At 42.3% G+C, this 72089-nt stretch overlaps 1 long non-coding RNA gene across 1 annotated transcript; it reads left to right on the top strand.

Moving 5' to 3' along the window:
• The first annotated feature begins 25106 nt into the window (after positions 1-25106).
• LOC309380427 lies at positions 25107-51399 on the top strand. Its single transcript, XR_014172921.1, has 3 exons — positions 25107-25306; positions 44606-44813; positions 51220-51399. It is a non-coding gene; the product is annotated as an uncharacterized lncRNA (long non-coding RNA).
• The last annotated feature ends 20690 nt before the right edge of the window (positions 51400-72089 follow it).

The raw sequence follows: 72089 nt of genomic DNA, 5'->3' as shown, positions 1-72089 counted from the left end.
GTGCATTTAGGATGGGCGCTTTAATGTGAAATATGCAATTATTTATGTTTCATAAATTTAATATGTGAGGCAAAGCTTAGCAGTGCACTTTGCTCTCTCTCTCAGCCATCAGGAACAGATTTCCGCTACAAAATGCACATGCACAGTATTGCATGTATTTAGGCAGCAAAATCCTCAGTTTGTCCATTCATAAATTATCTCACGCTTGTATATTTTGTGCTCTGAAACCTGTCTCTTGGGGCCTTACTACATGTAATGTTCATGATGTTGTGATGAGCCATCATGTTGTGTGTTCAAATATCAACAGTGGAGGTGTGTCATTGGTTATCAATATTGCAGAATGCCGGGAGTTGATGTTTAAGCCTACGCACATCTACAATTGCCATGAAACGCCCCACCTTCAGCAACCCAGCAGCTATCATTAAGCAGGGAAAACTCCCATTGTTACCAGTGGAAGGCAACCCCCCCTCCCCAATGCTATTAGCTTCATGCACCCTGGGAGAGGATTTCACAGAGCTTGTAGGTGAGGAAAGAAGGCTTAAACGTCAACTCCCTGCATGCTGCAATCTTAATAACAACCTTCATAGCCTACTATTTAATTTTTAATTATTATTTTTAAAATAAATAAATATGACAAGATTGCTAATCACACCATTCATGTCACATGTGGTTAGGGATGTATTACAAATAGAGTACAAAGTTGTCTTCAGCACCTTTGGTGCATCTCAGGAATATACATGGATAAGATGGTGCATAATTTAAGAATACAAATTAACAATTTAAGGGAACTACTAATACAATGCCGCTACTGTGAGATGAGAAGGAAGTTGAAAGTTATGACACAAGGCTGAACTTCTTGATTTTCCGTAGGTTATCAATGCACAGTAGGATCTCAGACACCAACCTTGCCATTAGTGAGAAACCCAGAATAATGGAGTGGTAGCAAGTTTGCTTGAATTATTCATGCTTCCAGTGCTGAAACGTCAACCGCTCATTCGCTCTAAATATTAACAATATTCTAAATAAATGTTTTGTTTTTTGCTTTGAACTAAAACCCGCTAAAACCTATCTGTGGAAACTGGCATTGTTCTAAATACGCTCCCCTTACATTGCACGGTCTTATCTGTGAGGCCTTTATGTCTGGAATCCTGATTGTGGAAAAAAGGAGTAAATATTTTCCCTGATGAGAATATCAAAGCCATGTGCCATTTCAGTGAAGTCTGGATGACACCTGCAGAGAAGCAAGTCATGACATTTTAGCTGACTGGTTGTTTTTCTCTCTCCTCGTCGTGGTTTGTTACTTCATTTTTATTTATGCTGACAGAGAAAAAGGACCGTACATGAATCCATTCAGATGAGGCCTTGGCATACTTTTCCAATAATTCACATGATTCCTCCCCCCTACCTAACCATTCCCTTGTTAAGTAAGTCAACTGTACATGCTAGCCTTATCTATGTGTGACAGTTCTACTGAGGAGGAAAGGCGGTGAGGAGGAGAGAGACTTAAGGACATTTGTTTTAGCAGTCATGGAGCTTCGTATCCATCTGGATTTCTCAAGCACAGCCACCTTTTATCAAGATAATAAGGTTTGGGTTTCATAATACGGAGAGACCTATTTACATGTCAGCTTGGCAAAGTCATGACTGACTAAGGCTCTGTGATTCTTGAGAAGATGAAGTCAGGATCGATAATATTTATTACAGACCCATTTATAACGCAGGAGTCATGAAGAGCCTTGCAAGAAAGCTAGGTCTATTAATGGAACAGACTCTAGGGGTTTTTCATATTTACCAAGGTCTAATCCTACTTCTCATTGGTCTAGTCAGCCCAAACCCATCATAGGTGCATTCATAATGGAGAAACATGGGCATGACATGTTATTTTATGTGATTTACACTGCAATCCTTATATACAAATCCCTATTGGCAGGGTTTATTTCTGAGTAGGCATACTTCTGATTGCATGTAGTTTCTGTTCTCATAGCCTTCCAGAAGGGTAGCCATTTTAGTCTGTCGTAATAAAACCCAAGAGTCTTGTGACACCCTAAGGCTAACAAATTTATTGTGCCAGAAGCATTGGTGAACCACAGTCCACTTCATCAAACACATGAAGTATAATCAAACATACACAAGGTGGGGGGGGGGACAGCATTGGCACATGAGAGGAAAGCAGCACCGGCGATGCCTTATTGGCAGTGGTGGCGCTGCACTTGCTTGGATGAGGATGGGCTGAGGTGAAGAGGCACCAAGGCAAGGGAGCTCCGGGTGGGTTGGTGGCGTCATCATTCCCACAGAGCAGCAGCACTGCTACTACCAGGAGGCTGCTCCTGCTACACCCCTCCCCTCACACACCACTGTTGATAGCAAGTGGGGAAATAATAGTCAACTGAGTTCAGGGGAAATTTATATGCAAAAAGCAGTGATAGTACCTGAAAGCAAATAGGTACAGTGGTTAATTAACCGGGTGCTACAGGAGCCAAAGGGAGAGCATTTCCACCTACTGGGACAGTCTGCAAGTGAGCTTAAGGGGGGCCAACTTGAACAAAGGCATGTCAGATGGAAACTGTGGCAGAAAATCATTGAATTACATTTTATCAGGCAATTCCATTCTGTCACTGGTGTCTTGAATTGAGTTTAAGGTGGATTTATTTTTACACTATATGTGCTAATTAACCTACTCATGCCAAGATATTTGTTACCACCACCAATGCCTTGTTAACTGGTAGCTATAAGTATTTTTATTTCAGATGACCACCTTTTTGTATTTCATGTGTGTACACACTTGCCAGTTCAAGGTTATTCTTCATGCATCTTCATGTGGACTATGGTCTACAAAAGATTAGGTCATAATAAATTTGTTAGCCTTTAAGACGATGCAGGACTTGTTCTTCCTACCCACCAACCATTTCTCCCCAGGATGTTTTTTGTTTTGCTATGGGCTCCATTCAAGAATACAATAAATATATTGTAATAAAACTGAAATAAAATTTATTGCCATAATCTAAGTTTCATTTGCTGTGCAATATGGCAGTGTATGATAAATTTATGCCGCCATCATAACTATACTACCAATTTAGCAATAGCCCTACTGTGCTCGTGCTATGTTCTTCTGAGATACAGTGCAACCTTATTTGACAGTTGTAGGTGAGATGCACACCATTAGGTGTATACATATGTATACATAGGTGTACATATAAGGCTGTTCTATTTGGTGAGAACCAACAAACCAACCAAGCAGAAGCAGAAATATGGGGATGAGAAATGCATCTATGGAGATTCCTGGTGGCTCCTGCTGAGCTCTCTGGAATCATTAAATGACCAACAACATGAAGCTCACTTGAGATGGAGCAAACCATGTTCCAGATATTGTGGTCACAGGGGCAGGGATAAGGTTTAGCCTCCACCCTCCAATGACATTGCTGAGTGTACTCTTGTACTTTCTCCCACTAATGTATTCTCTTGAGATTTGCAGACAATATTGTTGGAAGAGCAAAGACTCGGCCACCCTGAAATTACATGGGCTGGCCTTGGCTGTAGCCTATGAGGGATCAGAGAGCAATAGAGTTGCAAAAATGGGGACTGAAACCAACGTACAGCATCAGGGGAATGAGCCAGCACCCTTGACACCAGAAAAGGCATCTGGCTGGACCAGGGATGGGGAAGAAATGTTCAGTGCATATTTTAATGTGAGTCTCCCAAATGCACACTTCCCCAAAGCAATGGGTGAAGGTGTATCTGAAATTTGCCCTTCTCTGAATTTTCTGATGCAGCTTTCCAACAAAATGTATATACACAGAAATGTATATACTAGTGATGTATAAAATGTATAAAAATGCATTATAAAGGTTTTTTAATTTGATAAAAAATGCATATGCTGGGCAAAACTACACACACGTGTGTGTGTGTGTGTGTGTTAGGAGAAATGTGCCTGAAAATGCATACAAATTTTAATGCAGGATCTTTTTAAAAAATAAATAAATATGAAAATATATGCAGAAATGGGGCATACCAAAGTTAATACTGGGGGGGAAATGAGAAATGGAAATAGACAAATTCACTCATCCCTAGTTAGAACAAGGCACTTATTTTAAACATGTTACAGCTACCCTTCCCATAAATATAATTTTGGGTGGAAGGGATGTGTTTACTGAAAGATGTGAAGTAGACAATGAGTCTCTATTTGTTCGGTGACATGTACATTTATGCACAACACACACACACAAACACCAGTATTTTAATAAACACTTTAAACCACCTTAATGACCAGTTTCTTATACCAGGGAGCTCATCAATATCTAGACAGGCATGGAAGCAGCTAGGAGGCTAGTCTGTTAATGAAATGTTAATGACTGAATTAGACCTGTAATAACCGAGGTAGGGTATACTGCTGTGAGTCCATTAGCATCAGCAGACCCTGCTGGGGAAAAAGAAAACATACAATGCACAATGGAAAAAACTTTTTACTTCTTCTAAAAACATTTCATGCAACTATATAAAGGTGTCCATGACCTAGAGTTGAGTTTTTATAATACAATATGGAAACTCAGCTGACATACATTTAACAACCTGATAAAACACATCAGTTGGCATTCAAGTATAATGCCTCCAGCCCTGGAAAAACAGAGCTTGTGTGAGTCTCATTATTTTCACTGCGAGTTGCATGCATATAGCTGCTATAGGAATTCATGTGCAACACTTATAAACTGATGGGCGAGAGCTCCCTAGTCAGATACATAAATTGGCTCAAGTGGGGGCTGATTTTCCCAAACTCGGAAAATAGTGTGGTTCTTTTGAATCCCATTTTGAGACTATTTTGCATCTTTTCCTGTCACCCCCCAAAAATAAGCCATTGGGAGAGTAATAGGATTTGCTACCTCTCCCTTGGGTGTTCAACATGTCCTCATCCACCTGTTCATATCTATCATGGTTGCATGTGCAAGTGAGATGTTCCATACCAGATAAACTTCACTTTGGGAATCCACTTTGCCTTTCTAGACCCACCCCTTAAAAAAAAAAAAAGAAAACTGTTTCATGGTTTTGTCTCACCTTCCATTCCTGGTGTCACAGAGCTGGTGCTACATTTTGAAAATCACGTTTTGAAATGGATTGTCCCATCAGTGGAAAACCAGCTCAAGGACTTGAACTTGTCTGATGGGCTTTCCCCCCCTCTCCTGCCCCCAAGCCCCCTTGTGCATGCCCCAAAACTGGCTTGGGTGGGGGTGGGAGAAGCTCCAGAACAGTGCACAGGGGGAATAGAGAATCATTCCATCTAGCAAGCTGCAACGCTTGCACAGACAGAACAGTTGGAAGAGCACAGTGCTGGAATCCCACTCTTTCTTTTTAACTGTATGCAAGCCAGAAATGAAATGAAGACTTTATTATATTTATTTATAACCTGCCTTCCCACCTGACAGGACTCAAGGTGGCATACAGATAAAAGCAAGAATCACTGAAAACATTTTTTTTTAAAAAATAGACTTTATCATGATTATGTTATTAACTGAACATTCCAAACCAGGGTTTATCCTTTCAAGTTTTGCTGCACTAGTGCCAGGCTGGTACAGCTAAGGTAGGGTTGCCAGATGTCCCTGGTTCCTGGGGACAGTCCCCGAATTTGCAGATCTGTCCCCAGACAAATTCCATCCTCGGAATGTCCCCACATTTGCAAATCTGTCCCCGGGAAACGTGGCAGCGACAGCCTCAGCAGCCCAGAGCCAGCCTGGTAGCGAGGTTGGCTTTGGCTGGCTTCAGGAGCTGCTCGCTGCCGTGGCGCCCGCCATTTTTCCTCACCGGAAGTCCCCAAATGATGTGTCTTGTGCGCTGTACCGGGGATGTCCGGCGGTACAGATCTCCTGCCCCCTTTCCCTTTTGTTTTGACTGATCAGGGGAGGCTCGGGAGTTGCAGGAGGGCAACCGTTTGCGTGGACAGGCAGAGTCCCCAGATCCTGCGCGGTCCCCCCGTCATGTGGAATAACAACTCAAGACAACGTGCTATAGGATTAAATTGGCCACAACTTTATTAAATTTCAAATGTGGGTAGACCTTGGCTCAGGCATTGGGCGTTCTCCCTCCCCAGTCCCCAGCCGGGGAGCTAGGGAGCATCAGGGTTATCCAGTGTGTGTGTGTGTGGGGGGATGGGCCGGCTCTGGAGAACATATGTTCAAGCAGAGATAGCCGCCCCCGTAACGCCGCCGCCGCAGGGGAGAGCAATGACGACCTTCCGGCGTATGGTCAAAGCCTCCCTTCAGAAACCTCTTTAACGGGGAACCCTGGTATCGCCGCCGCAAAGAGGAAGATGGACAAAAGGATTCCGCCCAAGGCCTGATACTGCCAAAGTTGTGACGTTTTGCTACGGGAAAGGCGAAACCTGCCAATGCAGGGAAATTCCTTTCCGGCCCTTAACATAGCAGTGCCCGCATACCTGTGAAGAAAATTAACCTGCAAAACATGTGAGGAAAATTAACCTGCAACATAAGACATTGACTGAGGGTGGGTAGGGTGGGAGAAGCTCTGGAGCCAAGTGAGAATTCCCAGGTAAGCTCCTCCCTCCTTTGTGTGGGCAGGTAATCCCTCCCCTACCTGGCCTGGTCTCCTTGGCAACTCTTTCCCCCAGGTGGGATTGGACAACTGACTGAGGTAGGCGGAGACCTCCAGGTATCCCACCTGAGGGAAGGCAAAGCCTAGCCTATGCTGTTGGAGCCGCTCCAGGTCTAGGGGCTGCATGCGTCCACGCAAAGGGCGCCCCCTGTTTTAAGCGGGGAGCGGTCATTCCCAGTTTTAAAAAACACTGCGCATTTATGTTTCACAGGGTGCGAAAGAAGAGCGTTGCTCCTTTATACAATATGCATGTGTGGTTGGGCCCAGGGTCTTTTGCCTCACCATCCTCACTACTGACTCCCTGTTGCTACTCAGATTCCAAAAAATAAAAAAATTAAAAAAAAATCATTGAAAAAAATCTGGTAACCATAAGCTAAGGGGACCAAATCAGGTCACTTTTTTGAAAATGGACTTGTTCAGGTTCCAGCTGATCCATGGCCTGTCCTGCTCTGTCCTTGTAATACCCCAAGTATTTTTTTCCCTTCATACTTTTTGCAGCCACCTTCAGTAGTAGTGCCCTCCTCTTCTGCTTGCTGTTAGAGGCATGGAATTTATCCAAAATCCTAACCCCTTCCAGTGACATCGAGGGCGAGGATTGCAGCCTTAGATCAATAATAATTCAAACAAGTATCATTGTTTGTGCTGTGAGTACAATAATGAAATAATCCACACAGGATCATGGTTGCTAGAAACTAGTGATTTTATAGACTCCAACATACCTATAAACAATTCCATTGGATTCTGTAGTGTTAACCTGATGGGCCTTAATTGTGTGAGCAACCTAGTGAATAATATTCACTTTTTTTCCCCTTTCAGGAAGGAGAGTTGCCAGAGATGTGTACAAAACGTGTCATGCTCTCTACAAATTGCTTGTCAGCTACACTGTTTTTCTTGCTTTTGATGTTTTGTGTTTTTTTTGAAAAAAGAAAAATAACTTGTTTCCTGAAGCCTTTGTCAGCTCTCTTATTGAAATTGCACTTGGTTATCAAAATTGGAAGGAACTCTTTCTTGTATAGTACTCTTGACTGAAAACTGAAATCAGGACTGTGAGATGAAATAGCCTATGAAGATAAGGTTGAAGGTAAATTGCAACACATGACAAAGGAAAAGGTCTTATTTGAGCCATGCTAATAGAATATGCTCCTTTATAGCATATCTGACACCTGTGAGAACAGTGGTGCAATTTGTCAAAAGCCACAAATATTCTAAAGTCCAGAGCATGCCATTGCATCATTACATGGGCCATCACAAGGCCATGTAAAATAAATTTCTTCAGTTGCCTGGTTTTGCTAAGTGATTTCTGAAGCATTATAGGCTTGTACAAATGTAGTTATTGTTTCATTCTAAGGCTTAGCCCTAGCCCTATTTCTGGCTTTGAAAGTCCTTCAGCATGCCATGTCTGTTCATGTACTCAGCATCGCCTCACAAAACAGAGCCTTTTGTCCTGGGCCTAATTTCCCCTTGAAGTTGATTCTTAGTGAACGTAATTTGAAGTTAGTCAGAAAATATCAGATGGAATGTTTCCTCAGAGGAAAAATCGAAATTACAAATTTTCTGCAGGAAATGTTTGCTTTCGTTCACCCTGTGGAGCATCTCTTGTAGAATCGTCCATATTGAGCGGAGATGAAGATGTGCATAATTGCGGCCCAGTGAAGCTTGCTTCAGTGCAAGCTGCACCTCCCACAAAAGATGGACTGCGTCTGACAAGCATGAATAGAATGGAAACGGATATACCCAAAGCAAACTTTGAAGGCAAGCAACAGTAACAACAAAATGTTTTCATTCCAAAGAAGGATCACCAGCCTCAGGATGAGTTGAAGGCATAGACTGACTGTGACAGTAGTTCAGTTCCACCTAGAAATGCCTGCCTCCCACTTCATGTGAATAATATTTATGGACTACATCCAAGAATAACCTGGGGGAGAGGAAGGGCTGTAGGATAGTGGGAGTCATGTGGTCACGCTTCCAACAAGGAGACATGACATGGACAGATCCATCGAAAGATGGCAAGCAAATGAAATCGTATAACCCCAGGAAAACAATTTTACAACAGTTAAATTTGGAGGAAATGACAGGCCACAGGCCACAGCTTCTGATGCTGATGTTGAAGTTGAATAGGTACATACAGGATGAAGATGATCCTTAAGATATCCTGGTGTCATGTGACGCTTAAAAAGTTATTCCCAGTACAGTACTTCAAATTAAGCCCAGAAACTGTTAAGCACTTCATTTATATAATATAATATAAAACAATTGTGCATTCATACTGTTTGAACTGCTTCACAGGCTGCTGAACAAATGGTCTACCCCAAAGAAAAGGTGACATGACTCTTCTGAGCACACCAATGTAAATATTATAACTTGTAATACAAGGAATATTGAGCAGCATTAATCTTTGCCCAGCCATTAAACAATGAGAAATATTGGGCTGTTTTTTTTTTGCTAAGGACTGAGGAAATGCTTTTGGAAAGAGACCATCATTTGTCCCTGCTGGAAATTCCCTCAGATGCAATGCATCATTATGCCTGACAAACCCTAGAAACCTTAGAAAGACAAAATATGTACAAGGCGGTTGTTAAGCATATGTGATATGTTTTGCCTTGTCACTGGGCAACAGAAAGTGTTATGGAACACATTTTATATGTTGCCAGAGCCGTAACTTTCTGAAAGACATAAGGTGTGTTGTTTTTGTTGTTATTTGTATAATTACTCCCAGCCAATGACAGTGGTGCTTTAGACAATGGGCGGGTCCTGCGTTTTTCTGTCCAAAAGCCCATTAAGTACTTACTATTAACTCTGAAATGCAGGGTGATCATTATCAGGTGCTGTCTAAACTGTCAAACACAACAACAAAATGAATTATATGGCCCATCTGTGCAATTTCAAAAATGACAATTCATTGATTTGTTTTCTGTGGTGAGTTTAGACATACATAGGCCGTTGACAAATTTATTACAGTGGTACCTCAGTTTACAAACTTAATCTGTTCTGGAAGTCCATTTTTAAACAGAAACTGTTCTTAAACCGAGGCACACTTTCCTTAAGGAGGCATCCTGCCGCTGGTGCCCTTCCACCATTCGGATTCCGTTCTTAGACCGAGGTAAAGTCTGCAAACCAGGACACTACTTCTGGTTTTGCGGAGTTTGTAAACCGAATCGTTTGTAAACAGGGCCGTTCTTAAACCGAGATACCACTGTATCAGATATATAGTGCCTGGTCCCAGCAGTTTGTTGGAGTTGTGATCAGCATTCCCTATTCATTTTGATGGAGAACGAAACTCCACATTTGTAGCAGTGCATAACAACCCAGGGAGCTGGCCCCCAAATTACAATGCACAAGAAAGCCTGTTTGTCTTGTGCTTGGAATGTCAGTTTAAACTGGTCCTAGGGTGGGCAGTGATTGCACCCTATCACACCTACCTCTCTTGCCCCTTGGGGGTGATATGCCTCCTCATTGCAGCCAAGCATTGGGCCGTCCTCTGAGCAGGCACTATTGATGGTGGGATAGCCCACCACCCACAAATCTGAATTGCCCTATCAGGGGCGAGGGAGCGGCGGAGCCTGGGTTGTGGACCGGAGTGGGGAAGTTTCACTCCTGTCCACCACCTGGAAATAAAAGCCACCTGTGCCCAAGCACAGTACCAAAGTTGGCTGAAGTCAGTTGGTTTGGAATTTTTCCGCTTGCATATTTCCCACTGACAGCTGTGGGACCATATGCAGATTGTCTCGAATTTAGTATTTTTTGCCTTTATTTCTATTTTCTTTATTAAATTTATGTACTGCCCTACATCAGAAGACCCTAAGGCAGCTTACAACGAAAAGCACAAATGTCACTACATCACATAATAGCTATACAACATAAAAAGAAAAACAAATATATTATAATACTAATAATTATTTAATAATAATAATGCTTTTTTTACATCTTTGATAAGAGACAGAGAAACATTGGTTCTTGTTTTACAATGTTCTGTTCAAAATATTTGTTGAAATCAACAAACATAAATTATCTGAAATGATAACAATCAATTTATTTCTTTTTTAGATTGCTATTCCTTCTCTGCAGTGAGCTCAAGGTGGCCTATAAAGTTCGTCCTCCATCTTTTATGCATTCAGTAACCCTATAACACAGTTTGGGCAGAGAGATGGTGACAGCCTAAAGTCAGCTTCATGGCTGAGGGGGAATTGGAACTTCTCGGTTACAGTCCAACAACTTCTCCATGCTAGGCAGAATCACAGGGTGGACATGTTTCTCCACGTTGCTAAATGCTTTCAGGGCAGTGAAATAATGCATTTCAGGCTTTCACTGGCTTAGAATCTTGAGAGCCAGTGTGGTGTAGTGGTTAAGAGCGGTGGACTCGTAATCTGGGGAACCGGGTTCGTGTCTCCGCTCCTCCACATGTAGCTGCTGGGTGACCTTGGGCCAGTCACACTTCTCTGAAGTCTCTCAGCCCCACTCACCTCACAGAGTGTTTGTTGTGGGGGAGGAAGGGAAAGGAGAATGTTAGCCGCTTTGAGACTCCTTTGGGTAGTGATAAAGCGGGATATCAAGTCCAAACTCTTCTTCTTAGAAACGGCCTAAACTGGTGAGGATTGACTAACCTGAGTAGGATTGGTGAGAGCTCATTTCAAATCCAAATTCAAAATTCTGCTCTTCCATAAAGGTCATTGGGTATCTGTGGGTGAACTATAGTTTCACAGCCTTACAGCTCTATCATCTATCTATCTATCATGTATCTATCTATCTATCATCTATCTATCTATCTATCTATCTATCTATCTATCTATCTATCTATCTATCATCTATCATCTATCTATCTATCTAATCTATCTATCATCTATCATCTATCTATCTATCATCTATCATCTATCTCTATCTATCATCTATCTATCTATCATCTATCTATCTATCTATCATCTATCTATCTATCTATATCTCTCTCTATATAAAAGCTTTGTTGTGAAGCTAATACGGGGTAATATCATGAATGTTTTTTTGGGAAAGAGGATGGGATGTAAATGTATAAGCAGGCAGTCTTCTAACCTGGCAAACTCTAGGAGAATAGCCACACATCTCTCCTAGAATAGCCTCAGAAATCAAATGTTCCACGTTTGCATTCCAGCCTTCATAATCCATATAGGTTTGTCCTCCATTCCCCTTTTTTCTATCCGCCCCCAGTAGTGTCAACGAGGACACGAGCCAGTGCTTATGCGATCACAGTTCATTACCATGATGAAGGTGATTGGGATTTGCACAAACAATGGACTGTGACATCATTGAATGAATCAGGCAGGCAAGGGGAGGCAACCGATTATAAATGACAACGCTTCTATAATGACATAGGGAGACTGGGAGCCAGCGGTGATGAGCAGTCCCCTTAACATCATCTTTGGTAGCAGAAAAAATTACACCCAGAAAATAAAGATGGATGGTTTCAGTATGATTCATGCACAATTTCAGCAATGCCGTATTAGTAACAGTGACATTGGAAGGAACACAAATGCTAAAAATGAATGGTTGTCACTGGATGTGCAGCCCATGAAATGGACATGTGCTCAACAGTGACAAGTAATGGAAGCCTGCACAGGAAGAAGAAGTATTCCAATTCCTTTTATTGCGTTAATAATAAAATAAATGTTTTTTTTAAAAAAATATTGCCCCAGATCTTTATGCCATAAAGGAGAAGAATAGATTTTTAAATGGTAAGACAATGGCGAGCCTCTTTGCTGAAAGATGTGGCACTTAGCAATAATGCAGTACATTTTGGAAAGATCTGTATTTTTTCAAAGACAAACATCAAATAGAAGAGAAAAGGTTATGTCACCTTCACCCTCTCAGTACTGTCATTTATATGCTATCAGCTCATTAAATTCACATTAGGATACTCTATGGGACTTTAGGAGCTATTAGTGCATCTAAAATGGCATAACAAAATCTCAGTTCACTTTAAGGGAGATGGCATTGCGACATTTTGTATTTCATCACTGAGTTATTATAGTCTCAGATGCATTCTGCTGTGATGGTAATGGAAGGAGGAATTCTAGAGAGGAAAGCTGTCCATTTGTTTATCCCTGGGGAGAGAGGGAGAGAGAGAGGGAGAGAGGAATCCAAAGTTTGATTAAAAAAAGAAAGAAAACTCAAGTGAAAGTAAAGCATTAACAATTTAACCCCTGTAGCAGTGCAATGTGTGTGTGTGTGCATGAGTGTGCGCTCTCTCTCTCTCTCTCTCTCTCTCTCTCTCTCACACACACACACACACACACTCCCTCCTATTCTTTTTTTTTCTTTTTAAGAAAAATAATAAATATTTAAGTAGAAGAAGACAGACTATGTAGATGGCACATTTGTTGGATATAATGAATGAACATAGCTATCCTAGCCGTATGCAGGTACAGACATTACTGTGCAGTCCTGGAAACAAATCCCATTGAATTTCATATGCTCTATTTGCCCCTATCTGGCAGGGACAACTCCTGTTTTCCTGTACCTATACAGGAGAAATCACTCTCCTTGTTTTGCCTTTGGGTGAAATTTGGGGAATAACAATTTCAAAGTGTTGTTATTCTGTGAAAGTCTCAGCTTCCTACTCCCTAAGTAACTAGGACAGCAAATTTCTGCATGCTTACTTGGGAGTAAGCACCACTGAATACAGTGGGACTTACTTCTACATAGAGCTTGCTTGGCTTGCATTGCACACTTGAGATAAAAAAGGACCAAAAAAAAAAAAAAGGGGGAGACTAGGGGGATGGCTTGATGGTTTGAAGTTTCCCATCACTAGCTAGTGCTTAGACAGCAGGCTGAGCAACACACAGGTCAGCTGGTCTCATCCCTCCCCACTATGGTGAGATGTATCTAAATAATAGGAACTGTTTCTGAATTCACACCCATACATAAAACAAATAAAACCCACAAAATTCGCACCCTCTTTTAGTTTGGTTCAATGTCTTCTCCTTTTTGGCTTCCCATCCCCTGCTCTGCATCTACTTTATGTAATTAAATCATAAAAGTTGGTGGAATAGGTTTGAGCCGTGACCGCTCTAGCCCCCAGATGCAATATTCCTATTTTGTTTCTCTCAAGATACCTATTTTGATCAGTTTGCTAATACAGTGTGTTGGAAGCCAGGGTGGGACAAGATGTTGCAGAGAAAACGACCACAGTGTGTAGCAGGCATGGAGATGCTTTCTCGACACTGTTGACTCACCTTGTTAGCAAATGTGTCCGCTCTACATTTGGGGAGATTGGCTTTAAGCCAATCAAGAATGTTACAGATCAAACAAGGCATTAGCAAAGCTGTGGCTCACAATCCAAACTATCCCCTATATATAATCTGTCTTCAGGACAGGCATGTGGGTGCAAAGGATGAGCTGTCCCTCTGTTCCACGCAAAGGCTGCCGGGAAGCAGCCACACTCCTGTTTGAGAATGCAAGTGAGTAAAGAACAAACAGTTAAAATCCTGTTGTTCATTTCATTTCTTCCCTGTCATCTCTCAAGGAATTAAGTCCTATAACTAGTTTATAATCTGTGCATTATCTTACACATCTGCCAGGTGGAAATAAAGCAAGTGCTGACATCCGTACTGTTCACTGGAGACAGAGATTTTTACAATGAAAACATGAGGTAACCTTTTTCTTCGCCTGCCAAGAGATTCAGCAAACCTTGTATTTAATAAAAACTCATGGATATCTAATTTATAATCTCCCCCTTCTTTTTTTTCTTTTTCACTCCCTCTGAAGAATTTGTATTATCAGTTTATTGTAATTATGTTATGGGACAGACTTTCTTTTCGTAGTGTTTTGACTGACAAAACTCTGTTCATGTTGATCCTAAGTCTTTGTTTCACATAGGCCCTGATTGTCCTATTGCCCTGTGTATTGCCTTCTCTTGGGGTAAAGATCTTAATTCTATACCTTAATTTTCATGATATGCTATGACTCATAGCAGGTACTTATCATAGCTACTAATCGCTTACCTCTGTTGCTAATCCTGTGCCATTATTAAGTACAATGATCCAAAGTCAATGCTGCATTGCTTACAAACTTCTCCACAGTGGGAAGCTTATTCCAGAAATTGCAGCTTCTGTCATGGTGCCTTGTTCCACGAAGGTCTCAGTATCACCTAGGTTGTTCCTGAAAGCAGTTTGTGAGCCTATATCTGTCTCTATATTTTGAGCATTCTGATCCAGCAAATGGATACTTAGCTCAGTACCTGAGGCTTCCAGCTTAGTTGACTAAGGGCCACTCCATACATTCAAACCACACCCAACACTTTTTTTAAAGCATGTGACTTCCCCCAAAGAAACCTGGGAACCACAGGAGCTAACTCCTTGGGGTTGTGGGGGCTTCAGCTCCCACAATAAAATATTTGAGGGGGCTGGGCCCCCACAAAGTTGATGGGCTTTCTCATTCAAATGGTGTGTGTGCACTGTGTCATGTGATCAATTATGCAGGGCAGGGCTTACCTTGGCACCCCTGCTGGAAACTGTAGTTTGCTGAGGTTGCTGGGAATGTAATTGATGGGAAACTACAGTTCTTAGGATTCTAAGCGGTGAGTCGTATTCTTCAAATGTGTGTTGGATGTGTGTTAAATGCATGGTGTGCATCTGCATTGAGGATGTAATAGTATTGTACGAGCTAAGTAGTCTAAGGTGCTGGCTATAGGTTTCTTGGAGAAACCTCTGCCTTTTGTCCCATTGCTTTGCACGACTATAAGCCAAACTGAGTTCCTGATATAGCACATGGGAATTAATAAAAGAAAGCATTTGCCATAATTTTATCTGCATGCAAGGAAACGCTTCACTAACTTAATTTCTACTGAGTTGGGCAGGGGAGTGAAAAATAAAAAAATAAAAAAATGATAAGCCTGTTGCACAACAGAAGCCTCGTCATTGGGTTGTATAAGACCCCAATTTTGAGGGCGGGGGAGAAATATTCCAAGAACTTATACATTTTGCACAGTCTGAAAGGCACAACATTCAGGGCACCCTTCCTAAAATAAAGTTTAAAAACTTGGTTTCCAAACAACTATTGATTGATTTCTATTTTATCATCTGAAACCTCAACTGCAATCAAACCAAATTGAACAAGACATTAGACATTGAGCTAGAAATATTATGTTGTCTTCATTAACATGGTCTCTGATGAGCCAGTTAGAGAATGGACAATTGCTTGTATTCAGATTCCAACATGGAAGACCCAACAGGCTACCTGCTGGTACTCTTGTGGCTTACAATAGTTCTAAATATTTCCATATCAGACTGGGGTATCACTCATATTCACTCTATCCGATATTATCAGACCTACGAGAGCTGACATAGGAAGTAGCTGTGCACAGTTTGTCATGTACATTGCTTAATAGTGTCTTAACAGCAACAAAGGTTAAGGCAGTTTTATAAATCTACAGTAGACTTTAACAGTGCAGTCCTATTCATGGCTACTCAAAAGTAATCCAGTGGAACTTACTTCCCAGGTGAATGTGGATAGGACTGTAGCCTAAAGTAGTTAAATGTCCAATATTTTTTAAAAGTCAAAACCTGCGAAATAGAAGATTCAGAAGTTTAGAAGAAAAAGGCTTGCTGGTTGCTAACTTGCCTCTGGATGAGTTTTAAAAATACAAAAGTAACTCTTCTTTCATTAGCTTAATCGAGAGACTCAGATCAGGAACAAAAGACGTGGTTTTATAACAAGATAGACTCAACAGGAAATGGTGAGGATGGCAGTATGGATAAATTGATTGAAGGAATTACGTATATTGAAGGGGGAGAATTGATATATGCAACTTACATTCCATAGACAGAGATAGTTTGGGCTGAATGGGAAATAGAAATGATAACAAAAACCTGATCTTAGAAGACTGTGATATGCCTTCAGGGCAGGATCAGGAAATGTTTATAGAGATAAGTAAAGCCTAGAACACTGGCCGCAGGGAATTTCAATTATCTGAATAGAAAAACTGAGGAAGAACTACTCTTTTCTTGAGAACAACTCCACAGCAGAAATATCATTCTACACAGGATGTTGACATACTAGCAAGATTAGAGACTTTGTCTCAGAGACCATAATATAATTAGACAACCAAAAGAGAAAAAAAGAGTTCATTAAAAACAATGAAGGGGGGAAATACCATAGAAGTTTCTCCTTTAATATCTAATATACAAAACTGGGATCTGTTTGAAATAAGTGACTGAGATTTCACAGCCTCACAATACATGTCATTCTCTTTTTGTGTGTCTTCTAGCATGCTGGCTACCTTCACCCACTCAGGCAAGAATGCTTCATCACCCTTGTCACAATAAATAAAGCCCCACACCTGCCTCGCTGGCTCTAAATCTACCCTGAAGAAATGCAGTGATGGATGCACACCTTGGAATGACTGCACAGTAGAGGCCCTCCAACATGTTGCATCACTATTTCCAAGTACCCTCTGTGTGTAATTCAACACAGCAAACAGCAACCATACCCTGAATGGCATCTTATCATGAATACAGTATACCTCTTAACCCCTGTCCCTCTCGTCGACCTTCAGAATTAGAAGGTTCTGCTGGGGAAAATATTTTTTCTAGGTGATTCGTTTCATTCAGCTGAGAACATAAACTTTGTGGCTGAAAGGGTTTATTGACACTAAGTAGGAAGGAGTCATAACCGCAGGGAATCTGTATAAATGAAGGAATATATGCTTTGGTACTACATTCTGTCCAAGCCTACTTACAAACCTTCACCCAGTTGTTGTGCCATTACACAAAGGGCTTTCTAGCTCCACTTGTACTATTTCAGTTGCATTTTTCAGGCGCCTTCTCAGTGCAAAATTAACACACACACGAGGAAAGCCATCTTAATTTACACAAAACGCTTTGCCCCACCCTATCACTCTATAAAATCTATAAAACTGAGCTTGAAGAACTATGAAAAGATATGCACACTAGAACATTGCATTTTGGGTAAATTAAGACACTGGGTGGCACTGGTCACCCCAGAAACAGGTCAGGTTTGGGGTGCATTCAGAAGTGTTACTGCCAAAATGCTGTTAGAGGGCAGTGTGTGGTGTTGATGGCAATGAAGAAAAAGAATCCTATGGGACAATGGAAGTGTGGGGATAATGGGGGGCAATGGTGGCACCATGCTAAGGGCACCATGAAGTCTTTTGCTGGACCTGTGTGGTTCAAATAGTTTATTTCTTTGTCGTTACTCCAGCCACTTCCACTTTTCCAACTTCCTATGCTGCTCTCTATTTACATAAATGATCATAGGACCATATGTATACATTGAAAGATGCCAAACAAGTTAGTTCTTCTAGGCTGGAGAAATAGATGTGTTTGTTTTCACTTACCACCTAGCCATATGTTTGCCGTACAATCACTGAATTTTGTTCTCATGACATCAGCTTCAAGAGGCTAAGGAAGAAGCAATGTGCCTTCATAAATCCTTTTCCAAGACCTGCTACAGCTAGCTTAATATTCAACTGTAAATCTATGGAGCCTGGGGGAATGGAAAGAGGGAAGGAAATAAGTGAAAACCAGGAGAGAAGGAGAAGGAGAAGGAGAAGGAGAAGGAGAAGGAGAAGGAGAAGGAAGGAAGGAAGGAAAGTTGGCAACCCTAATAAGAAAGGTAGTGTGGATTCGTCAAAAGAATCAAATTACCAATATCTAATCATTTGTAGATGGTTAATAAATTCCTCACTTCTGCTTCTACATCCCACAGCTAACAGATGTATCGAGCACCTGATTACTAAAACAATGACCCCTGTTATGGCACTCAGGTCTTCTCCCAGAACAAAAACAATATATTTTCATAATTGCCTTCATATTCATGGGTATCACAAGCCTTGGGATTCTGATGTACATTTTCCATAGAGGGGGATACAGAAAAATGAAAATTGAAAAATGCTCTTTAGTGTCTGGGCCATAATTAGCCGGCATGGTGATCTGGATATGTGGTTGGGTTATGATTCTCATCAGCTCCTGCTACCAAGACCAGTGGTCAATGATGATGGGAGTTGTAGTCTAATAACATCTGGATGGCACTATGTTGGCTCAACCTGGCTTGGGACATGGTTTCATGATCAAAGCATCATCTTTTTAGGTGGGATGAAAGCAGCTAGCATGGAAAAGTCTTAGTTTTGGTTCAAGCCAACAACCTCTATAGTTACATCTCTCTGGCTACTTGGCTATTGGGAGCTTGAAAATGGCGGAAACAATAGCACAACTGGGCAGGAACATACCAAGATGGCCTCCCAGCGAAATATGAGTTCCAGCATGATGCTTCATTCACATTAATCACTGGGCTTACAATAACCACAATAAGTAAAATTAGGAACTGAAAAAAAAAATGCAATCCATGTCAATCACTGGATGGAAACAGGTGGCCATTTATGCATGACCCCCCCCCCCCAAAAAAGGATGAAATGAATCAACAAATAAGAGGGCAGAAGAAAACATTGAAATGTGCCTGTGTGGATTTATTTCTAAATTCTGATTTATACATATATCATATATCTATATATCATATATCTCTATCTCTATCTCTGTCTCTGTCTCTGTCTCTGTCTCTGTCTCTATCTATCTATCTATCAATCATCTATATCTATCTATCATCTATCATCTATCTATCTATCTATCTATCATCTATCTATCTATCTATCTATCATCTATCTATATTATATAAATTTATAATTTAAATAGAAATACAATACATAGTGGGGAAGATTTGACCATATAACCTGTGTGCCTGCTTGTTCTGGTATTCAGGTGTGAACACTTGATGGGCAAATTTAGTTCTCCCTTTTAGGGTTCTTTATCTTTAAACTGGGCTTGGAACTTTCAACCGTTCAAATAAAGGACACTTTCATATAGTCAATGGAACCTGTCCACTGTAAAGTATGAAATATGGCCCCTCGGGGGGGGGGGATAATGATCCTCTTGCTCATCTTGCTCACTTGCATTGATGTAAATTCAACTAGCACCCTTAACTGGTTTGCTTCCTTATAAAAACCCCAATGCAACATGTTGCATGACACCAGGTGACACTAAATATCTTTGGTCTACTGTTGTGATCATATTAGACAATAAAACTGATGGACTTTAGATTTGTTTGAATCATCAAAAAATCAGGTCCTACTTTCTCACTACAAGTGAGTATCTTCTTCTTCTTCTTCTTCTTCTTCTTCTTCTTCTTCTTCTTCTTCTTCCTCCTCCTCCTCCTCCCCCCCCTTTCTTCTCATCCTCCTCCTTCATTTCTTATGCTTAAAGTTCCAGGGCAAGTTACAACAACTGAAACACAAATTTTAAAAACAGTTTAAAGTGACTTAAAATTACAAAAATAAAGAAAGTCCTTGAAAGTATACATCTCATGAACCAACAACACAAAATGTGGTTCCCTCAGTGAAAGCAAAAAAAAGGAAAACCTAGACCTTTTGTTCATTCTCATGCTCTCTCTCTCTCTCCCACCGCTTCAACTTCAGTCTTCTATATCTTTCTGCATTTTATTTCACTTCAGTGATATCTCATAGTTGTTCTACAAGGAACATCGAACGGTTCCAATGCATGTTTTTATTTTATAACCCTCTTTTGGCCATGTTCAACAATCATATAATTCAAAATTCATTTGAAAGGCCATTTATTCAGATAGAGTTGAAAGCAGAATATCAGGGAAAACTTTTAATCCAGGTTCTTGAAGCACTCACTCTTCCTCAGTTTTTGAAAGAGGGTGAGCATTTTCCACATGAAAATACCAGTTGGGGAATAAAACTGACAAATATATTCAATCAAAGATGATTTTTTTCTCTCTCTCTTACATTCCAAAATGGCTTCATTAAAATAAAAGCACCACCTTAGGGATTGTACAGAACAGAATACTGGGTACCTAAATGGTATTTATGACTGGCCTAAATGTAAAGCGAATTAAAATTTAAAATATTGTACTCAGGTAGGCCACAGAAGCCTGTGAAAGAATGTCCATTAGGAAGAGGAAAGAACCCAGAGTGCCCAAGTGACAGGGACATGTCAGGTTAGCGGTCAGGCATACCTTTACACTTAATGGCAAGGCAAATGAAAGAAATATTGCTAGCGCCCTCAGTTACTCACATATTTATTTTAGCCCAGGAAAACAAGGTCATGGCTTTAAAAGGATATTCGCTGAAAGAAAAAGCTTCACAGAAACAAAAAAGTAAGAGCAGAGTTCCTACTGTTGTGAAATAAAGTGACAATTCTATGCCCATGGAGTGTGAACTCTATTGAACACAGTGAGGCTTCTTCTGATTAAGCGTGCATTACATTGCACTGGGCGTCTAGTGGCAAACAGACACATTTCCTTGGACATAACAATTTTATATGCCATGTTCTGTGTAAATAAATTACTTGGATGGAAAATTTATTTAAGATGGCAGTCTAAGGTTGCAAACCCTGAAACATCCTTTGTTCTGGAAAGAGATGTTACTGGGTTGTTTTTAGGAGAGGAGAAAAAATTTGTTTGGAAATAACAACTGGAGCAAATGATGTTTCCCACGTTTCGTTCACCAATATACAATTTGTGTCAGAAGGATGGCACTGTTAGGTTTCTGTTATGCCACCGTGCAGTGTTTGGAGTCACAAGACTCTGTTTACATTCCCGACTGTTGGAAGTCTAATGGGAGACGGATGTTGATGTTACTGGTTTCCTGTTTCTTTGTTCCAGTTGGTTCTCTGACTTTCACAGAGAGCAGATGCATATTCTTTTCTGTCCTGCGTAGCTAGCAATAAACATAGCAATGTAGCACACATTTCTCACTCCTTCTGCTGCTGTTTGGATACTCTGCGTGATGGGAATGTGCCTGAAGTCTCATCAAAGGCTTAGGTCGTTAATCACCGTCGGAGGATATTCCGAAGACTCGACTGGAGGAGTAGCTCGGTCAAACAGAGTTCCGACAGGCACATGGGGATGGTCTTTCTTCTCCCAAAGTGAAAAAAATCTATTTTGAGTGAGTGGACTTCTGCTCACATAATATCTGCTCATCTGGGGAGGTGGTCATTGCTGCGTGGTGTGGCCATGGTGGGTTCAGGGAGGCTGCCATCTTCCAGGCATGGACGGGGGAGGGGATGGCTGGCACTGACCACCTTTGGCCACATCAGACCCTCAGGTAAGGGTGGGCAGTGCCCATTCAGCCAATCAGAGGCTGGGGCTTAGTGCTGTGAGCAGTCTATCACCAGCCTATTTAAGGGGGCAGCCAGGTGTCAGGGGATTTTTCCATCCACGGGGGGGGGGGGGGGAGAGAGTGGGCACATTGCCTATGGACCTTGCTATGGTTAATTCATCATCGTATTTTCGGGACCAGGGAGGAATTTTCTCCTGCAAGCAAATTGGCCGGCTTGTAGGTTTTTTGGCTACCTCATAGCAACCATCACAACTTTGGCAGATTAGGCATTGGACTGCATCCTTAGTCACAGGAGTACCCCGTTAGAGGGGTCCAGGAGGGGTGACTCTGTCCAGGAGTCCACTGGTGGACCAAAGGGCCAATACACTTCTTCCAATGGTGGCCTATGTGGGGTCGGGGCATCAAATGTATGTTGGGGGTGACTCCCCAGCACAGGGTTGACCCCACCAGGTTTCTATCAGGTAGCAGGCGGGCTTCCTGGTGTGAGATACATGCCTAATGCCTTAGCCAAACCTACACTTTACTGTAATCGATAAGGTTGTGGCCTAATTCAACCCAATACCAGTCTCCTGTGTCATTCTTGTGGCCCTCCCTTCACCTGCCACAACCATTATGCACCTGTGCCGACAATGGGATCCCTTTTTCCTCTCCTGCACCCCCCAGTAGGGGGCTTCAGGGGGGAGGGGAGGAACGGGAGATCCCGTTGCTCATTGGAAGTCTATTCTGCTTGAACCTGGGCACCCTCAAATGTGACTTATTTCTTTCCTCTTCCCTATATCGCTCTTTGCTTCTTTTCTCCCCAATAACTACTAGACCAAGAAGCCCAACTATTTCACTTCTCTGCCACCTTTGTTCATGTTTAAGTCAAAAACTCATTGTTAGAACATTTTTTAAAGCAGCTCTATATAAAGAGCTCTGTCCTTCATAAGTGATTTTTTTTAAAAAATCATACTTTGCAGATCTTTGCCCAATTTCCATGGACCAATGCTGAGTGTGACTTCTTTTGCCAACTGAAGGCAGAGAGGATCGCTTCCAGAAATCAGCTAAGTAAAGTCATGGACTCTATAACTTTAACTTTATATGCAGATTTCTCAGCCTCTACCTTTTTTTCTGTTTCAAAATCAGGCATTCATTGTACATGTGTAAGTTTGAAAGAAGTGTGGCAATAGCAGGAGGCTCTATCTCCAAGCATCAGTCAAATGCTGAAGGTCAGCATGGAGCCCTGCAAGTGTTTGCCAGTAGACGAGCCATGTTGGCTGGGGCTGATGGGAGTTGTAGTTCAACAACATCTAGAGGGCACTGGGTTAGGAAGGCTTCAATAGACTCTAAATGAGTGATTGGAGAGCCTGCCTTTTGTAGATTCCTCAGTCACACTGACAGAGTCTATATGCAGTTGTATACATAGAGGACTCCATACAAATCTTAAGCCAAACATGGTGAGTTGCAATGGGGCAATCACACCCCTCATCAATGCACACATGGAAGCCCTTTCGTTACTTAGCTGGTTGGAACACTAGTTCAAATGCTACTTTACATTTATTTTTTTCACCTGAATTTACATTGTGGGATTTCTAAAGAATGCTTAATTTTGTCTTACAAATTCTTTTATGTTCTTCCAGTTTTGTACAAAGCCTTCCAAAGCCTTGAAAATTGCTTTAAAAACATATAATATTATTCTTGACATAATACACAGGAGATTTACTCAGTTATGTTCAAAAGGTATTTGAATTGTGTAGGGGGGGGGGGGAAACGTGTGCATAGAACTAGGTTATAAGATCATAAGATCTGGAAGGCACCTCAAAGGCAATCTGGGCCAACCAACTATTAGTGTAGGAGATCCACATCTACAGCATTCCTGAGAGGTGGCCATGCAGCCTCTCCTTCAAAATATCTAATGAAGAAAAGTCCACCACCTTCCAAGGTTGTGTTTTCCACTATTAAACAGATCATCCAATCAGGAACTTCTTCTAAATGATCTAGAAAAAGGCTATAAAACCAGGTTGTTAATTTAGGTACTGATAGGCTGTTTGGACATCTGTAACCGCTTTTCTGAATGGAAGTTGTATGCATAGTTCATGCTTCAAAGGTAAAAATGGTTTTATTTTTCCTGTTCATTTTAAGGTGCAAAAGATGGGCATGCATACATCAGCCTGTTTAATGTTTGCATGTTAGCACTCATACCTGTCAATCTAGAGTGAAACCAAAACTTTACAAGGCCCATGAGGCCTTGTGGGGCTGGCTGTGACATTTATCTCCTGCCTCAAGTTGTTGCAGGCCAAATGGGTCAAGTGGGTGTGAACTGCCGCCCGTTAAACTCCTGCAGCTTATGAAAGAGAGCAGGGTTGAGTTGTACCGACCTCTCTCATAACTAGCAGCTGTTGTTGGCCACTCTGAAGCTCTGGGTGGGAGACTTCTAAATCTTCACTAGTATTTTTAAAGGTTGCTTTATTCTTGAAACCATTCTAAGCCTAGTCTTTCCAGAGATGATAGTTAACACAGGAACATAGGGAGTTGCCCTATTCGATCTCAGGCAATGTGTCCATCTAGCTCAGAAGGACCAAAGAGAACTGGCATTGACTCTCCAGGATTCTCAGATGAGTGTCACTCTCAGGCCTACCTGGAGGTGCCAGGGATTGAACCTGGAATCTTTTGCATGCAAAGCAGATGCTGTACCATGAATTTAACTTTGGGTATCCATTCCATGGATGATAACTGAAATAGCCCAATATATTAAATTCATATTGATATAATTAATTATGTGTGTTAAGGCTTAAGTGACTTATGGCTCACACTCACTACACAGTTATGAGAAAGTAATTTTAGGGGTTGTCCTGTTCATATCCATAGGCAAGATAAGAAAATAAAAAATTCGGAACAACCGCCAGAGGGGAGTCCCATTTGCTCTATTGTTACTTTCACAGAATTCATGTCCCCTCCCCACAAAAGAAACCCCCCCCCCAGAAAACAAAAATGTATTTTTTGTACTATTTTCTCATGCATAAGTTTAAAGCAATGCACAGTGGATCTACATATGAGTTAATGTGTGGCCTTTGTACCTTCTTATGCTATTCTGAACATTCAGGGGCCTCAAAATTTATCATTATGGTCTTTTAGTTAAGGGTTGCCACTGTTATTGCAGAAACCGTGACAATAAAAGCACTACCACACATTTGACCTGATAAGGTTTCCTAACATCCTCTCCCTTGCTGCTGTCCCCCAATAGCATACCACTTCTAGACGGGAGAAACATCATCAGCAATTATGAAGAATTTTCAAAAGGAGACTAATTAAATGTATACATTTTTTAAAAAAACTTGTAACTCCATTATTTAATTACATATGTTGAACTGTGGCAAAAGTCTGAAAACACTTCACTTTCTCTTAATAGGGTAAAATGCAAATGACAGATGACAAAGACAAGCCAAAGTCTACATGAATGGCATCTTTGCCAGACCCACGACTTCTAGTGGCACCAGGGGCATTTCTGGGTCAGGACTAGGACCATCACTGAAGCTCTCAGCTTTGTTGTCGTTTTAAGAATGACTTGAGCACCTGAATCCATCAACATCATCATCAGTCACCAGTTGGGTATGTAGGGAGTAGGCAAACTTTTTAGAAATACTGGTCTCAAGCTGCATGTTCAAGCTGCATATACTTCAGATACGTTTCCTGAGTAATTCTTACAACAGACTTGTAAGAAAGTCCACATTGCTCACGGGGAACTGATGCTTTGAGTCACTGGCTTCCCTAAGACCTCTAGCAAGTTCCCTGCATAGACAAGCAATGAACAGGGATTTTCCTGGATTACAACTCAGTCCCCTAGTCACTGCTGTAGCTATATTGGTGTTACAAATGTGCTAATGGTAGCAATAGCATATAAACAGTAGCTGTTCTCTCAATAACATGCACCACTTAGAAAGGCTAATGATTAAGCAGTATATAAATTCCTCAAATAAAATATAAATACAGTGGTACCTCGGGTTACATACGCTTCAGGTTACAGACTCCGCTAACCCAGAAATAGTGCTTCAGGTTAAGAACTCTGCTTGAGGATGAGAACAGAAATCATGCTCCGGCAGCGTGGTGGCAGCAGGAGGCCCCATTAGCTAAAGTGGTGCTTCAGGTTAAGAACAGTTTCAGGTTAAGAACAGACCTCCGGAATGAATTAAGTACTTAACCCGAGGTACCACTGTATTGGTAAAGTATCAGCAGCAAAACAGGCTGAGCAAGCAACCCTAGTAAAAGTACGTGTGCCAGTCCTGTGTTTGTCCCAGATAAAGAGGGATTTGCAGCCCCTTACTATTCTCCTCCTTCAAGGCAAACAACAATGCCTAGTTAGTTTCTTTGCCTTTAAGGCAGTGCATTGCAACCCTTTATATTTTAATTGCAGCAGTTGTATTTTTGGGACACCAAGACACAGCTTTCGCATTCTCCACCCCACCCCACCCGTTACACAATTCAAAAGCTACACTCTGCTCCTCTGCACATCAGCTGCATTCTTATTAATGGCATGGCCGATTTCTGATGCTCCTGATTTGTTTGATAAAGAGCTAGTTGAGATGCTGGGCATGTTAATAAGGGGTCGTATGCTTTCCCTGTGTTCTCAGCAAGGTGCCCGCCTGTGACACACAACCTGGCACGGCCCACATTCTTATACTGCTCCTAACAGGCGGAGCGCACCGGCCTTTTCCCCCCAATTCACCCGATCATTCACAAGTTAGCTCCAACCCAGCCTTGTAATTGCCATTCGTCACACTTATAGGGTACCCTTTTATGTGCTGTATCTCACTGATGTCTCTCAACGCCAGGCCAGTGCCACAGGGTACTAGTCTACAACAAAGATCTCAAACGCAGTTTAAAAGGTAACACCATAAAAGAGAAAAATAATAGCTAAAATCACGGCCGGATACCTACAGGCTCTGTGGATTTTCTCAGTTCAACCGGTGCTCAGATTCAGAGCTAGTATCTTCAGTGGCATGCACAGAGTGTCAAGCTGTCTTCTTATGCCCCTGCCCAGACAGCAATCTTGAAGACGTATTTTCCGGCAAGGGAAGACAATTGATTATGTAGATATGAAAAGGCTTTTTGTCTCAGCACCTTCCAGCTAAGGGTGAGACAGGAGGAAATACAGGCTTATTCTTTTGTCATGGGGGTTAGCTCTGAGTTTAGGTTATGAATTCAGTACTGTTTCAGGCAAGTTCATATGGCTGGCAATCCTCACTGTATCTAGGAAAAAGAGAGGGGAGGCTTGCCATCTGGATATGATGATGTGAATACACTGACAGCATGAACCAGCAAGTCCATGTAGCGACTGGACACTTGACCACTGCAGTCTTGACCACTTTCAGATCCTTTCTGAGCTGTTGCAATCATGCAACCATGCAATTTGCAACCATGTAAATTACAGCAGCCACACACACACACACACACACCTGGCAATAGTTCATCCCATCTGGGTCACAAAGGAATGAATGATTCCACATTCTCTCGGAGGTATTGAAAAGAGGGCACTTGTTTACAAACCGGTCCATAGACTTGGGCCTACAGTTTCTCAGATGGGATATGTGCCCAAGACAAGTGCTATTTTAAAGCTGTGGTACCAAGGAGTTTGAAAACGTATTGGATAGTGCAGGCTAGGATGGTAGAATGTGAAAGAAAGAAAGAGCTAAACTTGCTACCAAAATTTAATATAAAGTGAAATTCAAATCAAATTGTAAGGTTCCTGTACATATATATGTTAAGAGGAATGTAAGTTGAGCAGTTAATGTGCATAATAATCAGCTGTTGTGCACATTTACCAGGTCTCATGGAGAATGAACACATGATCCTTGAAGAGGGAATTGGGGACATTACCCAGTCAATATGCATAACCATAACAAGCCTTGGGGAATGTGCATATCTTGGTTGAATTCTGTACATTCTCTGGCCATTATGCGTATCCCCCACAGGCTTGGGGGAATATGTATATCTGGGCTTCATCTTCTACAATTTCTGGGCAATGTGCACATTTTCTAGTCAGTATGCAAAGTCTCTGTAAGAAAAGTGCATTTCTCCTCACCTCTATTTCTTGTTCAGAAGTATGCAATCTCTACTCCCCAAGCTGTTTCTAGACCAATGCCTAATCTTAAATAAGCCAATACATACCCTCCCACTCATCAGCCAAGGAGCAGGAAGAAGTGGGGAGATAAAGATAAAGATTTATCCAGATAAATATTCATTTATTCATTTATAACCTACCCTTTTTCCATAGGCACCTTTTTTTGCATCCCACCCCCCTTTTAATCACTCTCAATGCATGTCCTAAAATGCAACAAATATTCATGTACTTAGGGTTGTTGTTTTAACACAGAAATACATTTTCTGTAAGTTTTAGAAAGTTTTCATAGTTAAACAACTGAATAATAAAATACATCTGAGTTTCATTTTTTATTGGGGGGACCTCATGGAGATTTGGCTATAATCAATTCTAGACAATATTCTGAGAAGATGTATTTCTGTTTCATGCGGTCCATTAATAGGAAGAAAACAATGTTAAATAACAAAGAGAAAAATGGGTTTCCTTTCTTTTTGCAAGCCCTTGTGTGTTGTAAGTAATTATATACATGGCTGAGAACTATAAACTAGCCTCACAAATACAGATTGACCTACCTGTATATTTTTCAGTAAGAAGCAATGTTTACTATTTCCAGGGGGGTAAAGTCTGCAGTTCTAAGCTATATACAAATGATAAAAGCAAAGACATCAAAGTGTTCAGCCTTTCAACTCATGCTCAATTAGAATAAAAGTTTTGGTTGATGTTTTAAACATTTAGGGCTAACTAACTGTGACAGCATCTCAGCTCTGCAAATGGGATGATTTTGGATTGACTTTTGATCTGACTGACAGTTTCTTATACACTTCAGTGTCGGTTTATAACACACAAGTCCACATTTGAATGCACATGTGTCTAATTAGAAACTGTTTATGGACTAGCCACATAAATTTAACACACAAGAGTAAAAGGACTTCTTTTTTTAAAGGGGGGATGGAGTTTAATGGAAGAGAGCTAATTTGAAAAGGTGCATGATGTATTCCTTTCTTTTGCAACTTGAAGAAAAGGGCACACTTACCATATGGGAAACCTTTAACAGGAGCATTTAAAATAAAAGGTCAATAAATGACCCATCAAAAATAGTTTAGTACAAACAGAAGTGGGGAGAGGTAAATGGCCAAAAACATTTTTAGGGAACAATCCTGACCTCAGCAGCAGGACAAGAAATATCAGCGCAGATACTTTGACATTGTCAATAATATGGTACACTCTTGCTTCCTTTCATGAAGCTTGTGTGAAGATTTTAACCCCCCCAAAATTATGAAAAAAGAATAGTCCTGTTGCAAGAGATATGGAAATTAGTTTTAAAAACCAATCCCACCTTTGGCTCATCACCAGTTATTTTACATTGTGGGGCAATGACAATAGCATCCACTAGCAGAATGTCCTTGTGAATTACACCGTCCTGTTTCCATCAGACCTATTGTACTCAGAACAGAAAATTTACTTCATCATGAGGCATGACTTTCCACCTTTCCATTGCACTGCATTTTAGAGTGGCTGATAGAAATGTATTTGTACTCATGTCCTGCAGACTTTAAGGCAAAAATTAAAAATTAAAAATAAAATACTGTACTAGCTCATGTTACATATCCAAAAAGCAAAAGTGCCCAAGTAACATCTTAGTTGCATGCAGGGTGGCCATGGAAGCCTGTCAGAGAATAGCCCTCTGTTTGAATGGCTCTTCAGCCCAAGTCTAATTCAAGGTTTCGTCTTGTTCTTAAAGAAACAATTTCTAAACCCAGCTCCAGGATTGTGTTCTTCTATCTTACATTTCATCACATAATACCAGTCCTGAAAGGCCTACATTGGCTCCCAGTATGTTTCCGAGCACAATTCAAAGTGTTGGTGCTGACCTTTAAAGCCCTAAATGGCCTTGGCCCAGTATACCTGAAGGAGCATCTCCACCCCCATTGTTCTACCCGGACACTGAGGTCCAGCGCCGAGGGCCTTCTGGTGGTTCCCTCACTGCAAGAAGCAAAGGTACGGGGAACCAGGCAGAGTGTTCTCGGTAGTGGCACCCGCCCTGTGGAACGCCCTCCCATTAGATGTCAAAGAGATAAACAACTTTCTGACCTTTAGAAGACATCTGAAGGCAGCCCTGTTTAGGGAAGATTTTAATGTTTGATGTTTTATTGTGTTTTTAATATTCTGTTGGGAGCCGCCCAGAGTGGCTGGGGAAACCCAGCCAGATGGGCAGGATATTAAGAAGAAGAAGAAGGAGGAGGCGGAGGAGGAGGAGGAGGAGGAGGAGGAGGAGGAGGATTTTACTTCATTATGGTCCCTCAGTGCATATAGAAGAGTACTTACTTCTGGCCTCAAAAATATTTTCCACAGCCACTTTGCATGCAGGAAAAATAAAAAATGACACAGCTTTAGCATCAAGGTTTGCATATGGAACACGTCAGATAAGGAAGGGAAGGCCCACCTGAAGCTGAGGATTTTCTTCCTGTGTTTTGTCTGGAAAGGATGAAGAAAAAAATGAAATGGAAGAATATGAGTTTATTCAGATCATTTAATCTACCTCTCTCATAGAGGATTCGTGACAACCCAGGTGACGCCATAGCACTGATACCAGCGAACACAGATGGGGTTGGTGAAGAGCCTGAAGTGGGAAGCGCCAAAATGAATAAGAATATAATAACATTTTCTTGATGAAATAATACTTCCATGTCAGAGAAAACGAAACTGTCAGCATTCCTTTGTAGGTCTCTCTCAGGCTTAAGAAAGGGTCCTTGACAGTTCTCGCACTGCCTTTAAATATCTTATTGAAATGTAGATTAAGTCTGTACATCTTATAATAGTTGGAAAGCCTTTTCATTTTAAGTCTTGTAGAAAACCAAGAATTAAGTAAGTATTAACTTTAGCAGTTATATTTCAGCATTTTTCCCCGCAGGTTGATCCTTCCTAGACCTAATATTTAGATTTATTTAAAGCGACAGTAGATTACCTGCCAGTACAGTAGGAATGGCATTATGCATTGCTAGCAATTGCTATAAAGTAAGATTGATTGCATCCATAACATTGCTGTCTTTCATGCATTTTATATACAGAGTGGCACAGAAAGTCCTTTCATTTGTGAGGATATTTCAGTAGTTCTGGGTTTTTAAAATTTTCATTATTTCAAAGCATTCTCTGGCATAGTTTACTGCTGCTTATCTGTTTAGATGTAAAAGTCATGATCTGGAAACGTATGGCATATAAATTATCTGCCAGGAGATTTATGGGGCAGGGTTAGTCCTCAAACTTTTGAGATCTCCTGTGGTGTTTTTAGTTACTAAATTGTACACAGGAAGCAACTTCCAATAGAACTTGGGCAGTGCAAGTTCTAATTGACTGAATTAGACCAATTACACTAGAGAGCTGGGGTAAATTGAATATAAGATTGCATTTTTTATCTGATGATATTATTAAATTGTGTTGTAATAGTCACAATTGTTTTACAAGTAAAGATTTCTGTAGATTTCATTTATTTACTTTTTTACATTTTAACCTTTGCATTTTTGTTTTTAACTAAAATGCATACCTAAACTTTTCAGAAGGAACTAACAATGAGTAAGCATATGTGTTGAAATAGGATTTCAGAAGAGTTGCTGCAATGGTCTATGTATAGGGGGGGGGAGACTTCAGGCTTTCAGCAGATGCTCAGAATGTTGAAAGCACGCAAAAGTGTGAGGTGCAGTAGGATAGTTGGGTGTTTTGCCCAAAAATAAATGCACATTTGGGATTTCCTGGTTCCATCTACTATGCTTTTAATTGTTTCATCCCTCCCACTCACAAAAAATTGACTGTGAGAACTTGCATTCACAGAAATCCCTCTAAAACCAATGACACCTAAGCAATAAAACTGTCAGATAACACACAGCTAAACTTTCATCTCACAAATGATACTTAGAGGCTGAGGCTACCAATGATTACTAATCACAATAGCTCTTGGTTACCTCAACTATCGGGACTGAATATGAAATCTTGGAGAGCAACAGCATGAAAGGCCTATTGTCCTCATGTTCTGCCTGGAGGTTTCCCATCGGAATCTCTTTGACCATCACAGGAAACACTCAGGAATCCCTTCTAATCCAGAAGGGCTCTTTGTGTGTTCCTATGTTCTTAAAATACATATATATATATATATATATATACAGGGCACACTGCCCTTCCAGCCTGTGGAAGTAGAACACTCTCTTCCAAAGTCTGAATGAGAAATGAGTGCAAGGGGAACGTTTCAGGCATATTTTGGCCTAATGTATGTGTATGCAAATATTTGAATGTAGATAAGAAAATATTGTCCCTGGCTCATTTGAAATGGAGCAAGAACATTTCAGAAGGAAATGATTCATGAATGGGCAAAGATAGAGTCTGAGTTATGCAGAAAGCGAAAATTCAAAGCAAGTTAACGTTGAAATACTACATGGGAAATTATCTAACTCCTCTGGTAGCAGTTAAATGCAACAACTTGAACATTTTGGCAATCTCCGTAAGAGGGTACTGGCATGCTTTTTCGTGGGTTTGGGGAATGCTATTTAAATAATCCAGGAAATTATTTTTTCCCTTTTTCTTTAAGCATTGAAATAGATTTGAATCTAAGACCTACCCTTGAGTTATGCATATTTGGTCTTCGATTGGCATGGCCAATTGAGCAGCATGGCCAACAGAATTTTGCAGCCATGAACAACAGCCAAGTTAATAATCTGTAAAAGATGGAAAGACTGGAAGGGATCTTCTAGCCTTGAATAGTGCATATTTTCCATGAAAAAAATATCAGTTGGCACACTAAGGAAATAATCAAGTGACTGGTTAGAAAGAGAGAGAGAGAATGCTGAATGGATATAAGATTTACTGCACACACTTTATAAGGAATGTTTTCTCTTCATGGATTTTTCTTTATTTCACTCTTTCTCCACTTTTAAAAAATGCCTGGATTCTTCCCATTCTGCATGACTGAACACTGAAGAAAGTACAATACCTTTTTGCAGCTTATAGATACAATGGTACAACAAACTTGACAGCAATATCTGCTTGCAAGTATTGAATATTTGTTCAAAGGGGATGAAAATTAAACAGGAGAGCTGAAAATATTATGTATTCTAAAGCAAATTGTTTAATGGGTAACAAAGGAACACGGAAGCTACTTTTCTGTGAGTAGCTCCTGTTCATCTGGTAAAAGGTAAAGGGACCCCTGACTCTGGGGTTGCGGCACTCATCTTGCTTTACTGGCCGAGGGAGCTGGTGTACAGCTTCCAGGTCATGTGGCCAGCATGACTAAGCTACTTCTGGCTAACCAGAGCAGCGGACGGAAACACCATTTACCTTCCCGCTGCACCGGTACCTATTTATCTACTTGCACTTTGATGTGCTTTCAAACTGCTAGGTTGGCAGGATCAGAGACTGAACAATGGGAGCTCACCCTATCACAGAGATAGGGCGCTGACCTTCCAATTGGCAAGCCCAAGAGGGTCTGTGGTTTAGACCAAAGCGCCACCCGCGTCCCAGCTGGAGGAACATTTAAATGACCCCATCATGAAGTCAGGATCAGTCATAGTATTCCTAGCCTTAACCTATGCATTTCCATGCGGCTCTGCATGATGTGAAAGCTGAAATCTAAAACTCTGAAAGGGACAAGACACCCCAAATGTACCACAAATCTAGATTGCTTGGTAGGTAAAGAGGGACTTAATGAATGTCCTGTTGAGTTGTGTTTAGTTGTGGATTGATAATGCCAATTGTGTTGTATTTCCGTGTGGATTTTTTGTGGTTTCTCAGTTGTGGTTCATTGGATCAAAAAAATTTTTTAAAGTGGCACTGAAACCCTAGAAAGGATCTGTGGCATGCATACAAATACTTTATCTCTGATCAGATTCCCAATTCAATTACCATATTTTTCGCTTATAAGATGCACCAGACCACAAGACGCACCTAGTTTTTGGAGGAGGAAAACAAGAAAAAAAATATTCTGAATCTCAGAAGCCAGAACAGGGATCGCTACGCAGTGAAAGCAGCAATCCCTCTTGCTGTACTGGCTTCTGGGATAGCTGTGCAGCCTGCATTCAATCCATAAGACGCACACACATTTCCCCTTACTTTTTAGGAGGGAAAAAGTGAGTCTTATAGAGCAAAAAATACGGTAAGTCAAGACTTCACTGGGAACTGTACTAGGCAGCTCTTTTGTGTATACTCTCTCCTTGAAATAATAATAACAAGCACCACTGAATGCAATGGTGGTTATTCCCAGTAATTTTAGGATTGCATTGTTAAAAAGGGAAGGTATGGAAAGGCTGGGATAGAATTAGGACCAAGCTAGGTAATATGTAAACTATGTATCAGGGCCTAAGGACAGTGGAGAATTCTGAAGGAAACAGAAGTGGAAATCAAAGGCCCCTTGCACCCCTGACAAGGAGTTGCATTGGTGTCCCCTGCCCACAAAAAAAAATGCCTTTGAGTAACAGTGCAAGAAGGATGGAAAGGTTCTCTTGCATTTGATCTAACCGTGAGAGCAGTGGTGCGTAGCCCACACATATATATCATACACTCCATAGTCTGAAATGTGGTTTTTGTTTTAGAGGGGGCAGGACTGCACTCCCAGCAGGGGATGGGTGTTCCAACAACCTCTGGGTACACCTGTGGTGGAAATTGCCAATGTTCACTTCTTCTTCTCATGCCCTGAATAGAAATCAGTGTACAAATCAAATACAATCAATGTGTGCTGTTGTTGCTCTTTTCAGTTTGCAAACAACACATAATGACGCTCCCCCCCCCCTTTACATTGTGTTACCTTTCCATTTAAATGAATCGAGAGGGGAAAAGTAATGTAAAATTTCACCACAGCAGACAGTGAGATTACTAACATAATTTTTGTTGGAAGTTGAACTGCAGTGGAATGGAAACAGGGCTGCATGCAATGAAGAAAGGTCAGCAGAGAAATTCATGCCTTTTCAAATCCTTATAGCTGTGTCCTTAAGTGCAGTGCTCTTCCTCCCCACTGCAAGGCCAGTGAGTGGGGACCCTAGAGTGGTAGTAGGGGCACTTTAACCCCACATCATCCACTGTGGTCCTTTTGTAGATCAGAACTCCTGTTTATGACATTTGTACTGGAAAAACTACTCACTTCAGTGGCAGGGTTCCCTCCCCTCCATATATGAGCTGCAGAACAATCTTGGCTGGTATGATAATGGAGACAGCAAAGGTTAAAGCCCCCTAACCCTACCATGGGCCTAGCTCCCCATACTCTGGCACCCCACCCCCAAAAGTAACCCCATCAGTACTTATTGGTGCAGATATGAAGTTAATAAATCGCTATGAGAAACTAAGAAAGCATTCTGGGTAAAAACACAGAAAAATCATCCATTTCCAAATGCTTCCTGTTGTAGCAATGTGTCCTGCTGTCTGGACGACAGTTTGTAAGTTGTTTTTGCTTGACTCCATATTTATTGCAAGGACATGGTAAATACATATTGATTACCCTCTTTGTTCTAAATAGTTCCTGTTTTGCTGGCAAAGTTCCCCTTGTTTTCTTCCTCCCTTTCTTTGAAAATACTACCAAGTGATTAAAAACACACAAAAAGCAGCCTTTAAATTTTATTACAATAGCTGGATGGCTGAGCTCCTTTGCTCCCTCTGTTGGTTCTGCTGTTGAAGTTAAGTCAATAAATAAAATGCCCTTCTCGAGTAGAAATTATCCTGTAAAAGTAAATAATAATAATAATAATAATAATAATAATAATAATAATAATAATAATTGTAGCAAGACAGTATTTGTCACAGTTATAATCTAAAGCTTGAGGGAAGGAAGCTGAATAATGTATTGTTTCATTTTTTTATTTGTTTATATTTCATTTACTAATTGTAAAGCCTTTTTACTAAAGTTTCCTACTCAAAATAGTGTGAGATTGAAGAACAATGATGGGATGAAGGAACTCGACTTTTGGCGCAATTAAAGGCTCTCCCATGCATGCCAGTAGATTTTTAATTATTTTAGATGCTTGATGTTCTATATAAAGAGAGAGAGATTTCATATCCATTAAAGAAAGTACAGAAGGTTGACCTTGCCTTTCATAGATATGCATTGTATTTGGACATTGTCATGCACCACAGTCAACTTCCTTTTGTAACAAAATGAGCAGTTTAGCCTTATTGGGGACAGAGGGATTGTGATACATGCTATTGAACAAATCCAAGGCTAATCTCTGGAATGGAAGGTCCATTCCCACCAACAAGTATGTTATGGCCTACCAGCCCATTCACAGTGATGCTACCAGGCAGAAGCCCAGAGCCCCATTCAGCAGAAGGAGCAGGAAGACCCCAAATACAGTGGTACCTCAGGTTACAAACACCTTGGGTTACAAGCACTTTGGGGCACAGACTATGCTAACCCAGAAGTAGTACCTCGGGTTAAGAACTTTACCTCAGGATGAGAACAGAAATTGCGTGGTGGCGGCAGCAGGAGGTCCCATTAGCTAAAGTGGTACCTCAGGTTAAGAACGGTTTCAGGTTAAGAATGGACCTCCGGAACGAATTAAGTTCATAACCGGAGGTACCACTGTAATAGTAGTAGTAGTATTAGTAATAATAATAATTTATTATTTCTACCCCACCCATCTGGCTGGGTTTCCCCAGCCACTCCGGGCAGCTTCCAACAGAAGGTTAAAAATACATTAAATACAGTACATTAAAATAAAATGCAGCAGGACTCGTTCTCTGCATTTGGAAGTAGTTCCAGAGTCTAAAAACACCACACTGTAATGCTGCTCCTACATTCTTCCCAGTTTGCTCAAAACCTTTGCTGTTTTCTTCCACCATGTTATATGATAAAGGGCAGGTGAGCAGATCTACAAAACCCATGACAGCTCTGGACAGATCTACTTGCAGAGGAGGGAGCAAAGTGTTCCAATACTTGCTTCTGGGTGCTGCCACTATACCTACATAAGCATAGATACCCTCTACAAAAGATTTTACAATCCCACACATATAGGGGCACACACACACACACACACACACAGTTACATAAACGAATCAAAGCCCTCCATACACCTGCTGAATAGTTAGTTTCTGATGACTCTGGACATTACAGGTCCTCTTTAGCTTCTTGGTGAACGTGTTACCCTCACTGCAACATGGACTTGACATTTGGGCCTAACTGTTAGCATCGCCATCAGACTCAGCAGAGAAGACAAACACTCCTTCCCAGTAATGGAGCAGCGGAAGTTCATTGGTTGCAAAGAGCTTCCTCCCTGATTGCTCACCTGCCACCCTTCTCAAGCCCAGTAAACTGTAAATAAAATGAAGCACTGAAACCTAATCTTTGAGTGCTCTGTATTCATGAATTTTGTCTTGGTTCAGAGATTATCTACTGTGGCGTTTGAAACCTGAGCAGTGTGGGCTTCATTCCTTTCCCATATCTATAATAAACAACCATTCTTATTTGTTTCAGTAAGCATGATGTTAAGAGTCAGAAAGCTGGAGATAAGGGTACCCAGGGAAACTATTTAAACTATAGGTAATGGGCTAGATTCCCAGGCTCAGCTACCAGGGAGCAAGGTAATTAAATACCTTGCCCAAATAACGTAAGTTCCAAATCCATCAGTGTACCACTGATTTAATTTGATCAATACAAAAAGTAAAGAAAATTCTGTTTTCTATATAATAGGAATACAACATTTCTTACTGGGTTGCTGGGTTTGTTTGAATGTTTTATGTCTTGCTCTCAGATACTACACATTTATAGTATTTGCCTGTTAGAGTGTTGTGGCATAGTAACACTGTGTGGTTGTGTGTGGAAAGAGAGAAATGGAAGGTTGGGGAAGAAAGATCTTCTGGGATCAGACAGAAACAAAAAGGCACAGGAAATAACTAGGATGAAGGGTCAGTGGAGACAAGAACAGCAGAATAGGAAAGAAAACCAATGACAAAGAAAGTCACATGAAAAGAGGAAGAGCAAAGGGAAAGCATGGAAATGTACCTAATATGGCGTCTTGAATTTTAACTTGCTGATTTTGCTGGGCATCAAATTCATTACTGTGACGTGACATTTCAACCAATAACCCGTCATCCCTTGTCACAGCTTTATTACTATGGAGGGGGGGCATAGCTCTCGTCCACATGTACAAGGTCCCAGGTAGGGATGTAAGAAGGCATTTTCCATTCTGCCCTCTTCTTGGGCACATGCAGGACTGTTTCTGTACCACAGCAGTTTGCTGCCCACTGTGGCAAAATTATATCAGAATCATTTACATAATTAGCCCTATAAATTACTTCACCCTTTGGCTATTCCACCCCATTAAGTTAAATGTAAAGGCAACAAAATGCAAACTTTTGGAGGGGGGGCATTATTGGGTTGTTTTTATTTTGATTATGTGTTTTGTGTTTTCATATTGTGATTTTATCCTGCGATTCTGTAAATTTTACTATTTATACCCCAACCATATGACTGAGTTGCCACCACTATTCTGGGTGGCTTCCAACATATATCAAAACATAATAAGACATTAAACATTTTAAAAAATCTTCCCTAAGCAGGGCTGCCTTCAGATGGCTCAGGGGTCAGATAACTCCATATCCTCCAACTTTTCTCCAATGAAAATAGGGACATCCTACCATACCCTCCATGGGACGTGGGTGGCGCTGTGGGTTAAACCACAGAGCCTAGGGTTTGTGGATCAGAAGGTTGGCTGTTCGAATCCCCACGGTGGGGTGAGCTCCCGTTGCTCGGTCCCAGCTCCTGCCAACCTAGCAGTTTGAAAGCATGTCAAAGTGCAAGTAGATAAATAGGTACCACTCTGACGGGAAGGTAAACAACGTTTCCGTGCACTGCTCTGGTTCAAGAACCGGCTTAGTCATGCTGGCCACATGACCCGGAAGCTATACACCGGCTCCCTCGGCCAGTAAAGCGAGATGAGCGCCTCAACCCCAGAGTCGGCCTGACTGGACCTAATGGTCAGGGGTCCCTTTACCTTTACCTTACCATACCCTCCAATATTTCTTTGCTGAAAATAGGGACACCCTAAGGAAAAGTGGGACATTCTAGGATCAAATTAGAAACTCTGACAGCTTCTGTAAATCTGGGACTGTCCCTGGAAAATAGGGACACTTGGAGGGTCTGAGAAAAGCCATTCCGGGGAAGAAGGCAGGCAAGCAGATAGATATGCGCCAATAGTACAGAGATGCAAATGCTGTGCATGACTAATGATGGGAGTGTCACCGGAATTTGTTCCCAGTAAATTGCAAGGCCCTCAAATAAGGTAATACAGAATAATTTAAAGTTTGGGAAGCTTTTACCTCCTCGCTTGCTCGTGTATGAATTCCCATGGGTCCTCTGAGTCCGAGTTTATTGACCCTTAGGGCATGAAGCCAAGCCCATCTGTTTATCGAAGCCAGCTTTGTGTGGGAGGCGCCTTGCCTCTAAATGACCAGCTGGGGATGCCGTTTCCAAGGCCCTTTAAATTATGGTGGCTGTTGGTGATTAATCTCAGGTTTGTCTGGATTTTGCCCGTTACCAGCAATCTCTCTCTTGAATTTCAATTGCATACAGAGACTGTCATGGGGTGTAAGCAAGCCTTTCAAATCCAGGTAATACGCATAAGCAAAAGTAATGACTATTTTTTGTCCTTAACTATTTACCTAGGTTTGCATTGGAAAAGCAACTGACTTAAAAAAAAAAAATCATAGCATTCCTACAAGTATATTGCTATAATACATTAGTACTTTTCGCAGAGCATTTGAATGTCACTCAATGTGATGTCGATTCAAAAGGTAAAGGTAAAGGCGCCCTGACAGTTAAGTCCAATCGCAGACGACTCTGGGGTTGCGGTGCTCATCTCACTTTACTGGCTGAGGGAGCAGCCATTTGTCCGCAAACAGTTTTTCTGGGTCATGTGGCCAGCATGACTAAGCCGCTTCTGGCGCAACAGAACACTGAAACCAGAGCAATACAAGGAAATGCCATTTGCCTTCCCGCCAGAGCAGTACCTATTTATCTACTTGCACTTTGATGTGCTTTCGAACTGCTAGGTTGGCAGGAGCAGGGACCGAGCAATGGGAGCTCACCCCGTCATGGGGATTCGAACTGCTGACCTTCTGATTGGCAAGTCCTAGGCTCTGTGGTTTAACCCACAGTGCCACCAACATGATATCTGTTTTGTTAATAGATTCTGTTCTTCTCCATCCGGCATGTGGTGCTCTGGCAACATCCCATTCAGGAGCAGCACATCTGCTCAGCATCAACAGAAGAATGCATCGTGTCTGAGGTGGCTCTATGTAGGAAGGGACCGTAGATCAGCTGCAGGGCAACTGCTTGGCATGCAGAAGGCCCCAACTTCACTTGTCAGCATTTCCAGCTGAAAAAGATTTGGGAAAGCAGGTTTGGGAAATGCTGCTGTGCCTGAGACCCTGGAGACTCACACCCAGGAATTGAGAATAGCAAGTACTGGACTAGAAGGACCAGACAGTGGAAGAGCACCAATTTGCATGCAAAAGAATCCATCCCAGGCATACGACTGGGAAGACCCCTTCTCTGAAACGTCAAGAGAGCTGCTGCCTATCAATATAGGCAGTGGGTGGAGCAATGATCTGACTTAGGACAGCCATGCACAGGGCTTTCCCTCACCCCAGCTAGAGCTCACTGCAGCTTAGTTCTGGCACCTCTCAGGTAGACACCATTGCCATTCTAAGAGAACAAGGGAGATGTTCATGGTGAGCTTCAGCAACTCTTTTTCTAGAAAAATAGTACCAGCCATGCATACATAGAGGTTCCTTTCACACCAGCTACTGAACATGTGGAGGCTGTGGGAAGGGCCATCTGGCAAAGGAGATCTGAGAGTGGACCCACTGGGCAGGATTCCTCTTTCCTCCCCACATTTTTAGGAAATTCAGATGCATTCCGAGAGTTTGTAGTTCTCAAGAAGCACTCCAGCCTTCTGTGGGCAGTCTATTCTCATAGAAGTGCATGGGGAGGGGAATAAATGTTCTTGCTCTGACCTCCACTGCCATCCTCATCAGCCTCTGTGAGTTGGAGGCAGATCTCTGCAACAGGGAACTTGGTCTTTCTTCTCACGGAGAATCCTGAAAGCTCAGGAGGTCAAATCATGCAGTGAGCCTATATGAGTAGAAAAGCAGCCCTTCCTGCAGAGGGATGCAGGGGGGTGGAGATGATGCACTTGTTCTTATTGTGTGATGGATTAGAAGTTATGGAGAAGGGCTGCAGAACATCTCCTTTGCACACAGAATGTCCCAGGCTCAACCACAGGAATCTCCAGGTAGGGTTCAGAGAGACTGTTCCAGATGATGGAGAGCTGCTGTCATTCCCTGTAGACAATACTAAGCTACGTGAACTGAATCTGACTCTTTATAAGACAGCTTCAGTATCCCTATAGATGTTTGTGTGGAAGGAATGCATGTATGAAGCTACACATGTGAGATGAGCTGGACCAGGATCCTAATTTAATTGCAAAGTGGCTCGAGAAGCAGACCCTGAACAGGCCTGCCTATATTCTTTTCTTGCTGCTTTACAACAGCAGTGAAAAGAAGAAGAAGAAGAAATACATCTATTAGAGCAATTAAGTGGTGTCTGTGTGTTTGCAAGAGGGGGGGGGGTTGTCCTGTTTCTTCCCCTTTGCCAACGTCCTTCTGAGTAGCATGTTTGGCAGCTACCAAATGACATGGCCTGCACAGAGTTGATTTTGACGAAGCCTCTGGGATGTGTTAAAAAGTAAACCAGATCAAATCACGTACTGGAAAGCATAACTCAATCAAAGAGAAATGTATGATTAAGGGTGACATGGGCAAGGCAAGCTTTGCCAGAGCTCAGGGTAAATATTTGTATCTGTGTGAAGTGAAAGCTTCACATTGCTGATGTCAAGCAGCTGGAATTTTCATTGTTTATAAACTTTTGTTGTTACAGTTGGGTTTTGGCAGAAAAGTTACCAAAGACCAGAGGAGAGTGGGGCGGGGGGGCGGGGAACCTAGTTCTCCAAGAAAGAACGTTTGGCTTTTGGTGCATCAGCTTAGCTAGATAAGCATATAATGAACCTGCATTCCTTTGCCCTTTTAACAAAAATAAAAAATGGAGCCCTAGAGATAGGCATGGGTCAGCAGCGATTGCACCACGCTTCTTCAGTATAATGGAAGCACAGGAAATAGTCAAAGCCCCAAGGGCAGAACCCTCTACAGAACCATCAGACCCCAATTAAACCTCATTATCCAGCCTAAAGCAGGCACGGTGGCCAATGTGCTGTACTCTAAAGAGGGCACACATTTACAGATGAATCTAGATGACCCTAGAAAGTGAGCCAAGCCACAAGTTGCAGGAGAAGGGTGAAAATCCCCAGGTTAATCTGGCACAGGTTAATCTTCCTTCTCAGTCCCAGTTACAGCAATCATTTCAACCTTGAATGCAAAGTAAATCTCAGCTAGTGCAATGGCTTGGGAGGAAATTGCAATCAGGTACATGTTATCATGTCTATTTATTCATAACGAAGATTGCCTTTCCAAAACCAATGGGAAAAAATGCAACAACCTGTTCAAAAGAATGGGAGGTAGGTATATAGGAGCAAAGGTAATGTCTTATACAGAGCCACAAGAGTCCCAGTTATCAGTGTAGACCATGAAAATCTCACCTAGGAAGAAAGGTCATAACAAGCAACAAGAGAGAACATCATAACAGGACTATAGCTCAAAATTGGAATATTGCAAGATCTCATGCTCACCTTGCCCATTTTTAAAACCTATTTATGATAATCATGGCAGTGATCATTCTTCGCTATGCTCCTGGTACCACTTGTTAATCTTTCATCTTTATTTGATCTAGAAGATCCCAGAACAGGACACAAAAGTTGGGTCTTTCCTTAGATTTGGCCTCAAATGTCAAATCGGCCATGTTTCCTACCCCTAACGTGATTTGCCTTTATGAGAATGCTCTGTGTCAATGAAATTTGGCTGTACAGTGACATTTCTTCCCCACCCTGCATCCTTATCATCATTCAGGAATATAGATTTGTGTGAATTAGTGTCTTCTTTCTCAGATAAAGGAATTTCCCTACTCCCAAAGCATTTTCTAGATTTTGAGGCATGACATCTACCCACAACATTCTAAAATACAAGACATACTCTAGAGTGCATTGGTTACACCATACTACAATGTTGGACCAATCTCTCATGTTTAAAAAAGTATCTTCTTAAATAAGTAAACTTTACATTTCTGTTGAAATGTCTCTTTTATTGATGTGGTTAGTAGAGGAGGGGAAATGAGGGGGAGATATGTTGACCTACTTAGGGACTGAACCCAGAACGTTGGGAATTGTGTCCAAGAGCCTTAAGAAGATAAACTAATAGGCCAACTAGGCTCTCTCCTTACTCATGCCATTAAACTGCAGCTACAGATGTGTGTTGCTGCGTTATTATTATTTTTTGCAATATCTTACTGACTAGATTAGCTTATTAGAGCATCTCAAGGGGTTGGAGATGGAAGTTTAATCTCTAGCTATTTCTTTCTCTGTGTCAAAAAGAAATCAGGATTCCAATGCTAAGTAATTTTTTTAAAAAAAAAATCTCTTGCATTGAGCTATAAGCTGCACATTACACATAATACAGGAGGCAGGGTCTTCTTCTGACAATTTAGGGGGTTGAGCCAAAGACTATTGAAGTCAATGGGAATTTTTCTGGGATTAAGTCCCTGGTGATCAAGTATCAAAAGAATATATTTCAAGATGAGATGGACACATTTTATTTCGAAGGCAAATTCCTCCTCCTTGGATGAGAGCTTAGCAAAGGGACAGTTTGCAAATGTGTGCTGTAGCAGAGAAGGGAGAAGGGAGGTAGCTGAGCAAATAAATTAAGGAAGCAGATGAACTTTACAGCTCTTATTACTCCAGGCAGGGAATATACTGAAGCAGCTTTGAAGGTCTTTGAGAAGAGTTGCTTCTGTTTTGATCTGGTGGGAAGTCACATGCTATAAAGCCAAGGCCTTTCAGAAGAAGGGACTTTATGTTGGTGCAAGAGAACTCAGCAGGCTAAAGTGAAAACAAAACACCCCTAACATAAGGTATTCGGGGAGGGTATTTTAATTAGAATTCCCCCAAAGACAAAGCACGTGACAAAGACACAGAACAGCTTGAGGCTGCTAAACATTTGAAGAATGAAATTGATAGGGAAAAAACAAGGGTACCACTGTGATGGTTGTGTTGAAGTAGGTGAAATCTGACTGCTTGGTGGGAAGGGGATGGAGGTTAGTTTCTAAGCACTTGGATATGAGAGAGAGAGAGAGAGAGAGAGAGAGAGAGAGAGAGAGAGAGAGAGAGAGAGAGAGAGAGACTTACTACTGGGCAAGTTATTTTCATATCCCATTTAGATGCTGTGTTGGAGCAGATCAAATGCCAATCTAGTCCCGCATTCTGTTCTCACAGTGGGTAATCAGATGCCTGTGGGATGCCCCAAAGCCTATCTCATTGGCGAGAGGAGTTTCCTGATCAGGCTCCCCAGAAACTGATATTATCTTGCCTCTAATTCTGGAGACAGCATGGAGTCACCATGAAGACTAGTAGCCCTGATAGCCCTATCTTCCAGGAATGTGTCTAATTCCCCTTTAGAACTGACTACAGTGGTGGCCCTCGCTATCTCTTGGGGGAAGTGAATTCCACAGTATAGTTTTGCACCACGCGAAGAAATGCTGCCTGATTCCATCCCTGTAAAGCATCATTGGTTAACTCCAGGCTCAAGTATTATGAGAATGATAAATACTTCCTATCCGTTTTCCTCACTGTACATTCAGAGTATCATGATGTGCTCTAGTTGGTTTTCTTCCTATCTTTCAGACCAATAAAGAAGCAGTGGCCTTGGTACTGATGTTGGAGGAGGCTTCCATTGTCACTTCTTCCTGGCTTCTGGAAAAGCATAGAGGCAATTGATAGCACAGTTTGAGGAGGATCCTCAAGGATGTTTTATATGTGTGCCTGCCAATAGTGGAGCTCACACTCACCCCTTACTGTGCATGCCTGGAGTGACTGAAGAGCCAATAAATAGGTAGGTAGCCTTATTCCGAGATGGACCATTGGTCCTTCTGCTTCAGTTCATTTAGGTAAAGGTAAAGGGATCCCTGACAATTAGGTCCAGGCGTGACCGACTCTGGGGTTGCGGCACTCATCTCACTTTATTGGCTGAGGGAGCTGGTGTACAGCTTCCGGGTCATGTGGCTAGCATGACTAAGCCACTTCTAGCGAACCAGAACAGTGCATGGAAACTCTGTTTACCTTCCCTATTTATCTACTTGCACTTTGACGTGCTTTCAAACTGCTAGGTTGGCAGGAGTCCATTCATTTAGTTAAGTCTATATAGACGGACGACAACTCTCCAGGTTTTTTTTGTGGGGGAGCAATGACAGCTTTCACAGACCTACCTGGGAGATGTCAGGGCCTGAATCTGGGACTTTTCCATGATAAGCAGGAGCCACAGTCCCTTACACCCTTGGCAAACAGATGTATTGACACCCCTGGCAATTGGCTGTATTGGCGCCCCCCCATCACTTTACTGCAATAGCCACAGTAAAAATTACTACATGTTATGTGACCCAGGTACTCAAAGCATCCTGAGTGAGGGTGAGGCAAGGAGGAAGGGCAAAAAAGATAATGGGAAGCTTCTCCAGAAGAAGAAGGTGCCACACACATCTGTCATATATTCCATTGTCTGATAGGTGATTTCTTTTGTGCCCGTTTCACAAACCCATAAGTACACCTCTGGGTCCATCCCCAAATATTCTATATTTCACAATGCTAGCCAATGCTTTTGGAGTGGTTATTCTCATCCAGTGTTTGAAATTCCCATTGTTCTAGACACATTTTGCAATAGGGAATTTCATTAGCACGAGCAGTTTCTGAGCTCTGGGCACATTACCGTGCCTAGGTTTTCAGATTAAAACTGCAGAGTGAAAGGAAAGGAGGACCTTTTTCTGCCTCCCCTCTTCCAGCTACTCTCTGAAGACCAGAGAAGAGACCTTCTTAAGAATATTAGAGGGGTGGGCAGGGGAAGGACTAGACCATGTGAAAAATGAACATTATATTTTAGCCTCAGTTCATTCATTTACAGCTTTGTATTCTTGTTATACAAAAAACACGCCTAGCCATTCCGTTGTTGCACCCATAGCCTAAGTTTAAGGTGCCATTTAGCTCCTAGCTTTCATAGCTCAGTTTCTAACACTGTTCTTATCCTATCCCAAAGCCCTAAACTCTGCAGAAGCACAGCCTTTTCCTTTGATCCACTTGTCTCTCTGAGCTATTGAGTAGGTGATATAACATATTACCATTTGAAGACTTTCAACTGAAGATGTGCTGCATACTTGTTGTCTTTTAAAAAGTTATTGGAATCCCAATATGACCAACAGCAAGAAGCCCAAATCTACTAAAGCTGTTTTTGAACGGCATCTAATTACTGGCTCTCAGAGTTCCTTCTGCAATAATATTTTGTAGCATCTCCTGCTTGCCACTTTTTTACCTCCCCTCTGCTGTGAAACTGACTGAGGAAACCACCCATGAATGTTCTTATGTAAGTGTGTAGAATTCAGTGGATTGTACATGCGCCCATGTTGAATTCCCCACTGTGCATGTAAGTAAACAAACAAACAAACAAACAAACAGGTACACTGATTCAGCACATGTTTAACACAGCTTCTGAACAGGGATTTTGTCTGCTGGTAAAGCAGAGGTTAGCACATGATGCGCTTGTAAAAGATGCTTGTGCACCACCAATATTCAACAACATTAGCCAGCTCTATTAGGAACAGAAATCAAGCCCCTGCTGGTGTAATTAAGAAATCTTCCCTTCCAGTCCCTGGGCTTCAGAGACTTGGATCACTAGCTAATTCCAATTTAGAGAGCTTTCTTGATAACAGTCTTTGTAAACTAGGTAATAATAATCACAGGACAAAAACTTTTCCTTGAAGCAAGGACTGCAGTTACAGCTGCCTGCCTGGGGTAAAAGAAACTGGTTATGCCTTGGATCAATCCACCAGTAATGTGGGCCTTTTTGTTTTTCTGATACTGGGGCAAGCTAATGTGGCTCTTAAAAATACAATTGCTTGAACTTCTCAGGTCATTCAATTCCAAGTGATTCAGTGGAGAGGGAAGAGAATATTTCTTACCTAAGTCTAATGCAGGCTATACCAACCTGCGATGCTCCAAATGTTTTGGACTATTATTATTTAAACTTGTTAGTTGCTTTTTAAAACAAAATTAATTTAGAGTGACTTACAACAATAAATAACATACATTAAAACAAGGATAAAATAAAACAGAAACTCAAACTCCCATCAGCCAGGGGTGCCAACCTGAACAAAATATTGGGGGGGAGAGCAGGTAAGCCCCACCCTGCATAATCAATCACATGATGCAGTGCACACAAACCATTTGAATGGCAATGCCCATCAACTTTAAGGGGCCCCCAACTTATGGGAGGGTGAAGCCCTCTCAGCCTCTAGGAGTTGGGTCCTATGGTCCCAACTGACATGGCTAGCAGTTAGGCATGGGGGAAGCTGTAGTTTAAAGGAGGGCGCCAGGTTATGATCACCTACATGGCAATGGAGCAATGTTACTGGAATTGGAAAATACATATTTATGAAGGTGAAATATGAAAGAGACAGAGACAGAGACAGAGAGAAATAGATCTGAGAAGACTAACATCTGCTCTGTGCAATCATCGCAGATCCTCTGAACCCACCTTCTAGCGTACAGTGCCCGGGCAGCAAGGACTAGCAAATATGGGAAATGATTGCAGGAAGGTATATGTAATGGTTCTAGGAGATGCTCGTGCGCAAGTTGCCGCCACTCCTGGCTAGGTTACCTGGTTGAACCCTTTCTATCTGGACAGTCTTTCACTTCGTGGCTGTCTCAGTCGCTGGCAGTATCCGTCAGTGGGCGTTTCTTGAACTTCTTCCAGCAAAGAAGTTCTTTGATGCCAAGTCTCCTCTTACTCTCCCTGCGCGGAAGTCTTCTGTGCAGGGAGGGTGTGGGCAGCGGAGTACCCATGCTCTCCCTGCTGGTCTCCGGTGAAGAGTCCTGGAGCCTCCTCTCCGATTCCCCCATCTGCCCCCCTTCTCCACTGGTGTTACGCTGATTTCCTTCCCCAGCAGATGGGCTGCCTCTCTCCCTACTGGGACCCTCTCCGGCATCCCTCTGGAGCCTTCCCTCTGCCTCTAGCTCCGATGGCAGTTCCCTGACAGTATATTATCAAACAGCTAGGGATGGCCGGATCTGTCAACTTCAGTATTTCTTAGCTTCCCATTTTTCCAGTCTTAAATTTAGTTCCCACATTTTTGTACCATATTGTGTGTGTACATTTTTAATGAAGACGTCATGAACATTAATCAACATTTTAGAGTGAATTCTAATATGCTGATTTTGTGTGTGTGTGTGTGTGTGTGTGTGTGCGCGCGCGCGCATATATAATACACCTTTCTTTAAAGCAATATTTCCTAACATACCGTATTTTTCGCCCAATAGGACGCACTATTTCCCCTCCAAAAATGAAGGGGAAATCTGTGTGCGTCCTATGGGGCGAATACAGGCTTTCGCTGAAGCTTGGAGAGCGAGAGGGGTCAGTGCGCACCAACCCCTCTCACTCTCCAGGCTTCAGGAAGCTATCAGCAAGCCTGGGGAGCCCGCGGGAGTTTCCGCAGAGCTCCCTAGGCTGCGGATAGCAGCCTGCTGTCTGGTGCGTGGACGCCCTGAAGCAGAGCGCCCCGCACACCGGGCAGACATCTGCAGCCTGGGGAGCCCTGTGGGAGTTCCCGCAGGGCTCCCTAGGCTGCGGATAACAGCCTGCTGCACGGAGCACGGGGTGCGCTGAAGCAGAGCACCCCGCGCTTTGGGCAGACATCAGCCAGCCCCACAGGCTCGGGGGACAGCGGGGAGGTGCAGCGCCACCACCCCGCTGTTCCTCAACCTGGTTTGGAGGCTGGCGCTGGGGAGAAGCGCACTTCTCCCCAGTGCCAGCCCCACAAGCTTGGGGGACAGCGGGGAGGCGGAGTGCTGCCATACCGCTGTTCCCCGACCTGGTTTGGTTTCCCCGACCTGGTTTTGGGGGGGAAATAAAGGGGGGAAATTTTCCTTTATTTCCCCCCAAAAAAACTAGGTGCGTCCTATGGGATGGAGCGTCCTAAGGGACAAAAAAATACGGTAATCCACTTTAACCTAGTTTCCGCATTCTTTTTTTGTTACACATTACTTGGATGAAGAAGTACATCTCAAAATTCAAAGTTTCAAAGTGCAGCTGTGGTTTTTTCAGTTCATGTGCTGTTGCAGAAAATGTGCATTAGGTAGACTTGCCCTTAAGTGAAAACTGAATCAAATTTTGCCCCGACACATTTCATTTCCATCCCAGTTGCAAAATGGATGGATTTTTTTTTTAGACTGCAATCCTAAACACACTCACTTAGGAAGCACCGCTGTATATAGTGGAACTTGCTTCTAAACCCAGAACCCTTTCATTTCCCCCTTCCCTTTCCCATTCCCAAATTTCCAAACTCCTGAATTTATACTCTGAATGAATTTGCACTGGTGTGTGTGTGTTTTTGTGTGTGTAGCTGGATTTTCAGTGTGTGGTGGGAATGGGGGAAGAGGTAGAGAACTGTCAATGCAACCATTTTGGTGCAGTCAATCTAGCAGGGCCAGGAATGAGGCTGCCAGCACACATGTCACCTAGTGAAAGCTGCCGAAGCAGCTGTTGCAAAGCCGCAACTTCGACCTGAGGCCCTGTTACTCTCCTCTTCTGTGAGATCCAAGCAGCTCCCACTTCAGCCCAGCAGGAACCTTGGCAAAGTTTCAAGCTAATGGCTTCGAGGTGATAGGCTTCAGATCCCGTTACTCGTCCCCAGAGCTATCTCGCTCTCCCTCGTGACCCAAGCCTTTTCTTTGAAAACACACAGCCTCCACAGGCAAAGCGTGACGTCTGGCTAGGAGCAGATGCAAGAGTTTTACACTAAAACCAGCACAGCAAAGGAAGGGTGGCTTTGCTAGCTGCTCTAACTCTTAAAGGCAGAAGCCATGTGAAAAGCAAAAGTTGTGTTGTTCTTGGTTTTTTTCCTTTTCTTTCCTCAGGCTATTTGAGGAGCACATTGTAGAGCCAAACAAATGTCATAGCCGTGCTGGAAGGGCCCAAACTCTCTCCTCCAACTATGGACTGAATATGGGAACATTTTCTGCCACCCCTTGAGGGCCACATATTCAGGAAAGTGAATTTTGAAATGGGGGGGGGGTATAAGGAATGGCAATAAGCAACAGGAGGTATTTAAGAAGTACAAAATGCTTCCTAGACATCTAACACCAATAAGTTTCCTCAGTATTCATGTTTTTTTAATGTGGGGGAAAAGTGTGTGGGGAGACACAAAAAGGATAGAATCAGGAGGAAAGAGAGAAATATTTTTATTTTTTAAAAAAACTCCCAAAAAAAATCAGGAGGGGGGAAGTTTCCCTGTTAGATTCCCTCCGCTTTTCTTGCAGCCAGAGCGTACGTTTTGCAAATGTTCCTGTAGATGGAGCTACACTCTGCAATTCCATGCTCTTAACTCCTCACACAATGAAGCAATTGTTTCCTGTCTCCATTTAGCCAAGCCGCCTTCCCTCTTCTGTTCTGTTCTGCTTACATGTTCTATTTATTTTAATGTATACCTTTGTGCAAAGCCTGGCTCTGAGTGGTTAGATACCCCGTTGATATGTGGCCTTCAAGGGAGAGCAGGGGGGAAAGGAGCGCAGCTTATTCCCATGACATCCTTGTGCTTTTGTAGAGCCAAAATAAAAAAAAACACCAAAACCCTTCACAGGAACACCTAATCCTTGGGCGCAGTCCAAGTACCACAGGCTTGCTGTACAACTGACACGGGCCACATGGGACCCTTGAGAGATTTAGGTGTGTCTCTCTGAAGTCAGACCACAGCCAAACAGGCAAATGTGCCCAGACCAAAGAAAATAAATTATGCGGACTCCAATTTTCAGCAGTTATGATGTATTAAATTACACATCTGAAGGGATTAACCCTTTGGAACCTAAACACAGTTTTGTCATGAACTCGTTCCTGGAGGAATCCTGCTGTGCGTCTTGCCTATTTCTCAAAGGCATGTGGGTCATTGATCACAGGGCTGGAACACTAATTGAAACATGTGCCATAATTAACTGGGATGCTTTAAGAAAGGAAAACAGATACCTACCTGAGCAAAGAGAAGGGAGAGACGGAGCCCGTGTTTGTGGCCCTGTGCGCCTTCTGACCTATGGAGAAGGGTTCTTGTTTACCCGAATGGGTTTAACACTTACGGCAAGTGTTTTCTTTTCTTTTCTTTCTTTCTTTTCCTTAAAGAAACTCTTTTGGAACCGTGAATGCAACTTCCAGCACTTAATTAGTATGCATTTATCACAATTAGCATGGCCCCTGTGGCTCCTTCTTTCAGGTTTAAAGAAGTCGTCAAGAGGCAATGGAACTCCACTTTAATCAGTCCTGAAAAGCTCCTGGAAAAGCATTAGCCCTGGGTAAGAGATATAAAAAGTACATCCTTCCCTGCCTCTTGGAAACATTTCTGGTTCCCTGCAACCATCTGTAGCATCAACTCTGCAGTACATTATGTTGCTGAAACGTACATATTGGAAAAACAAACCACTGACATTTTCTTTCCTTTTGAAAAGTTACTCTATTCTCTCTCTCCCCCCCTCACTCTGTACTTTCTCTTCTTAACTAAGCAATTGTATGGCAGAAAACTTGTAATGATAATAAACAGCCTTGATGATTGGGGAGGAACCCTTTCGGAGATTATCAGGATGGGATGGGCGGTATGTTTCACTTGTATGCAAGTCAATCAAGCTCTTTTACTTCAGTCTTCCTAACTGGAGAGGCAGGCAGTGTAATTATAATCAGAACCCGGGTAAACATACCGAAAGGTGAGCTCACTTGAGTATCTGTGGGATGAGGGGGTCTGTGTCTCCTGTTAAACACATGGTGTTATAGACGGGTATGTGCAATGTGGCCAGAAAAAATGAAATCATAGGCCATAGTACTTTGCAACACTTACCCATCCGACTTGAGTTTCATTTGTTAAAAGACTCACAAACCGCTCGCTTTTGAACCTATGCATGGATGGAAAGCTGAGGCTGTGAAAATTAAAAACAAACTAGAAATTATCTGGAACACCCCCCCCCAAAAAAGTAATTTGTTTCAAATGTCTCATTATGTCAGAGACCAGGCTGAGGAGTACTGCTCTGATGAGGAATGGTGGAGCCCCCCCCCTCTCCCTGCCCCTGACCAGGATCCTGAAGCTGCCCAGGAGCAGTGGAGCAGTATAGATTTGGAACAGTGGTTTGCAGAGGGGCATAGTTCTGAAGACAAAAGTTGGGAAGAACTGGGGGGTGAACAGCAAAGTGAAGAAGACATGGAAGTGAGAGAGCTAACAGATTCTTTCTCTCGATGGAAAGTGTCCAGCCTATCAGTCTAAGGTCATGTAGATCAGATAAGGTGGCTACACAAAAAGCATGGCGGTTGCAAGATCAGGTTGCAAGCAGTGAAAGTGACTAGGGGGGAAGTGGGTGGAAACCTTAATTGGGAACACCTTCATTCTGAGAATGGTTGCTTTGTTCTTTTGCTGTGATCATTAAAGACTCTTTAAATCCTAAGCGACTCTTTTTGCTTTGTCCTGCTCATATACAGTCTGGGGGGGAGACCAAGTCCTGAAGCCTGACACATTACTATGTACACGTGATTGGAAAAGCCATGTCCCCCTTTTAAATAAATTTGTGGTCCAAGAGAAGGAGATCCTAACTTTCTTCTGTTCCCAAGCAGTCCCACAATTCTAGGTCCCTGACAGCTCCCCTTGGGCTGCCTCTTAATGCAGTGTTTGGGGGGGGGGAGCCACGTATCACTCCATGTGGTTAAATGTATGCCCCACTGGATAATAATAAACCAGGAGGTGTTATAATTGTATTATAATTGTTGTTAGTTCTTGAGAGTCAAAGGCAACCTTAGCATCTTAGTGCAGTGATGGAGTCCTTCTGACCCACAGGCCTCATTAGACCTCACCATGGTCCTTATTTTTCCCATGTGGCTGTTTTCCCAAAGTCACGCCCACCCACCTGACATCACCAAGGATAAGACAAAAATTTGGCAGCCTTAAAATGTGCTCCCAAGGCTTCCTTTCCAAGTAGGGCTTGTATTTGTTGCCCTTTTAATTTGGCACCCAGTGTGAGCCCCACTGGAATCGGTTTCACATGGGAGTCCCCAAGTGGGAGCTCCTGCCAAAAGTGGAGCATAAAGTCAGCAGCCCTGACTAGCTGTTTAGCTGTGATTTCAAGCTAAGCTGGGATCAGGAACTCTGGAGTGTAGCCAGTCCCTGCCCAAAGTGGAAGGGGGATAGACTTTAAAGAGCTTGCAGTTTATTAATGGTACCCAAAGTTCAGGGCTGGGTGCAAGAAGGAGGAACCATGCCAATTGTTGTGGCACTGATAAAGCAGACTCCTCTGACCTGGAAGTTCTTGCCTCATCGTCAGATTCATGGGACAGGCAGCCATTGAGAAGTATTGAAAAGTCACTTTGCATATGCTCCAAGGTGCCCTCTTCTTTATCTTTATTATGTATATTCAAGGGTCCTAGGCAACCCCAGTACTGAAAACTTGTCCCATCATTCATCTCTGATGAACCTCTGCTCAAATTAAACATGAGGCTGTTTCTGTTTCCTGATCAGCCTTCCAAAAGTCTATCGCTCCATCCTTGCAGCTCCTTTCCTTCCTTTGATCTCCACAAAGGAGGATCGAACTCCTAAAGTGACTCGCTTGATGTTTTTTCTGGCAAGGGAGAGCTGCTCCTTCCTCTTTCACTTCTTTCTTGTACTCGGTCCCATGGCTAGACTTCCCGTGGAGCAAGGCAGTAGATAACAACACAGCCCAATACTAGAATCAAATGACTGGGAACTTTAGGGGAAGGCTGAGAAGGGGATAGTGTATCTGGATGTAGTCAGGCAGATTCAGAATAGAAGAGAATTGTGTAGTGCAGTGGTTAGAGGACTGGACTAGGACCTGAGAGGTCCATGTGTAAATCCCCACTCAGCCATGAAGCTGACTGGGGGACTTTGGGCCAGTCACTGTCTCTTAGCCTAATCTACCTCACAGGGTTGATGAAAGGCTAAAATGGAGACTAACCAAGAGGAAGGAAAAGGTGGGGTGCAGGTGTAACATAAACAGATAAATGAATAAACAAGCTTCCATGTTCAGAGGTGAACACCATTTGCCCTCTGTCCCGACACACGTTGGATCAGGAAGTTGGGATCCTGATTGGTCGCTCGGAGAAAGTGAATGATGAAACAAATGGACCCTTCATCTGACCAACTAAGACTCTTTGTATGCCTTAGAAAAAGCTAAGAGTGCATTAATATCTGCCTAGACATATTTTATATGCCTGTTGTCTTTGTCCATGGAGTTTTCTTGGCAGGGATACTGGAGTGGCTTGCCGGTTCCTGCTCCAGGTGGATCACGTTTGGTCAAAACTCTCCACTATGACCTGTCCATCTTGGGTGGCCCTGCACGGCATAGCTCATAGCTTCTCTGAGTTATTCAAGCCCCTTTGACATCAAGGCAGTGATCCATGAAGGGGATCCTTGCTTATTTAACTTATATGCAGAATTCATCGTGCGAAAGACTGGGCTGGATGAATCCCAAGCCAGAATTAAGATCGCCGGAAGAAATATCAATAACCTCAGATATGCAGATGACACAACCTTGATGGCGGAAAGTGAGGAGGAATTAAAGAACCTTTTAATGAGGGTGAAAGAGGAGAGTGCAACACCTGAAGCTCAACATCAAAAAAAACGAAGATCATGGCCACTGGGCCCATCACCTCCTAGCAAATAGAAGGGGAAGAAATGGAGGCAGTGAGAAATTTCACTTTCTTGGGCTCCATGATCACTGCAGATGGTGACAGCAGTCACAAAATTAAAAGACGCCTGCTCCTTGGGAGAAAGGCGATGACAAACCTGGACAGCATCTTAAAAAGCAGAGACATCACCTTGCCAACAAAGGTCCGTATAGTTAAAGCCATGGTCTTCCCAGTAGTGATGTATGGAAGTGAGAGCTGGACCATAAAGAAGGCTGATCGCCGAAGAATTGATGCTTTTGAATTATGGTGCTGGAGGAGACTCTTGAGAGCCCCATGGACTGCAAGAAGATCAAACGTATCCATTCTTAGGGAAATCAGCCCTGAGTGCTCACTGGAAGGACAGATCATGAAGCTGAGGCTCCAATACTTTGGCCACCTCATGAAAAGAGAAGACTCCCTGGAAAAGACCCTGATGTTGGGAAAGATAGAGGGCACAAGGAGAAGGGGACGACAGAGGACGAGATGGTTGGACAGTGTTTTTGAAGCTACAAACATGAGTCTGACCAAATTGCGGGAGGCAGTGGAAGACAGGAGTGCCTGGCGTGCTCTGGTCCATGGGGTCACGAAGAGTCGGACACGATTAAACGACAGAAGAAGAAGAAGAAGAAGAAGAAGAAGAAGAAGAAGAAGAAGACATATTTGCCTGCTTGCCAGCAGCTTCCTCTTACTCCTTTTCCCCAAAGGTTGCAGTAGCCAAGGGAAACAAAAGTGGACTTCAGGTGAGCTCAGATGCTATAGCAGGGAAGGTCTGAAAAGCTACGGCAGCTGATCAAAAGGTATGGTGCCTGTAAGTTCATGGGGAGCTGATCATCCACCATTTCATTGCTAGCTCTCTGCTCCACTTCCATAGGTTTGCTGGCATCAACACCCTGCTTACCAACTCAGTTGTGCTGCACAGTACTTGGTCATGGCACATGAGGTACTAGCCATAATGACCATGTTCTTCCCACATTGTCAGTAGGCATCTGAATACCAGTTGCTAGGAAATGCAAGCTCAGGAGACAGGTCACTGCAATGTCAGGTTATGGGACTATGTGTGTATATGGGGAGATGAAATTGTCCAAGATTCCCCCCGCCCCCCGAAATCTTGTATTAGGGTTGAATGAACCTCTTTTGATAGTTCATACTGGTGTATTATGGAAGCCATGCGCTAAGAGAGGAGTCAGAGCTGAACCCATCACTTCCTTCAGTGCAGAAGTGACGCAGGAGTAGAGCCACTATGCTAGCTTTCTGGCAAGTGGGTTGCTGTTGCTTCTTGGGAATAGAGAGGGGCAAGCACTGAATTTGTCATGCCAGTTGGTCTCCCTGCTGGCTCGACCCTTTCGCTTTCCACTGTGGTAAACAACAGCAACCCGCCTGCTAGGAAGCTAGCATGGCAGCTCTTCTCCAAGCAAGTTCTGCTTTGACGGTTTTAAAATATTGGTGCTCAAAAAAAGGAATTTATCAAAATTAATGGGTGCAATAGTTCCATCTGCTGGCAGTTGAAATAACCACAGAGTGCATTTCAATCCACTTCAGTATTCTTCAATTAACTCTTGTGCATTTGGAATAAAGCTTGGGTGACTGAAAAAGGGATACCTGGAGAATTCTTAGTTGCTGCTGAACAGGTTTAGATACAAGTATAGAAATGAAAGGGAAGGGAAGGGAAGGGAAGGGAAGGGAAGGGGGGGACATGCTCTATTTAACGGAATAGGACTTTACAACTATGTATCTCCACAAATAAATTAATGATAGAGGCCTCCATAATTATTTCTGACCTGCATCAGCTTTAATCTGCCCTTATGAGAAACATTTTCTTACCTAACCATAAAGTATTAAGAAAAGTCTAAACTACCAGTGAGGCAATTCCACTAAAAATAAAATAAAATAAAATCATGCACAGTCTTAACTGACTTTTTAAAATTTCTCTATCTCCCTCTCCTCCTTCTCTTTTTGCATTAGAATCCAGGCAAAGCTTGTTGTGTGTCAATCCAGGTTTTTATGCTTAACCATTCTCTTTCATTGTTTTAAATCATATCCTTAATGTAACTTAAATGTTGTTTTTATAGCTGAATTATTTCTCTTTTTTTCTGTGCTCATAAAATTCAGACATCTAACATGACAGGCGCGTTGAAGTCAGTCCTTCATTGAGGCTTCTGCACTCCATCAAACGGCAGTCTCTTCCCAGACCCAGAAATTGCAGGCTTTCTGAACAGTTACATTTTATTGCAGAATGGCCTAAAGCTACATGGAAACTGGAAACATTTTTTCTTCACGGAATCTGGATTCCATTCTCTCCCCCACACCCAGGTAGAGACTTTTCTCTGAGAGTCTACATTGGCATCAAGTCAAATGATCTCTGCTTGAGGACTAATGACCAAATGTTATTTCTTATTAATTTTCATATGGTTTCAGCTATTTCATTTGGGGGGGGGGGTCGGTATTAGGGGACGTGGAATTTAGTCAAAATGGATTGTCAGGAGTCTTGTTGATGATGCTGGCTGTTCCAGTACAGATAGGAAGGCTGCTGGATGTAGGCTGGTCTGCAATAGGGGAAATTCTCCCCACCTTCCAGAGAGGCTATACACAAATGTAGCTCTTACACATGTGACTTGCCCCTTTGGTTTCAGTAGAGCAGAGGGATCAAAGATGCACCAAGGAATGTAAGCACGGATCTGCTTTCTCCCTTGAAAACAGATGGAGAAGACTCTGTGGCTGGGAAACCTTTGTTTGTGTATCACAGCTCACGTGCTAAAACCAATCCCTAGGTGACTGTTAATTGCATCTACAAAACCTGGTTGTAGATTAAGATTTTGCTCTTACCATTGAAAATTCAGCTTGGATTCATATCATGGAAAATTAGTTGCCCTTCCATCTTGTCTGGTGAGGAATTTTGTCTAACTCACATCTGCCTCCTACCTCAAAGGGGTATGAGGATAAAAGAAGTTGCAAGATGGTTTGAGCATGTTACACTGACCCTGGTCTGACTGCACTGGCTACCAATGAGTTTCCGAGCCCAATTCAAAGTACTGGTTTTGACCTATAAAGCCTTAAACGGCTCAGGACCGCAATATCTCAAGGACCGCCTCTTTCCATATAAACCTACCCAGACCCTGAGATCATCTTCTGAGGCCCTTCTTTGTGTGCCCCCTCATCAAGAGGTCTGTAAGGTGGCAACACGAGAAGGGGCCTTCTCTCCAGTGGCTCCCTGTCTGTCAAATGCTCTCCCTAGGGAAATTCGCCTGGCGCCTTCATTATATACCTTTAGGCACCAGGCAAAAATGTTCCTTTTTAACCAGGCCTTTGGTTGATCTGATTTATATCCTATGCCTTTTTTAAAAAAAATGGTGAGGGGAGCTATTGGGTTGTTGTTTTTATTTTTATTATATATTTTGTATTTTGTATAGGGCGATACAAATAATAATAATAATAATAATAATAATAATAATAATAATAATAATAATACATTAAATCAGACCACACATCTGGTCCAGTGTTGTCTAATTAAATTACAATGGGCCTTTCACAGTTTCTGGGCAGACATTTGCCACCTGAGATCTTTATACTGGGGGGATCAATACAGGTGAGTGTCTGCATAGTGAAAAGATGTACAGCCCCTGAACAATTTTGAGTGCCACCTCCTATTTTGAGCCACACTAGCACTTGTATGGATAGGTGCCTGGAGACCACCAACCTCGTAACATTTCTGACACTCGGGAGAAGAGCAAAAGGAATCAGCAGCCGAATAACGCCTATCAGTTTAGGCAGCAGATACCGCTTGCCTACTGCAGAAAAGCCCAGGTCCAGCTGAGTTCAGTCACAGAGCTCATTTGAAGTTGCTCACTTTGAGGGATGCGTGTGATGCCTTAAAGTTCTCTCTACCAACTGCAAGCGACTAGTAGCACATCCTGTGATGACTTCTCTTGGAATGAGAAGCCTAAACCCCCCGAGGCGACAGCAGGTCTTGTTGAAAACAATGGCAGAGACGCAGATGACATTGAGAGGCTGACATCTGACATTTGCAACAATGTGAAAACGATTCACAGTTTTCCGCAGACAAACTATTATGAGAGAGACCCCAGTGTTGCCGCTGCCACCTGCACTAATAATATGTTGCTTGCCCTGAGCACTGCGGAATGCTGATTTTCCTCTCTCCCATTTACGGATTGCTCGCCCAACCTTGTGCCAATATTTGATTTGATACTGGGGCTTCATTGTTGAGCTGAAAATGTATTGTGCTAATTCACTTAACAGTTGATTCACACAAAGTCTGCACTAATCAGGAAAGGAAATTAAAAGGCAGCTGGTACTTCTTAGCCAGAGTGTATGCCTTTAGGAGGAAGGCTGAGGAGTGGTTTGGAGGCAGAGGTGCAAAACTGCTGTTTGCCGTCTGTCAATCAGGCAGGTATATGGTCACCTCTTCATGCTTGGCTTGCCCCGCAGCAGTATATCCTATTGTGCCCTGCTTAGTTTGCAAGCATGGTAGCAGGCTTATCACAGGCCTCCAATAGCAAAGGATTAAAAGTCATTTCCCTCTGAATAGCTGTCCTTCACACTACGGGCCAGACCCATTCACATAACCAACTGACATAATAAAGAGTGTGTTAATGTCTCACAACAAATGAAACTGATCTGTAGAAAACACAACTTGAAAAAATTGACAATGCATGCATTTTTGTAAACGAAGAAATCTTTAATAAAAATGAAGAAGTGTGTGTCGAGTAGATGCATTGCAGCTTTGCTACATCACATACCCCCAAAGCAGCTCTTTATATTACTGACCCTCACTCTGTGCATTTCAATTGATTCCTGGGTCATCATTTGTCCTAAACGTTAGGCATTCTGCTGTTGCTTCCAGTGTTCTGGATAGAAAGTTTAGAGGGGAAGAGCCTCAGCAAAACTCCATTCAAAGAGCAAAAATTTGCATTCATGATTTTAGAATGTCAAGTTAATTAATAAAAGGAGAAATGGCAGGGCTGCATATCCAAAACTGGTCTTTACTGCGTGATGGCTCCCTTTCCTCCATTTTCCCCAGTCTCTGCATAACATGATATTTAGAACTTTGCCCCAGTAGATGCCAGAAGCTTCTTGCCTTGAGCCACTGTTGTCCTAGTACACTTGATCTATGTCATACCAAACAAGGAAGAGCCTCCAGTGATCCTGCAAGAACTGTGATCATCACACAAATGACATTTTCCTCTAAGTGCAGAATGAGGCCAGCGTTGATTTGTACTTGAAAGAAACAAAACAAAACTTATGATGGTGTGGCTGTTTCATAAGAACCAACCTTATTTGTTTAAAGTCGTGACTTCTTTAATCCTCATTCGCAAAGCAATTAGGAACCTGACTATCCCTTCACATTTATTTTTTAATATATGTGAGTTTGCATCTATAAATACTGGGCACCTTTTCAGAGAGCATCACTTCTCTCACTAATAATGGGCAGATTTCCCCCTCTAGTAGCAGAAACACAGAACCTGCTCCATTCTAGAAATAAGGCCTTGTAATATCCGAAAGGTATTGTGGTACAGTGGTACCTCGGGTTACATACGCTTAAGGTTACATATGCTTCAGGTTACAGACTCCGCTAACCCAGAAATATTACCTCGGGTTAAGAACTTTGCTTAAGGATGAGAACAGAGATCACATGGCGGTGGTGTGGCAGCAGCGGGAGGCCCCATTAGCTAAAGTGGTGCTTCAGGTTAAGAACAGTTTCAGGTTAAGAACAGACCTCCAGAACGAATTAAGTACATAACCAGAGGTACCACTGTATCGTTTTAAATAAAGTTAGTCAAAAGATTGGTTACTGTTGAAAGTACACCAGCAAATGCACAAAGGTCACCAACCCTTTGTGTTTACAAACTGAGAAGAGTGGATTAAGAGACTGGAGAAGGGACATAGCTTGATGGTGTAACACTGCCTTGACATGCAGGAGGTCCCACTTGAGGCCAGGTGAGGCTCCTGTCTGGAGAGCCACTGATGGTCAGTATCGACAATACTGAGCTAGATGGACCAGTGGTCCAACTCAGAATAAGGCTGCTTCCTATGTTCTTTATTTTCTTAGTAGAGTCTCTGGGACATTGTTGGCTGACACAGGCTGCAAGTATGCAGGTCAGGGATAGGAAATTGGTGGGTCCCCACATGTTGTTGGACACCAATTAGCCCCAACCAGCATGGCCAATGGTAAGGAATGATGGGACCAGTTGTATTCCAGCAACATTTGGAAGGTACAGGTTCCCCTACCCTGATGTGGCCTCTACTTACAGGGGCATCCAGGTCGATGCTCAGTGTGGTCCCTTAATCCATGAAGGTCCCTGCTATTCTAATCCCATTTATAAATGGCATGTTCATGTGTTAGAGGAAAATATTCCTCATTGTGATACCTCCATGTCTAAGATGATTGGTCCATGCATGAATACTGATCACAGGTGACTTACCACAAATACCAATGTTTACATTCCCTCAAGCATAGAGCTTTGCAGTTGAACCAGCTCACACTTTCCACTGTCAGTCAATGAACATGTCCTGGGAAGCCAAGTGAGGTACATGCATGCGTGAATTAACATGCATGCTCAAATTAACCAATGTGCATAAAGCAATATACTGTATATTATCCAAATTAAATTATGGGATGCCCCTAAAATAAATTGCTGAACACTGCCATGCATTTAGACCCATGGGAGTAAACTTATATGATATGAAGTGTAAGAGTATATTATTGTTTTAGAATGCATCTAAAAATGTTCTTAGATGTTCTTAACGTTTTAAATATGTTTTACTACTTGGGTTCTTCTTTGCTACTCTAAACTCAGTTAAGAGGAAGGATAGAATTTTAATTAATCGATGAATGGGGCAACCCTAAACACACCTACAAGAGAGTAGGCTCCACTGAACGTAGAGAGATTTAATTCTGATGAAATATACTTATAAATGTGTTGTATGGCTACAATCTGATACTTACTTAACTTAATCATAGGGAGGGGAGATGTCATTTAAAATTGAATCCATCGAATTCAGACTGTCCACAACAATATGAAAACCAAAACACAGGAATCCTTTGAAATTCACACTTGCCTGAATTTTGTAGTGAGGCCCTTCAGCCCAGTAAAGAGCACAAAAGTGCATGAACTGGGGCAAAGTGTCCATAAAAATGCATATATTTGTGAAAAGAAAAAAGAAAAATGCATTATCAAAGGAAATTCCTTTGCAAAAATGTGTATATTAGGCAAAACTGCATGCAAACATCTGCGATATTAGGAGAAATCACACTAAAATGCTGATCAATTTCCACAAGGGCTTTTTTAAAATAAAAAATAAAAAATTCACAAACTGATGTGGAAATCTGAAGAACTGAATGTAAGATTGGAAAAATGAGAAACTGAGAGAAACTAAAATAGACAGCTTTGCACATTCCTACACCACTGTAAGCCACATTGACGTCACTTCTATACTTGCCCTATGCTTGTGAGTAGACAAGCATAGGACTGCACTAACAAGTCCTTTTTTCTGTTATACTTAACATTAAACACTTGGCAATGCAGATCTCTGTTTTGTCAATTGATGTATGAAATCCCACAACATTTGTATTCTGGAGTGCTCTGCATGTGCAGCATTCTGGAGCTTTGTATTGTGCCTCTAGAAACTGCATAAAATCAATGTGGGCATTTGTGACATGGAGACATTGTGAAAGAAGGAAAGGCCTGTGCTTTGCATGACACACTTCATCGTTAATAATGAAACTGGGGCATCAAAGTGCATTCTTTTCACCATGGACAGGCTTTGTTAGCACATATGTCAATAGGACTGCTGTGAAAGGTTAGGCTAAATTAGCTGGTACCGTTCGGCTGCTTGGAAAAACCATAGCAAATGGAAGCCTTTTAGGCTTAATGCAGTGGTGACATGAGTTAATGGCGCTGTTATCACCTGATAACACAACTCCATGTGAGGTAAGTTGTCCACAGGCCACTCTTTCCTGCCGAGCTGATAGCTTATGGTAATGTGGTGCAATGGGCAATCTGGAAAGCAAGTGTCTTAAATCTTTCAATTGACTAGGCAATTAATTTCTTCCATAACTGCACGACATGGGGAAACGTAACCACTCTTGCTAGGAGCAGCTGCTTGTCGTGTTAGAGGCAACTGTTTCACAAACTGAGGACACCTAAATGGTACGTTTCCAAGCACAATTCAAAGTGTTGGTGCTGACCTTTAAAGCCCTAAATGGCCTGGACCCAGTATACTTGAAGGAGCGTCTCCACCCCCATCATTCTGCCCGGATACTGAGGTCCAGTGCTGAGGGCCTTCTGGCAGTTTCCTCACTGTGAGAAGTGAGGTTAGAGGGAACCAGGCAGAGAGCCTTCTCGATAGTGGTGCCCTCTCTGTAGACCACCCTCCTTTCAGATGTCAAGGACATAAACAACTTTCTGACCTTTAGAAGACATCTGAAGGCAGCCCTGTTTAGGGAAGTTTTTAATGTTTGATGTTTTATTGTATTTTTAATATTATATTGGAAGCTGCTCAGAGTGGCTGGGGAAACCCAGCCAGATGGGCGGGGTATAAATAATAATAATAATAATAATAATAATAATAATAATAATAATAATAATTTAGTGTCTCCACATGTGGAGGTTGACTTCTTCAGCTACCCATTAATTTTGAGTAGGGGAGCAGATCCACACATGCAAAGGATTACAGGTGTAGATTTGCTTCCTACCTTGTAATGGAAAGCTTCCCTACTGTTATCAAAGCTAATGCATTTATTTTTTCTGAAGCACCTCTGTATCAGACAAGACATGCACCCTGTTCTCTGTGTTCCATCAGAAACAAATATTCATAGAAAACTATGGTAGAACTTTTAGAGCAGGCATAGGCAAACTCGGCCCTCCAGATGTTTTGGGACTACAGTTCCCACCATCCCTGATCACTGGTCCTGTTAGCTAGGGATGATGGGAGTTGTAGTCCCAAAACATCTGGAGGGCTGACTTTGGCAATGCCTGTTTTAGAGGAAGGAGGATGAAAGATGGTCAGAAACTAGGCCTGGACTAAATACCACCACTATCTATTTCATGGAACTATTCAACACCCAGTAAAAGCAGTGGGCATAATATTTTGGCAACTTTCAGTCAGGCAAAATTCTCGAAGACCTTTGCCTACCTGTAAGAGGAGCTGGCCAAAGATGTTTTCCTTTCTTTTCCTCTTTAAAAGGCCTTGCCATGGAGCATCGTCTTTAGGGATGCTGCTTAGCAGCTGCAGGTAACCAAACCACTGCTTGATGCCATCGATATAGATAGAAAGAGATAGAGATAGAGATAGAGATAGAGATAGAGATAGAGATAGAGATAGAGATAGAGATAGAGAGAGAGAGAGAGATACATGATAGATAGAATCAGGAGGTGTTTTCTCTCCATCCTCGTGGAATGGCAGGGATAAAAAATGCTGGGCTGGATAGTTTAGCCCATCACTAGATGCGGCACTTATTTCAGATATATGGGGAATTCACCTACTATGCTGGTTTTCTTGTAACTTGGGTTGGAAATGTTGCTGTTAGAATATGACTTGGTTTAAGCAGGAATGTTTTCTTGGGGTGTGTGTGTATATAGCTCTGCAGCGCTTGGGAAATGTTGACCAGCGACATCCCTCCCCTCCTCCTGAAGTCATGTAGGAATCAGGGAAATTCCAGTCGCTGTCACTGTGTGCCTGTCAACTTGCCTCACATTCTGTTCTGCCCTTGTGTTTTTCTTGGCTACCTTGCATTCTACCTTCTTACTCCTTTTGAGCATGTCTGTTGGTGGAATTCTGATGACTCTTGTTTTATGCCTAAACAGTTCTAGCTTCCCCTTACCATATGGTCATCCTGATGTTACCATTTGCCTCAATCATCCTTTTTGTAGCTGCTTGAACATCTTAATTGATCTCATGAGCTATGTTAGGGATTTATAACAGACATCAATGTAATTCATCTCATAAGCACGTAACTGTCTTTCTCACCAATTGGAGGCCTGTGTCTCCTGCATCTATAAATATGCCCCCAAACAGCTTTTCATCCCTGTGGTGATATAAACATCTTGAAGGATGGTTGGGACTGCAGGCAAGTATTCCAGGTCCAGACGTATTACACACAGTTTGTGCTGTGATGCTCTGCCCTTTGGTTTCAAATAACCAGGGCATAGCAAAACACCCCCATTTCCCCTCAGTGGATAGTTCTACAGTAAAAGCAAAAATGTTATAGTGTCTATGATTTACTGGTTTACTAGTCTTCAATATGGTCCTGTTCTGAAGTTAGAACAGCTGAATGCTCAAATTCCTGACTCTGCTTCTCTTATGGCTTGCCAGATGATGTGGTGTATATACACAGGGCCATGCAATGCCATTGCTGAATCACTGAGATGAGGCTGCCCACCAAACATTTCCATTGTGTTTGTCAGGTTCTTCTGTGTCCAGCCAGGATTCCTTTTTAATGTGGAATGTGATTGCATTAGCATTAGGGTTGCCTATTGGTCAGTGCCTGTGACATCACCATAAGATGCATACGACATGCCCTTTCCCTGTCACCATGCTGGATGGCATTCCTCACTAATAGATCTTGCTTACACATTTTCCATTTTCAGAAACTGTATGCCCACCCTCTCCAGAGAACTTCTATACTTTTTAAAAAAGATTCTAGCCTCTTACAGCTCTCAGCAATAAGCCTAGGTCCTGCCATTACACTGTAGGCATAGCAAATAGCAGGAAAATGTAAAGAGAAAATAGAAAGAACTCTGCAGGAGCCCCCTTCAGGCCATCACATGAAGTATTAAGTAACCACAGAAAGGGAGCAAAAGGATGGATGTCCTGGGTCTGCCCCCATCCTCATACCACTCCAAAAGTTGGAGGGTGACCATTTGAAGCGAGGCACCTCTCTTCATGGAGACACCCTGGGTTCTAAAATGCCATTTCCTGCATTCCAGGTTCATCCTCCAGCTCCTCAAGAGTGACAAGAATGCTGACGCCTTGGGCAGAGCTAGCACGCTAACCCCACACATGCATGTTTACTTAGCACTTAACTAAAGAGGGCTAGGAAAGGGCTTTCCTCTGGAAAGGCTGCAACAAAGACCAGTGTTTGCTGCTGCTGCTGACTGCAGTCCAGCCACCCATTACTTTATCAACTCACTCTCTACTGCTACACTGATCAGTTTGCCACCGGAGGGTTTCCTGCAGTGGGCGACCTTTTCCTGCACTTTTGAACAATGCTTGTACCCCCAGGGACGATGTTTGGCAGAGGGCTGTGTTGGCAAAGTACCAACATTTAGTCGCCTCTCTGCCTGAGTGAACTTGTCACTTCTAAGTTACAATGGGATGAACCCAGAAGGTAAACCTACATTTACCGAGTCCCTTACCTTTACCTTCTCACTCACACCTTGATTCCTTGCCATGAGCTATTTAGACAACGCAGCTTTTCGCTGTGTTTCATCCAGCCAGCCTTGTGTCAATTTCCCCTTAAGACTCTTATCTAGGATGTGCTGATTTCTTTGATGTGATGAGGAGGGAGGGCCCTTTGTTATTTTCCTGGAAAGTAAAAAAAGTCTTTATTAGTGGACAGGATTTAAAAACAAAATAAAGTGAGGATTTGCCTCCAATCTTTCAGCTTCTTAGTCAACATTGCCTAATATCAAAATACAAAACAGAGGTGCGCTCTGACTTTTGAGTTTCAAAAAAAGGATTTGGCAGTTGGAGGCAATTTCAATACTGGAAAGTTTATTTCTCATTTTATTTTTCTTGTGTAGGATTGAATGGTTAGCTCTATTTGGGGTTGTGAAATACTAAAGTGAGTTTCACCTTAATAAAAGTTAGAGAACAGCTGGCTTGGTTTCACTTCCCCTTTAAGTTATCACTTCCAAATAGTGCTCAGTTTACTGGGCCAAAGCTCCTGACACTTATCTCTGTCTAAGCATTCAATGTTTTGTGTGATTTGATGCCGAGCATGCACAAAGTGCATTTTCCTTGTCATTCACTTTGCTTTTATAGGATGTTGCTTTTATAGGCGTTATCCCCAGTTCCTTTCTATAAATTAGTCACTGACAGGAAAAAAATGACTAAAATACATTCGTTCTAGATTTCAGAGGCTTGAATTAAAGAACTGACTAGCCTCCTTCCCAATTTTTTAAAAAACTGCAAAGCAAGCATACACACACACACACACCTGCTAAATTAAAACAACAGTAACATTGAAATACCCACTATCTTGAGCTTGAGTCATTTTTGTACATGAAAATGCAGCATTCGAGGCTAGAAATCAAACTCACAAATAGCAAAACTGAGGAAACCCTAGCACAAGGCTGGTGTTTGCACGTAACACTGAAACAGCTGGTTTAAATTTTACATTTTCTATTTTTATTAGAACACTGACTCTTGTTTATCGTTATTGATTTTATTGGGTTATTATTGACTCACTGCACCCTGTGGGCCTATTAGTGAAAAGCTAGTAAAGCATTAAAGGAAGACAGGCATTTTGGTGCCTTGTGCTTCGAGCAGTTGCTTTTTTATCCTTTCTACTTCTTCTGTTTCTTTAAAATAAAAAATAAAAAAACCAGTCGCTAATATGAAACCATTTCACTGTAATACCCAAAGTCCAGCTTTCGTTTACTGCTGAACAAATTTGATTGCATCAGACAGAGAAGCACTGTGGTGAGGTTTGTTTATTTATTATTCCTTGATGTATAAAGGCAAGATACATTTACTGTCTATCACAGGGGTGGGCAGAAAGCTGATTGGGATCTCCTGGTAGATCTCTGCAGTAGATCAGCAAACGTTTTGGATGCTGCCAAATGCCTTAATAATATCAACAGGAAAAAGCCTTTTCTCCTCCTAAAGTTGGCTGCTGAAATCAAGAAAGCTTAGGGGAAATTGGGTCCTCCCTTAAAGAGGGCACGTATTGTGGTGAGACCTGGAAAACCGTGGCTTCCAAGTGGAGAGATCAAAACTAGAAACAGAATTGTTAGATCCCAATACTAAGAATTTGTCAAGAATGTATAACTTGTTGCTGAAATGGAATACACAAGATGAAACAGTTATACACAAGAATACACAAGATGAAACAGTTAGCTATGATCAAGTGGGCACAAGACATTGGTCATAATATTATGTTTGCTGACTGGGAACAGTTATGGACCACCGGTATAAAGTTTACGGCATGTAATGCCTTAAGAGAGAATATTATGAAAATGATTTACAGGTGGTATATGACCCCAGTCAAGCTTGCAAAAATTTATCACTTGCCCAATAACAAATGTTGGAAATGTAATGAAACTGAAGGTACCTTCTATCACCTTTGGTGGACATGCCCGAGGATTAAGGCCTTCTGGGAAATGATCTATAATGAAATGAAGAAGGTACTTAAATGTACCTTTCATAAGAAACCAGAGGCTTTTCTCCTGGGCATGGTCGGCCAATTGGTGTCAAAGAGAGGCAGGACTTTTTTTATGTATGCTACTACAGCAGCAAGGGTACTTATAGCAAAGTATTGGAAGACACAAGAACTACCCACTCTGGAAGAATGGCAGACGAAGGTGATCGACTACATGGGACTGGCCGAGATGACTGGCAGAATCCGTGACCAAGGAAAGGAGACAGTGGAGGAAGATTGGAAGAAATTTAAAGTTTATCTTAAGAACGATTATAAAATTAATGAGTGCTAAAATGTCGAGGTTAGAAAAAAAAGAGGATTACAGCTGTAAATGATTAGGTAAGAGAGAAGGGGAAAGAAAAGAGTAATTAGTTAAATTAAGGGAGGATTTGCTGAAAGAAATTTGGAAATAGGGATGCAGAAAGGAGAGGTATGGGGAAGTCGGAGAAGCAATGTTTATGAAAAGAAGGTTTTGAAATTATATTTGTGTGTGTTTATGTGTTTGTTTGTCTTAGTATAGTGTATTGTATTGTGTTTAATATGTGTTGGAAAATCAATAAAAATATTATAAAAAAAAGAGACCTGGAAAACCGACACCCTGTGTTGTGGGTGGGTACGACTGGTCAGCCACAACACCCGATTGGTAGGTCCCTCGAAGCTGGGTACAATCTGGCCAATGGGACGCAGTCCAAATGGTTTGAGGGAACTATTTATGCCCATGCATGTGACCCAGAGCTTCCTCCTTTGGGCTTTAATTCGGAACACCCTCCCACCTCTCCCTACTTTTAGGGCTTTGCGCTTGACCTTGCTATGCTGTTGTGTGTCATCTGTCGTTGGGACAGGGGCACGGCAATAATTTTCCCGACTTGGCTGATTGGCTGTTGCCATTTGGGTTTTGCCTGCTGCGTAGCAAATCATCACAACTTGTAAGGTTGCGGATAGGCTCTGGTTCAGGTGATAGGGATGGGAGAACACTCTGGCCATCCCTATTGTGAAGGGTATTCCCTTAAAGGAATCTAGGGACTCGATGGTTTGGTCAACCCCTGAGATGGGGTGCCTGAGTCCAGGGGAACATTTGGGTGGTGGAGATAGTCTGTTCCCGGCTTTCCGTTTATCCAGGTGTTCGAACCCTGGGTCAGCACTACCTGCATGGCAGGGAGCTAGTCAAACCAGAGCCTATGCAACCAGTCACTTTCTGTAATCAACAAAGCTGTGGCCTAAATTCTGCCAAAAACCAAACCAAAATTTGAGTCAAGTGTGAATTTATTTAGGGGGGAGGTTTCCGAGTCTGAACACGCAAAAGCCTTTTCTCCTCCTAAAGTTGGCTGCTGAAATCAAGAAAGCTTAGGGGAAACAAGAGTAGATTTCTGCATGAAAGGATTTGTTTGTGAGCTCCAGTTCTGGTACTGAAAACAAAAAGCCTAGGCAGAGCGTGTGCCCAGAAGCACCTTATCTTGCAATTCTATGCTCTCCTTCTTAGGCCATTCTGTTGTACCTGCTCAGGACAATAGGGAGCATGTGGCACAGTCACCAATGTTATATACCCTGAGAATGTAGGTCACCTGTTAGGTATCTGAGAGGGGCTGAGACATCTAGGCTGATTCTACTGCCTGTTTCCCTCTCTCTTCTGCTAAGAGGGGACAGATGTAGCCAGAATTAACAATGCCGATTAATAACAAACAGATGATTAGTGATTATCTGCTGGGTAGCACATGCACAATACAAAAGTGTGGTGCACCCCAAGTACTTGATATTGTATTTTTCTCCATACATTGCTGTTGTTTTAATTAACCAAAGACCAACTAATATCATTGCAGTTATCTCCTTAACTGCTACATACTGTGGGCCTTGTTGTTGCAATGCAAGCCATATTGAAACTGGCACTGTAGAATCTGTTTGGAGAAGGGGGAAACAAACAGGTCCTTTGAAAATAACACAGAGTATTCTACGTGAATCCATCAATATTATTCATGCAAAGTCTGTAGTATTGCAGAAAGGTCACTGACCTGTATACAACATTAAAATCCTAGTCTTCTCGGAAAGTCAATATCTTATTTGTAGTCCGCCAAATTCAGCAAAACAAAAATTCAAACAAGATTCAGTGCATCCTTCCAATAGAATAATTTGGATGTGTAGTTCAACATTAGTCGGATTGCAGATATACTGACCTACCACAAGGCAGAAAGTCCAAAAGTATTTAGATGAATTGACTGCTGCTCAGAATAGACCATGGTAGTGTTTTGTAGACATTGGTTAATATCAATGGCTTTTTAAAGGGAAATCTCCTTACAACAGATACGATATAATGAATCACACACAAAGCTGCCGATTGGAAAATGACTTTGGAAATTAATAGCCTGGAAAGATGCTCTCAACACCACCTCCCCCAAGAAGGGGGGTAATTTTGACTGGTTGGTAGTTATTCCATTCCAAGGGGTCCAGGAATGGTTTATTTAGGAGTGCTGACACCAAAGCCACTTTTAAGGCAGCAGAGAGCACCCTCTCAGGCAATGAAGCATTCAACGTGATCTGAACCCAACTAGTCAACCTTGCTTTGCTAATTTAATAAGCCAGGAACTCAGCTCAGCTGGGCGAAGATCATGAGGAGCGCTGCATTAAAGGTATTGTAATATTCACAGAATAGCCTCGTATCTTATATGGAGTTAAATGATGTTTAAAGATGTCGGCACTCTTCTTCCAAACACAGCTCATGCCTTGGGGCTTGGGTTTTTTTGCCCATGTTACACAAGTTTCTTCCTTCGCATTGCTTTTATAGCAAAACTTCAGAGAGGTGAATGTCTGAGGTATGAATCAACTGGCTGTGGATATGCCCCTCCAAGGCAGCTCGCATCAGCCAGATCAGACTTCAAGTGAATGAGGCCAGGAAAAATATTTCTTCAACCATTGAGCTGGTGTTTTGTCTAGGCTTTGGGATGGGTGAAACAGCTGGATGGCATGAATGATCTAGGCAGAAGTGGGGTGACAATTTAGGACCATGGAGCAGTACGTAACAGCCAATCATTATTCCTTTCATCTTAATCATTATATTTATATACCTTTTTTTAAAAAAAGTTCTCTACTCTTTTTCTTTTTTCTCTGCTGTTTTGCATGTGTATCTTCCCCCCTACTGACCATTGCCCTTTTCATCTCTCTCCCCTCTTCCTCTTTTTTCTTCTTTCTGACATTCCTTCTCCTTCTCCTGCTAACTCCACTCTAATCACCCTCTTTGCCAGCTTTCGCAGCCAATGATTTCAGATGGAAAATCTGCCGCCGCCAGAATCCCTCCTCCACAAACATTAATGGCCGTGCACTGGAAAGGCTGCCCTGCCCTGCCCTCCATCATCTAATTTGAGACGCTGAGGGGGCAGACAAAACAGATGGTTGGCATAGATGATGATGATTCACTGCTTGAAATCCTGGTGAAACATATCTGAAATCAGTGAGAGAGGAGCAGGCCTGACATTTGACAGAGACATGTAAAAAACGAACAGTTCCAGACAAAGGTCAGCCCCATCCGCCTGTTATTTTCCAGATGCACCAATCATAGGCTATTAATTTGACAGCTATATTGAGAATATATACCTCTTTCCCAAACAGGCCCAATCTCGCTCGAGCAAAAAGCAAGGCTCAAATCATTGGTGGGGAGAGATAAAGGGGTCCTTTATGAAAGCCAGAAAACCCCAACCTTTTGCTCTTAATTCAAGCCAAATCCTGCCCCTCACTAGCTTTCTAAAAATGTTAGTTAATGGGGATGTCACAAAGGTAACACGGGTGGCAATCAAAAGTGCTGGGAAATGGGTTTAATCAGATCTCTGCTGCCATTTGTACATGGTTTCATTTCCTAGGCAATGAAGAAAGTAGCGACACTCAAAACCGATCTAACCAATAGCATGCCATGATGACTTTACTGGGCCATGTCCAATGTTCTTGTGCAAAGCCCTGAGCAATATAAGACCAGGATGCATTGTCTCCATAAGGACTGTGGCTGCCTTACCCCATAAGCCCCATGCTGAGCACTGTTTTTAATTTGTAAAGAACAACTTAACCTG

Source organism: Podarcis melisellensis, assembly GCF_964234715.1.
Source record: "Podarcis melisellensis genome assembly, chromosome: 1".
NCBI lineage: Eukaryota > Metazoa > Chordata > Lepidosauria > Squamata > Lacertidae > Podarcis > Podarcis melisellensis.
This window is presented reverse-complemented; position numbering and strand designations above follow the sequence as displayed.